Source organism: Salvelinus fontinalis, chromosome 17 (genome assembly GCF_029448725.1).
Source record: "Salvelinus fontinalis isolate EN_2023a chromosome 17, ASM2944872v1, whole genome shotgun sequence".
NCBI classification, from domain to species: Eukaryota; Metazoa; Chordata; class Actinopteri; order Salmoniformes; family Salmonidae; genus Salvelinus; species Salvelinus fontinalis.
The window spans coordinates 4,153,767-4,225,855 of record NC_074681.1 but is presented as its reverse complement, the minus strand read 5'-3'; the positions used below and the strand labels follow the sequence as shown (position 1 = coordinate 4,225,855).

General features: G+C 40.9%; 3 protein-coding genes and 1 long non-coding RNA gene across 5 annotated transcripts in view; 1 reads left to right on the top strand and 3 right to left on the bottom strand.

Annotated features, from left to right (window-relative positions):
• Nucleotides 1–7,678, bottom strand: part of LOC129813604 (uncharacterized) — a 27,116-nt gene extending 19,438 nt beyond the window's left edge. For both annotated transcript variants that reach the window (XM_055865938.1, XM_055865939.1), the window contains exon 1: nt 7,586–7,678. In XM_055865938.1, the coding sequence (XP_055721913.1) occupies nt 7,586–7,640 (55 nt within the window). In that variant the 5' untranslated portion in view covers nt 7,641–7,678. The remainder of the gene's footprint in view (nt 1–7,585) is intronic.
• Nucleotides 7,679–22,258: 14,580 nt separating this feature from the next.
• Nucleotides 22,259–31,571, bottom strand: LOC129813601 (uncharacterized). Its single transcript, XM_055865937.1, has 5 exons — nt 29,728–31,571; nt 28,304–28,615; nt 27,840–28,121; nt 27,635–27,751; nt 22,259–22,403 (listed from the first exon to the last, which is right to left on the bottom strand). Exons 1-4 carry the CDS (start codon nt 29,780–29,782, stop codon nt 27,648–27,650), a joined length of 753 nt encoding a protein of 250 aa, XP_055721912.1. The 5' UTR covers nt 29,783–31,571; the 3' UTR covers nt 22,259–22,403; nt 27,635–27,647.
• Nucleotides 31,572–31,647: 76 nt separating this feature from the next.
• On the bottom strand, nt 31,648–69,880 carry LOC129813600 (uncharacterized). Its single transcript, XM_055865936.1, has 6 exons — nt 69,750–69,880; nt 67,587–67,898; nt 59,040–59,321; nt 33,608–33,724; nt 33,382–33,425; nt 31,648–33,077 (listed from the first exon to the last, which is right to left on the bottom strand). The coding sequence occupies exons 1-6, from the start codon at nt 69,805–69,807 to the stop codon at nt 32,868–32,870; spliced, it is 1,023 nt and encodes a 340-aa protein (XP_055721911.1). The 5' UTR covers nt 69,808–69,880; the 3' UTR covers nt 31,648–32,867.
• On the top strand, nt 60,262–62,683 carry LOC129813603 (uncharacterized). Its single transcript, XR_008753180.1, has 2 exons — nt 60,262–61,392; nt 61,567–62,683. It is a non-coding gene; the product is annotated as an uncharacterized LOC129813603 (long non-coding RNA).
• Nucleotides 69,881–72,089: the final 2,209 nt, after the last annotated feature.

Genomic DNA, 72,089 nt, shown 5'->3' with positions numbered 1-72,089 from the left:
CTTAGTCACAAATATGTCTTCCAAATGGACAATGACCCAAAGCATACTTCCAAAGTTGTGGCAAAATGGTTTAAGGACAACAAAGTCAAGGTATTGGAGTGGCCATCACAAAGCCCTGACCTCAATCCTATAAAAAATTTGTGGGCAGAACTGAAAAGCATGTGCGAGCAAGGAGGCCTACAAATCTGACTCAGTTACACCAGCTCTGTCAGGAGGAATGGGCCAAAACTCACCCAACTTATTGTGGGAAGCTCGTGAAAGGCTACCCGAAATGTTTGACCCAAGTTAAACAATTTAAAGACAATGCTACCAAATACTAATTGAGTGTATGTAAACCTCTGACCCAATGGGAATGTGATGAAAGAAATAAAAGCTGAAATAAATCATTCTCTCTACTATTATTCTGACATTTCACATTCTTAAAATAAAGTGGTGATCCTAACTGACCTAAGACAGGGAATTTTTACTAGAATTAAATGTCAGGAATTGTGAAAAACTGAGTTAAAATGTATTTGGCTTAGGTGTATGTAAACTTCCGACTTCAACTGTATAAATATATATATATATATATATATACACACACCGAACAAGAATATAAATGCAACATATAAATATACACATACATACAGTGCATTCGGAAAGTTTTCAGACCCCTTCCCTTTTCCACATTTTGTTACGTTACAGCCTTATGCTAAATTTGAATGATAAAACTTTTTTCCCCTCATCAATCTACATGGCATAAGTCATGGCAGAATTGTAGGAAATTTGCTTTAAAACTGCAAAAATGTATCTCCACCCTATGACAGAATGGGTAGAATTGCAGGAAATGAGCTTTAAAACTGCAAAAAATGTCTATGCACCATGGCAAAAAACGTAGAATTGCGTGAAATGTGTTATAAATTGCTAAACGTTCTCTCCGCCCCATACCTAAATGTGTAGAACTGCAAAAAAAACATGCTTTAATTTTCTCTCTGCCCAATGGCAAAATGTGTTGTATTGCAGGAAGTTGAATCTCGCTTAGCCCCCTTTTGCTGGCTAGTCCCTAGCATTGGCCTTGTGCTTGAAAGATTGCTTATGAGACCTGTGTTTATTTTCTATCATGCTTGTTGACAGAAGTTGGCCATTATTATTAATGGATATCCATTGTGCTTGGTTCTGGTTAAATTTGTAACGAAAAGGGCGCTTTCATAGACAGATTTGAAAGCCGGATCACTGATATTTGGAAAAAAATAATTTAATTATTAGTGGGTCTTATGGTTGAAGGCTTACATTTAGCCTAGATTTAATTTTAAGAGCCCTGAATTCATTAGATTTTTCCCGACTGTTTCAAATGCAGTGTATTGACCTTTAATTGTGCAACAAAGCTTATTTTGGGAAATAGTTTTTTTTAAAGATATAAAGTATATCGTGAAGTTTGAAAAAAAATCTAGATATGATATTTTTTGGCCATATCACCTAGGCCTAGCCTCTATATCTGACACATCCAGACCTTAGAGAGCCATTTTATTTCTCTATTTAGTTAGGTCAGGGTGTGATGTGGGGTGGGCATTCTATGTTTTGTATTTCTTTGTGGTTGGCCGAGTGTGGTTCCCAATCAGAGGCAGCTGTCTATCGTTGTCTCTGATTGGGAATCATACTTAGGTAGCTTGTTTTCCCACCTATGTTGTGGGATCTTGTTTTTGTTAGCTCTGTGAAGCCTGCAGAACGTGACGTTCGTCATTCCTTTCTGTTGTTTTTGTTTGGTGTTCTGAGTAATTAAAGAATCATGAACACTCACCACGCTGCACCTTGGTCCACTTCTTCAGACAAGCGTTACAATATCAGTGTTAATGCTATGGACTATGTTTAACAATGTATTTTCATATTGAAGCAATACAATTAGAACAATGTGCACTGCAAACATTTTCAACATATTTTTCAAATATGGAGCAGGATAATTAATGAACTAGGCTATGGACTAATATTCTAATTGGAGTTGATGATAATGCAATACATAAGAGCGTAAATACACAATTTGAAATAACCACATATTTAGCCATGTTCCGGTTGGCCAGTGACAAAACCTTGACAAAACCTCAACTTGTTTACTCATCAAAACCCACTCCTTTCTCAGCACCACCAGCTACAGCGCACATAATTCGTGAAAATAGCTCAAATATTTGTCCCACCCCGGAACCTATAACACTATCACTAGAACCTGTAACCCTAACACTAGAACCTATAACACTATCACTAGAACCTGTAACAATAACACTAGAACCTATAACACTATCACTAGAACCTGTAACCCTAACACTAGAACCTATAACACTATCACTAGAACCTGTAACCCTAACACTAGAACCTATAACACTATCACTAGAACCTGTAACCCTAACACTAGAACCTATAACACTATCACTAGAACCTGTAACCCTAACACTAGAACCTATAACACTATCACTAGAACTTGTAACCCTAACACTAGAACCTATAACACTATCACTAGAACCTGTAACCCTAACACTAGAACCTATAACACTATCACTAGAACCTGTAACCCTAACACTAGAACCTATAACACTATCACTAGAACCTGTAACCCTAACACTAGAACCTATAACACTATCACTAGAACTTGTAACCCTAACACTAGAACCTATAACACTATCACTAGAACCTGTAACCCTAACACTAGCGCTAAGATTTACTGTTGGGTTTGTTCAAATAGAGCCCTAAATGTTTATGATTCCTTTCGATGTCATATATAAGTTGTTTATTACGTTCAGTTGCTATTTAAAGAAGAATAGCGGCAAATTTGAGAAATTTGTCGAAGTACCTAAACCTCTCTGACTCAGTGTTGGACTATCTGTCACAATGCCCATCTCTCTGACTCAGGGAGAGTACCTAAACCTCTCTGACTCAGGGAGAGTATATAAGCATCTCTGACTCAGGGAGAGTACAGAGCTAGAGCAAGGCATAAGGTCATGTGACCCTCCCCCCCACTGCAGCGCTAGATATAACTTTGTGGAATTTTTTATATTTTTTATAAACCTTCTGTCACAGCGAACATACTTTATTCAGGAAGCCCCATCAATTGTGAGATATGGCATGTAGATTTTATGTAATACATTTGGGTTGCAGATTCACAATTTAACCTTTACTGAGAACTCTGCCAAGCAAGAAGAAGAAATCAGCCCGTGGGCTTACTGCACACGCAACAACACACACACGAGAGAACTCCTTATAAACACTACACTGTAACCGTCAGTTTTCAAAATGCATCAGACTGTAGCACATCAGACTGTAGCACATCAGACTGTAGCACATCAGACTGTAGCACATCAGATTGTAACATATCAGACTGTAACACATCAGACTGTAACACATCAGACTGTAGCACATCAGATTGTAACATATCAGACTGTAGCACATCAGACTGTAACACATCAGACTGTAGCACATCAGACTGTAGCACATCAGACTGTAACACATCAGACTGTAACACATCAGAATGTAGCACATCAGACTGTAACTCATCAGACTGTAACACATCAGACTGTAGCACATCAGACTGTAGGACATCAGACTGTAACACATCAGACTGTAGCACATCAGACTGTAGCACATCAGACTGTAACACATCAGACTGTAACACATCAGAATGTAGCACATCAGACTGTAACTCATCAGACTGTAGGACATCAGACTGTAGCACATCAGACTGTAGCACATCAGACTGTAGGACATCAGACTGTAACACATCAGACTGTAGGACATCAGACTGTAGCACATCAGACTGTAGCACATCAGACTGTAGCACATCAGACTGTAACACATCAGACTGTAGGACATCAGACTGTAGCACATCAGACTGTAGCACATCAGACTGTAACACATCAGACTGTAGGACATCAGACTGTAGCACATCAGACTGTAGCACATCAGACTGTAGCACATCAGACTGTAGGACATCAGACTGTAGCACATCAGACTGTAGCACATCAGACTGTGGGACATCAGACTGTAACACATCAGACTGTAGGACATCAGACTGTAGGACATCAGACTGTAGCACATCAGACTGTAACACATCAGACTGTAACACATCAGACTGTAACACATCAGACTGTACCGCATCAGACGTTTTTTGTTTGTCCAGATCGACGTCTTTTTACTGTGGTGTTGAAAATGCAAACCATGATATTGAAGTGCCCAAAGTCGGTATGCTTTTATTGATTGTGTTGTGCATTGGCACAGAAACCTGTTGTTGGAAAATTCAGATTTCCCCCTAGCTGATCATTGTCTGCAGGCGGCTCTGACTGTAGTGTAGTGTAGCTCAACCCACTCTACAGACGTTTTGTATAAAAGACCCGGCCCCGGGCCCCTTCGTGATCCACCCTTGTCTCACAAGTACCACTCTAGCTTAGTAATTACACAGACTAATGGTTGGTATCTATGGATACGCCCCGGCGTTACAGTGGGACTCACTGGGTTAAACCTGAGAGACAAATGTAAACAAATCACTAATCACATGAAATAAATAATAATCTTCAGAACTAACTTTGTCAATGTAACAAAATAACTAGGGCTTTGCAATGATGGTGAAAACATAGGGTCCTTTATTTTGCAGTTAATTGGGTTAAAATCGTTCTAGAAGTCGTAAAAAAATGACGTGGGACATACTGAAGGGTTAAAGTTGACTTTGGGGGTCTACCGCTGATTATGTTGTTATTAATTTGCTTACGTGCCATTGTATTTATGCTCACTGTATAGCTGAATATTGAGGCTTCTGTCTGTGTTTAGCTCTCTACCAAAACTCGCAGCAACCCCGGTGTCTGTGAGTAAAGGTGAGAAACGGGACTGTGGGTGAAAGCAAGACACTCTCTGAAACTAGGGCAGATTTGCATACCGCTGAGACAGGTTCTCAGAAACCTCGTGTTAAGAATAACTTGTTATTTTAGCTGCACATACAGGTTTTGACATAGGAAATAACACTCTAAGGTGTGATCTCGGGTATATAAGATCGTGTCTTTTGTTCGGGGCAGAACTCAGGAGAGACATAAGTTGTATGTTGATCTTTGACCTCTGTCTACAGCTGTATACTGATTAAAATTGATATGATTGTCACGCCCTGGCCTTATTATTCTTTGTTTTCTTTATTATTTTAGTTAGGTCAGGGTGTGACATGGGGAATGTTTATGTTTTGTTGTTTTGGGTGTTTATTTGGTAAAGGGGTTAATGGTTGTAGTGTATGGTTTTGTGTTGAGTGTAGATGTCTAGTATTGTCTATGTAAGAACGTTAGTAGCCTGTATGTTTGTGCACAACGTTTGTAGCTTCACGGTCGTTTTGTTATTTTGTTAGTTTGTAAAGTGTTTTTGTGTCGTGTTCATCTTCGTTCGTGTTAAAATAAAAGAAGATGGCATATTTTCCAACTGCTGCATTTTGGTCCGTTAATCCGCCACACGATCGTGACAATGATTTATAAGTGCACATTTTGAGTGTTCATTTTTAAATAGAAGCCCAAGAAAATGCAACCCAACAATACCAAAATAGGAATTTGAGAAAACAACACATTTATTTGAATTAAAAAACACTATTTGAATTTTAAAGCAGGTCTATGTCATCCAACTCTTAAATTGAGTGTTGTATCAAATGTACACATATAATGTCACTAGGACATAAAAGGCACTATTCGTGGAACGACCATTCCACGTGGTCTATAGTGGCTTTTTTACGGAAGTTATATGTACTTCCTCTAGTTCCTCTTTCTTAGACAAATGTCAAAGTATGGGGACCCATTTCACCATTGGTATTCTTTGTACAAAGCACTTACTGATGCGCTTTTACCATTTTTTTCAGATTAGTTTACATTTACATTTACATTTACATTTGGAAAACAACATTCAAGTTTTTTTGTGAAAACCAAGCAGGGTTGGGCTCAATTCAGTTTGAGTGACAGGAAGAAGAATTTAATTCAGTGCAATTCAAGATCTTCCACTCAGCCATAGAACATGGAAGTTTCATAGATTCTGACAGGTCCCACTTCCAGATACTAAAGAACATCACTTTTCTCTGGAAAGAATGGTCATATACTACTTTAACCTTAGTGATTAGAATAGCCAATTCCACTGAGTTTACGAAACATCAGGAACAACTTCTTAATATTGAGTTGCAAAATATTTTGCCGTCAGAACAGCCTGCAATCGTTGGAGCGTGGACTCTACAAGGCGTTGAAGCGTTCCACAGGGATGCTGGCCCATGTTCACTCTAATGCTTCCCACAGTTGGGTCAAGTTTACTGGATGTCCTTTGGGTGGTGGACCATTCTTGATACACACAGGACACTGTGGAGTGTGAAAAACCAAGGAGTGTTGCCATTCTTGACACAAGCTGGTGCGCCTGGCACCTACTACTATACCCCGTTCAAAGGCACTTAGAAATTTTTTTTTGCCCATTCACCCTCTGAATGGCACACACACAATCCATGTCTCAATTGACTCAAGGCTTAAAAATCCATCTTATCCTTTATCCTCCCCTTCATCTACACTGATTGAAGTGGATTTAACAAGTAACATCAATAAGGGATCATATATTTCACCTGGATTCACCTGGTCAGTCTGTCATAGAAAGAGCAGGTGTATCTTACTGTGTTGCATAACGACATGTTATATGCAAAATATCTGTATTTCTATAGACTACACATAAAAAAGATTATAATTTATTTTAATTTCACTTAAATCAATTCTATTTCCTTTCAGTCAAATGCAAATTGCTATTCTGTATCCTGTTAACTACTTTCAAATTCAGGAAATGTATTGGAATTTATGAAGAAAATTCAATTAAATTCTTAATTGAGCCCATCCCTGACCGAGACAAAATATGTGACCGACCGGCTCGATTCGGTCTTGTGTATCAATGCTTTATATGGTCTTTTTTTCACATTGGATAAAAGTAGAGACTCAGAACTAGAAAATGGTACAGTGTAGTACAATGTAGACAATAGTAAAAATATAGAAAAACCCTTGAATGAGTAGGTGTTCTAAAACTTTGACCGGTAGTGTATATTTAAAATATCAGAATAATTTTGCATCAAATATCAGAATTCTACTCCAAAAGTAAAATGACCAGTGTAATAGACAATAACAGAGAGATATCATACATTTTAGTTATCCATGTTGTCTACCCTATTGTTCTTTGTTTTTGTTGGTTTTACAGGATAGTGACAATTATCTGAAGAACAGTGACTCATGGATCCCCCCTAAGGCTTGTCAATCCCTTCACAGACACCTGACAGGGTTAGCTGTGTATCTTGTGTGTCCCGGTAAGACCCAGGCTACTCTTCCTTGCCCTTCCCCTTGTTTGTTTATCATGTTTTAATGTTTGTTGTCACTGTGCTGTTGTTGTCTTTGTAAATCAAAAATAACATTATAAATAGCAAAACCTTTCTCATGACCATGTGCGTAGCCCATCCCTAACATCAAGTGAAACTCTCAGCACTAACCTATTGCCTGTCACTTGCCTGCCTTTCTGATCAGATTATTGGTATACACATCTAATCAATACAGTCAATACTAGAGCAAAGATAGAATGGTTGAATATTTACCTGATCCTTGGACTAGAGCTGATAGAAAAACGATTGAATGTAAGAGAGCTGCCATACTTTTTGTTGAACATACCGAGTAAAACAGGAAGTTAAAGTAAGTTCCTCAACTACGCACCCCTCAATTTATGTAGCACATTATACGTCGCGGTTACATATTTTTCAGTCTATAAAGGCATGGCTTGGGTAAATTCGAATAAGGCAGTCAATTCAGGAAGTAAACAGATTCCAATTCAATCATTTAAGAAAAGGGCTTCTATTTACAAACACTTCTCTGAAAATGAGAAACTATTTGTGATAAGTTTCCAGTTTATGATTGTAGATTAAAATCACTTCCTGTATTGACAGGTTTATAAATTAAAACATACCCCAACCCTGCTATAAGGAGTCAACATCATAATGCATTTAAATCAGTATGATTGTTGCAAAAGACGTCCTGAAAGTCTGAAACCCTACTGTACCTGTTCAAATAAAATCTTAAATAACAGTCAGTCTTATCCCCCCTTCCAAAAAAAGTGCACTTGTCTTTTACTACTACCACTGATTTTGCTGATAACTTCATTGTTGAGAAAAAAAATGCTTGCTATAACTGTGATATGTGGTTGTCTCACCTAAGTATCTTAAAATGAATGCACTAACTGTAAGTGTAACGTAGATGCTGGGATTCGAGGAGCAGGTGCAGGTGGTAAGTTTAATATAACAAGGAACATGGAAAGATACAACATAGGAGCAGCGTCTAGACAACAATTCTGCCTGGGGAAAGAACCTAAGGGAGTGATAGATAAATGGGAGGTAATGGAGTCCAGGTGTGCCTAATGATGAAGCGCGGGTGCGCGTAATGATGAGTGCCAGGTGAGCGTGATGACGGTTCCCGGACCGGTGGTTAGTATACCTGCGACAATGTCGACAGTCGGAGGGGAGGAGTGGGAGTAGATGTGACAGCCCCCCCCCCCCCCCTACCAGTAGCTACAGCCACAGGACAACACCGGCCAGAGGGAGGGCCCCGAGGACGAGGAGCGGGCAGGTCCGAGCGGTGAAGATGGAAATCACAGATGATGTTGGGATCCAGAATGTCCTTGGGACCCAACACCGCTCCTCTGGGCTGTACCCTCCCAGTCCCCCAGGTACTGGAACCGACACCCACGAGTCAAGTAGGGATCTGACGGCACAGGCGGGAGCTCCCTCGACATCCAGGGGGGGGCGGAGGGATGTCGTCGGGGACAGCATCAGCCAGGGGACCAGGAACCACCGGCCTGAGAAGGGAGATGTGAAAAGGTGAGATGTGGAAGTCACTGTGAAGCTGTAATCTAAACACCACCTCGTTGACCCTCCAGAGAACCTTGAACAGCCCCACAAACCGGGGGCTCAGCTTCTTGCAGGGCAGGCGGAGGGGGAGGTTCCTGGTAGAGAGCCAGACACAATCCCCTTGATGGAACACGGGGGTCTCACTGCAGTGGCGGTCTGCCTGCTCCTGATGGTGAACGGCATGTTGGAGTCTCACCCGAGCCTCGCTCCACACCTCTTCTGCGCACCTGAACCAACGGTACTTGGTGGGGATTTCAATGAGTCCTCTGTAATCAATACATGGATGTAAACCTCCATAATTTTTGGTCACGAAGAAGAAACTAGCTGACGCAGGAAAAGTGGACGTGCAGATGAAACATTGTGGGAGCGCCTCCTGGATGTACTCCATGACCTGTGTTTCAGTCACCGACAGAGGGTAGATGCATCTGCGCTGGGGCTCAGAGCCTGCAAGCAGGTCGATGGCACAGTCCCAGGGGCGATGAGGAGGGAGACAGGTGCCACGGGTTTTGGAAAATACCTCCAGTAGGTCCTGGTATACCAACGAGCTGTAAGGCTGAAGGGTAACCATAGGGATCTCAAATGATGTGGAACCACAGGGGACATGGAAGCAGGTACTCCGGCATTCGGGTGACCAGTCTAATTCTCATTCTCTACCATGAGATGGTAGGGTTGTGGCGTTGAAGCCGAGGGAGGCCGAGGATGATCTTTTGGACTGATGCACTGGTAATGAAGAAGGGGATGTTCTCCTGATGACTGGACTCCATGGTGAGTATGAGTGGTTGAGTCATGTGGTTCCAAATACTAAAGGCTGACTATCAAGGGCTTGAACCGGAAAAGGAGAGGAGAGCGGGTATGAGATGATGTTAAGGGAGGAGGCAAGGGTCTGGTCAATAAAATTCCCTGAGGCACTGGAATCCACCTACGCTGTAGACACAGTACATGAGGGACAGTCAGCTAGCGTGACGGACACCAAAAAGAGCCTAGCAGACAGATATGAAGATGGCATACTCACTCCTGCCCCAGGGGGTGGAAGATCACGTGACCGTCCCTCTGCTCTTGTGGATCCTGAGTTCGGACATGCCGGACACATTTACATTTAAGTCATTTAGCAGACACTCTTATCCAGAGCGACTTACACCTCTGGAGCTTGTGACCTCCTTGTCCACAGTACAAACAAAGCCCCAGTTGTATCCGTCTGCGGCACTCTGCCGTGGGGAGGTGTGTGACCCCTACCTCCATGGGTTCAGGCTCTGATCCCGAGTGTTCACTGAGGGAGGGAGAGAAGCGATGAGAGTACCATCGCTTCCGAAGTAGGTTATACAGACAGATGGCCATCGCAATGAGTGCGTCCAAAGTGAGATTGTCGTCTCGACAAGGTGAGTGCGTACTCAGCAGCCGTCTGGTTCCCTTGCCGTAATTGCAGTAGCCGCTCACCTCCCACTCTGCCCTCCGGGGGATGGTCAAAAATACATTTAAATAGAACCATAGGAATCTAGCTCCTCTCTCCCAGACGGCCGTAGCCCATTCCAACACCCGCCCAGTCAGCAGAGAAATAACCATGGCTACCTTGGATCTCTCGGCGGTGGGAGCTCCCAACTGATGCGTAAAATAGAGGGAAGACTGAAGTAGGAAGCCACTGCATTTGGATGGTGTACCGTCATATTTATCCAGGAGGGATAATCGGGCATCGCTGACCTGAGCGGGTTGCTGAATGGGCTGATGTGCTGGCCCGCTGGGTCGACTGGTTGTAGAGTTTCCTCCACTGGATGAAGGCAACACCTCTCGTGTGTGTTCGAGCCGTTGCACACTGCGAAGAACCTCCTCCATAGCCTATCCTTGATGTGCCAGCTGTTCATGGTGTTGAGGTAGAAGAAAACCCTGTTCATCGACCATCAGAGATATTCAAATTTCCTGCTGCTTCCATAGTTGGAGTCGGTATTCTGTAACAATGTCGATGTGAGTCGAGAAGCAGGTACTAAACTTTTGTTTACTTTAAAACACTTGTGTCTTTGCTATCATTAAATTGAAGACTTATAGTTTATATCAAAGATTCCTGTAATTAGGGATTACGCGATCAACTAAATAATTAACGTAACTAATTAACTATGAATTTGGGAGCACCAGGGAAAGTAGTCAGATTACAAAGTTATAATTTCCCAATATAACCTTTCAGATATTTTCATATCTGATCAATAGTCTTCTGATTAATGATTTATTTATTTTACCTCACGTTAGTCTCATTCCAAACGTCGTAAATTGTTGGTTATCTGCACGAACCCAGTCTTCACTATGAGTCATCCATACATCAATTGTCTTAAATCATTTATTTATTACTAAGTAATTCACAGAAATGCACAAACAAACAAACAAACTTAAAATGGTTACATGAAATGGGAGAAATATGCCCTAGTGGGCTGAACCGGCATGGCGGCTTGTTAGACAAAGGGAAAATTGCATTTGACTAAGATGTCACTACAGAGTCTATAATTATAACAATTGACATGCTAATCCTTACACATGAACGCTCCCTCATTCCGGAACAATTGCAATCAATATATATATATTTACGCTCGGTGTGTCGTCTTCACCGCTGGAGAAAAGTTTGTTTCTGCTGGAGTTCTTTCTGTCTCTGTCCTGGTTATTGTGGATAGTTCAGAGTGACATTCGTTATAGAATGGATGTTTCGGCGCTTGTCTTTCTTCGCGTTCAATGATACAGAATTCCTAGCTGCAGACTAGTAGTCAATATCAAAGACTTGTTCTTATTCGTCTAAGAGTTTAACCACGTGGTATGGTTAAAGATTCAGCAATGGTACTTAACCTTCGTTCTCCTCCTATGGAGAAAAACATGATCTGTTGATAATTTCTCAGAGTAGGGCTTTTATTCGGATAGCAGAAAGGGCTGTCCCAGGATGTCTGACCCTAACTGGGCTCAGGGGCGGTCCTTGGATTTAGTTCAAATCAAAAGGGATTTGTATTTTTCTTCATTAAACAGTACAAAATCATATTACACAATTATACAAACAGTATCATACTCACTCATTCATTTTGTACAACAAACAGATGTAAACCTCATATCTGAGGTTATTATACAAACAGCGGTATGGTAATGTAGCCACCTAGTCTCCCATGAGTTTCCCACATTGGGACAAACGGACATGTTAATAGCTGGACTCTTCACCGATCTTTTATACTTTTTTCCGGAACATGATACCTTCGGTTCACCGGCTCATTAATTGTTTGTTTTAATCCATCCCCACGGTTACTGCATATACTGTACTATTACCAATCTCCATTGGATATTCAATGCCTTTAGTCATGAACAACATTTTGAGAGGTCATTTTAGGTTTGGTAACCCCAATGCTCCTCCCTTTAGTCAATTCTATCAAGCTATTTCAGAATAAGACTGAATAAAGTGTCTCATAAGATTAAAATAATAATAATAAAGTTTTCTGAGCTTGCGTGTGTGTTTGGCTGTGCCAATTTTAACTTATTACTTTTTAGAATCCTTTCCCCTGTCATTTCGCATAGTTTATCCAACCCCAAAATTGGTTCACCACCTGTCGCCATGTAAAATGATCTGGGTAATGTTACTGGTCCTATGGTCAGATATGGGTATCAATCATATTGCTTTCGATTCTGCCCGTTACCCCCGCTAAATGTAATACTTTTTCCTGTTGGAATTGTAGCCAATTTCTCAATGTAAGAAATCCGTGATGTCTGAGCGCCAGTATCTATTAGAAAGTTGTGAGACGTGGCTTCCTCCATATAGAATCCGTCCTCTCGCCGAACCACAATCGACCATATAGAGGCCAGCCTCTTAGCATTCCCTCCAAAGGCAGCTGGTGCAGTAGGCTGCCTTACCATTCCACACTCCCTTTTCCAACAGCCCCACAGCTGAAACAGGGCTCTGGCGCCTTGGGACCAATTCACTGCCCTTTCCTCCCTGTTTCTTTTTGTCTTACCTTGGCCATTGAATCCACTGTTGGTGACTTTCACTGTGGCAATATTAACCACACATGCTGCAAAATTCGATTCCACTGTCGAAGCCGCCTTTACTATCTCATCCCAGTGAAAATGTTGGTCCACTACCCCCACAATAGATGTTTTGATAACAGGTTTCAAACCTGCCATTAGCAGACGCACAAAATCTATCAAGGTACTCACATACCCATTCCTTTCGATGCTGAGTACATCTACACTTTTGTTCCATTGTTTTTGCTTTTCTGTTGATAAAATGCTGGCATCAAAACACTGGTGTATTGAGCTTTTTATTTGTATTTTACGTCATTGTGCCAACTCACAACAGCATCTGAAATCTTTACTAGATTGGAATTTTCCGTCAGCAGGGAAATACTGACCAGTTTTATCCAGTTTGATACATTTTGATACCATTTCAATGGTGGTTATTTCTGCTCCTCTCTCGACGGCGTCTAAGGTGTTTAGATGTCCTGTCTCATGGCTCTAATACACGCCCTCTACGAATTTAAGGTAGTGATACCTACTTCCCCGGTGAGTAGTAATGGTATTTGTGCCTCTTAATTGGTCACCTGATACCTTATTAGAACCAATACTGAAGCGTCTGCCAATTTATGCTCCCGTGCACAAAGCGAGATCTGTTCAGAAATGGTTTGTCGAGATCGGTGTGGAAGAACTTGACTGGCCTACACAAAGCCCTGACCTCAACCCCATCGAACACCTTTGGGATGAATTGGAACTCCGACTGCGAGCCAGGCCTAATCGCCCAACATCAGTGCCCAACCTTACTAATGCTCTTGTGGCTGAATGGAAGCAAGTTAGCAATTTTCCAACATCTAGTGGAAGGCCTTCCCAGAAGAGTGGAGGCTGTTATAGCAGCAAAGGGGGGACCAAGTCCATATTAACACCCATGATTTTGGATTGAGATGTCCACATACTTTTGGTCATGTAGTGTGTGTGTATATATACTGATAGACTATATGAAGAGGGATGCTGAATGTTAAATACAGCAGCCAATAGCACTCACGGGGTGTTTGAAAGAAGAGAACACTTGATGGCGGTAGGCTATTGCAGTAATTTATTCAGAACCATAACCATTCAATCTTTGTGAAGAGAAGTGATAGTTGTCAGCATCTTATACTAGTCCTATATTATTCAAGCGTGTCATTGATGAAGATACGGACAACAAAACGTATTTCATTTAACTGTTGAAAGAGAAGGATTGAAGCAACAATAGAGATAAAGAGGAGACATGCTAATGCCCACGTCGCACAACGTTAGAGGAATATTATTAAAGGTATATACACGTCAGCCTACTAATTATAAACATGTATAATGGGCCCTATATTTCTAAATTCAAATCCAATTTGCTAGCCTATAATTGTAACTTTGTAGGCAGCATGTGCTGCACCAGCATCTCATGTTCTCTCCCTGCTTCATGGTTTGAATGAGATCTATAATTCCAGTCCATATGAGGTGACAGCGTAGCCTAGTGGTTACAGTGTTGGACTAGTAACCAAAAGATTGCAAGATCAAATCCCAGAGTTGACAAGGTAGAAATCTGTCGTTCTGCCCCTGAACAAGGCAGTTAACCCACTGTTCCTAGGCCGTCATTGAAAATAAGAATTTGTTCTTCACTGACTTACCTAGTTAAATAAATTATACAATACAGTCTGCACTTAAAGATTACTGGAGCTTGTTCTATTTATTTACCAAGAGAGCATAGCTATTGGGCTGATGTCTGATGTGCTGGACCAGAGAAACTAATGTCTGTATGTTGTATCACCCTGCTGGCGTGTACATGCTGAAGATCCTCCGGCTGTCTGTGGTGCTGGTCATGATCTCTGCTGTCATCACCCTCCAAACTAGGGACATGTTCTACAAACAACACTGATTTCAGCCTACTAGTGACAATGACGTTTTATTCGAAATTGACAGGGCTTCCCACAGTGAGGATATTATTTACAATGAAATGTAATGGAATACAGCAGAAGATACAATCATGAGAAGAATAATTCTGTTAATTTTTATGTAACACTGTAAAGTACACAAACAGAAGGATGTAGCCTGCACATGTAAATCACTGTGCTAATCAGATTAGATCAGATTAAGTTTATTTTAAATACTTTTACTTTTCACTTGTTGCTATACATAACTTAGATATTCTCCTTAATTGTTGTATACTTTTTAGGAAGTAGTTCTGAAACTAGTGCCCACAAGCCAAAAGTGGGACCTGAAAATTGTGTACTACGTCACAAATGTGCAGATATGTGTAACACGTCATTGCGCTCTCTCGCTCTGCTGTGTGTGTCTTGCTAGCTGTCACTCAAATGGCAAGGGGCTGAAGCTTAAATTGCTAGCAGGCTGGCCCACGTAGGGGTAAATGTAGGGAAAATGGTGGCGCACAGCTTCCAGAAAACAGTTGCTTATTGAGGTAAAACGTTCATTCTGCTCATAAATTCGATAGAAAAGAAATGTCCTCTCACTGTCAACTGCGTTTATTTTCACCAAACTTAACATGTGTAAATATTTGTATGACCATAAGATTCAACAACTGAGACATAAACTGAACAAGTTCCACAGACATGTGACTAACGTGTCCCTCAACAAAAGGGGGGTCAAAATCAAAAGTAACAGTCAATATCTGGTGTGGCCACCAGCTGCATTAAGTACTGCAGTGCATCTCCTGCTGGCACCAGATTTGCCAGTTCTTGCTGTGAGATGTTACCCCACTCTTCCACCAAGGCACCTGCAAGTTCCCGGACATTTCTGGGGGGAATGGCCCTAGCCCTCACCCTCCGATCCAACAGCTCCCAGACGTGCTCAATGGGATTGAGATCCGGGCTCTTCGCTGGCCATGGCAAAACACTGACATTCCTGTCTTGCAGGAAATCACTCACAGAACGAGCAGTATGGCTGGTGGCATTGTCTTGCTGGAGGGTCATGTCAGGATGAGCCTGCAGGAATGGTACCACATGAGGGAGGAGGATGTCTTCCCTCTAACGCACAGCATTGCGATTGCCTGCAATGACGACAAGCTCAGTCCGATGATGCTGTGACAGACCATGACGGACCCTCCACCTCCAAATCGATCCCGCTCCAGACTACAGGCCTCGGTGTAACGCTCATTCCTTCGACGATAAACACGAATCCGACCATCCCCCCTGGTGAGACAAAACCGCGACTCGTCAGTGAAGAGCTCTTTTTGCCAGTCCTGCCTGTTCCAGCGACGGTGGGTTTGTGCCCATAGGCGACGTTGTTGCCGGTGATGTCTGGTGAGGACCTGCCTTACAACAGGCCTACAAGCCTTCTGCCCAGCCTCTCTCAGCCTATTGCAGACAGTCTGAGCACTGATGGAGGGATTGTGCGTTCCTGGTGTAACTCGGGCAGTTGTTTTTGCCATCCTGTACCTGTCCCGCAGGTGTGATGTTCGGATGTACCGATCCTGTGCAGGTGTTACACGTGGCCTGCACTGCGAGGATGATCAGCTGTCCATCCTGTCTCTCTGTCTTAGGCGTCTCACAGTACGGACATTGCAATTTATTGCCCTGGCCACATCTGCAGTCCTCATGCCTCCTTGCAGCATGCCTAAGGCACGTACAAGCAGATGAGCAGGGATCCTGGGCATCTTTCTTTTGGTGTTTTTCTAGAGTCAGTAGAAAGGCCTCTTTAGTGTCCTAAGTTTTCATAACTGACCTTAATTGCCTACCGTCTGTAAGCTGTTAGTGTCTTAACGACCGTTCCGCATGAATTGTTTATGGTTCATTGAACAAGCATGGGAAACTGTTGTCGTGTCTTTGGCATCATTAAAGTGAAGACTTATTTTATCAAATCAATTCTCTGTAATTATTCTTACGTGATTAAACTAATCATGTAACTGCAACTAGGAAGAAATCTTCAGATTACAAAGTTATAATTTTCCTAATATAACGCTTCAGATATTTTAATCTGATCAATTAGTCTTCTAATTAAACATTCTTTACCTCACGTTAGTCTCATTCCAAATGTCTAAACCAACTATTTATCTGCACGAACTCAGCCTTTACTATGAATCAGCCATCCACCAATTGTCTTGTCAATAGGGGGGCTCTGTTTTCACTTTGTAAAAAATAGTGCCCAAATTAAACTGCCTCGTACTCTATTCTAGATCATACAATATGCATATTATTATTACTATTGGATAGAACACTCAAGTTTCTAAAACTGTTTGAATTATATCTGAGTAAAACAGAACTCATTTGGCAACAAACTTCCAGATAGGAAGTGAAAATTCTGAAAATGGGGCTCTGTGTCAGGGCCTGCCTATTCAACTGGCTTATATTTATCGATATACATGCACTTCATACGCCTTCCACTAGATGTCAACAGGCAGGGGAAGGTGGAATGGGGTGTCTAGCTTGATCTGAGATCGAACAAGAGCTTTTGGAGTGGCAGGTCAGCCATTTTGTCAGTTTTCCAAGGCGTGAGAAAGACCTCGACATTGCCTTCTGAAAAGCGTTAGGTTTACACGGTGAATATCTCCGGCTCTAATTTTTATTTGATACATATTAGAAAAACATCAAAGTAGGTTTTTTCAACCGAGTTTCATCAGTTTATTCAACGTTTATTGGGACTTTTGGTGTTTTCCATTCTTTGCGCCAAGAGAGGGTGGGAATATTAGTAACATTGGCTAGCATTGTGGCGCTAATTCGACAGAAGAAATGGACATTCTAAAACCAAACAACGATTTATTCTGGACCAAGGACTCCTTGTACAACATTCTGATGGAAGCTCAACAAAAGTAAGAAAACTTATGTTATTTCTGTTTAAAATGTTGAGTCCTATTCTCCTCCGTTTTGGTGAGCGCTGTCTCGCAATAACGCAAGCTGTATGTTATGGTAAAGTTATTTTTTTAAATCTAGCACAGCGGTTGCATTAAGAACCAGTGTATCTTAAATTTGCCATACAGCAAGTACTTTTATGTAAAGTTTATGATGTGTTATTTGGTCAGATTAGGTGAGTGTCCAAAATATCTCTGGAGATTCTAGTGAATCGATGCTACGTATTCACAATGTATGATCAGGATTTGTAGCTCTAAATATGCACATTTTCGAACAAAACATAATTGTATTGTATAACATGATGTTATAAGACTGTCATCTGATGAATTTGTTCAAGGTTAGTGATTAATTTTATATCTTTTGCTGGTTTTTGCAAAAGCTACCTTTTGCGGTGAATAAATGCGTTTGTGTGTTTGGCTATTGTGGTAAGCTAATATAATTCTATATTGTGTTTTCGCTGTAAAACACTTAAAAAATCGGAAATATTGGCTGGATTCACAAGATGTTTATCTTTCATTTGCTGTACACCATGTATTTTTCATAAATGTTTTATGTTGAGTATTTAGGTATTTCACTTTGCTCTCTAATTATTCTGGATGCTTTGGTGATATTTTTGATGGTAGCTGCAATGTAAAACTATGATTTATACCTCAAATATGCACATTTTCGAACAAAACATAAATTTATTGTATAACATGTTATAAGACTGTCATCTGATGAAGTTGTTTCTTGGTTAGTGACTCATTTTATCTCTATTTGGTCGGTTTTGTGATAGCTACCTATGCGGTAGAAACATGGTGCAAATATGCGGTTGAGTCTTTGGCTATTGTGGTTAGCTAATATAAATACATATTGTGTTTTCGCTGTATAACATTTTAAAAATCGGAAGTGATGGCTGGATTCCAAGATGTTTATCTTTAATTTGCTGTATTGGACTTGTGATTTCATGAAAATTATATTATATGATATCCCTGTCCCGCTAGGCTATGCTAGTCAGCTTTTTTGATGATGAGGATCCCGGATCCGGGATGGGTATCACTGTTAATCATTTATGTACTAACTAAATCCCAGAAATGCAAAAAACGCACAACAGTAGATATGGTTACAAGGAAATGATAGGGGAGGTTCCCTAGAGGGCTAAGCCGATATGATGGCTTGGTGGACAAAGGGAAGTGGGTTTGGACTGAAAAGGGCGGGAAAGACAAATGGAGTCATACACAGTTGATACTTATATTAATTGAAATGCTAATCCTTTGCACATGAACGCTCACTCATTTGAGAATAATTGCGATCCATATATATTTACGCCCAGTGTGTCGTCATGATCTCTGTTGGAATTGTCAGTTCATCGTCTCTCTCTGCTTCCCTGAAGATCAGTTTTTGGTGGTTAGAATTGATACTTCAGAGTATCATTCAGAAATGTTTACATAAAATAAGTGTTTCGGCGGTTGTTGGTCTTCGCATCCCAGGTTGACATTTCTAGCTGCAGACTAGTAATTATTATCTAAGATTTGCTCTTATTCTGTAGGGATCGATAGTCTCAGAGTTTAACTTCTCTGCGCTACGGATCCCTTTTACGGGATCACATTCCTAAACAACCGCTAGAATTGCAGGGCGCCAAATGCATAAATATTACTAAAAATATTTATAATTATGCAATCACAAGTGAAATATACCAAAACACAGCTTAGCTTGTTGTTAATCCACCTATCGTGTCAGATTTTTAAAATATATTTTACAGCGAAAGAAATCCAAGCTTTTGTGAGTAGCTTTCAATGCTACAACAGTTAGCCTTATATTAGCTTGGTCACGAAAGTAAGAAAAGCAATAAAATTAATCGCTTATCTTTGATAATCTTTGGATGTTTCCACTCACGAGACTCCCAGTTACACAACAAATCTTCTTGTTCGATAAATATTACTTTTATCACAAAAAAACGCCATTTGGGTTGCGCATTATGCTCAGAAAATCAAAGCCGTGTTCCGTTCGACAAATTCCAAAAAGTATCCTTAATGGTCGTAGAAAAATGTCAAATGTTTTTTATAATCAATCCTCAGGTTGTCTTTAACAAACATAATCGATAATATTTCAACCGGACCATTACATATTCAATAAGAGACAAACGGAAAATGGTGAGCTCCTCTCGCGCGCAGGAACTATTTGGAGGACACTTGACTAGTTTTGAAAGAACTCCTTCATTTTTCAAAATAAAAGCCTGAAACTATGTCTAAAGCCTGGTCACAGCCTGAGGAAGCCATTGGAAAATGAATCTGGTTGATACCCCTTTAAATGGAGGTTAGACGGGCCAAGAAACACAATATAAATATCACTTCCGGGTTACATTTTCTCAGGTTTTCATTTGCAGAATAAGTATTGTTATACTCACAGACAATATTTGGACAGTTTTGGAAACTTTGGAGTGTTTTCTATCCTAATCTGTAAATTATATGCATATTCTACAATCTGGGCCAGAGAATGTCCGTTTACGTTGGGCACGTTATTTAAAAAATAAAAAAATCTGACCTCTAACGCTAAGAAGTTAACCATTTCCAGCCGTGTAGCCAATGCTCCATGTGGTATGGTTAGGAATTCAATAACTATTCGCAATCACAGCTCATGCTGTGGGTTTGCTTAGTCTGGAGAGGATTACCTCAGGACGGGGTTTCATTCTTAACAATAGAAAAGGTGGGTCTATGATGCCAGATCATGTCTGTGCTCACGGGGTTGGGCCAATTACTTAGTTAAACTTTAAAAGGAATACAATTCTCTCACATTAAAGGTTTAACATTACATAATTTCACAGTTTCATCTTTACTCATTCATTTTATACAAGAGTTAGATGCAAACCCCATAATTGAAAAATGCACATATTCAGAGATATAGTTGTGTTTTCTGTCCTCTCTGAGGTCACCAAATGAAACACACTCGTCATACCCGTCCCTTAAGTGTCCACGGACCATTCACAACTTCTCACAAGTGGACATTTTGTATCAAACTCCCATTTGGGGGATTTAGGAGTTCGCCATGTGAAATCCTTTGTTCTCTCTGTGTCTCTCTTTCTGCATGGCCACGGAGAGTCTCCTCTACGAATTTACGACCTGTAATAACAGAACCTCTCCCTGTGTGTGACAGATGCCACGATCTGTACCCAGAAAGGACCACGTCATGATAGTGTTTAAATCCTTTACAATGAAGATCTGTGAAGTTATTTGGATTTTTACAAATTATCTTTGAAAGACAGGGTCCTGACAGGGTCCTTTTTTTGCTGAGTTTAGATTATGCATGTACGAACTACACTGACACATCCAGCCCAAAGAAAGACGCATAATGTTCAGTAGCACAGCATAACATATAAGAATGTCTGACTGTACAGTATCACATGTTTCTGGTTAATTTGTTTCTGTTTAGTACCCACTATGATGAATGATTTGAACACGTTCACTTCTTTTTATGTATTTTATGATTTGTAATAACTATGCTGTAACCTGTATTGCTGACATTATATTCTTTTACATTTATATTATATTCTTTTACAGCATACTACTGTCATTGTGTTTATATATATATATATATATATATAATTTTTCTTCAAAACGGTAAAAGTATTTTAATAATTTTAGGTTTACACAAATACACTTAAATCATAGCGGTACAAATGATTAGCTCTCTGAAAATTACATAAATATCAACATATGCATATAAAAAACTTGTAAGGAAAAGCAATAAGCTAAATCAACTTTGAGTAAATTAAAAGGAGTAAAATATATATTTTAAATTCAGACAGCTGTGCTTACAGATGGAGGATCTTAATTTGACCAGTTTCTCACAGCAGGAAAAAAGTATCCTGCGGAAACTGGAATTGGGAATTATTATGTGGATACATTTAATGAAAATGTTTGTAGAGGTTGATATTTTTATTTTTTTGTTAGGGCAAATCAAGTCTGATATTTCAAAGTGGAAATTTCAAATTTTAGCAGCATTTCTAAACCTCGAATAGATTACAGGTTTGCATTTCCTGCAACAGGGTGATCAAATTAAGATCCTTCATCTGTAACTGCTTGTTATTTGAAAGAATATCCACATTGTAGCACGATAGAAATGTAAAGGTAATTTCTGATTGAGCCGACATATGCAGAGTTTACCGTGAATGCAGTCTCCGCATACGCAGGTACATTGCCTTTACATTTCAATGACACTATAGCACAGACCTTCTGCAGTCTTAGGCCAAGAATCAATCTGTTAATGCTTTGTCAGCTATGCACATGTAAACATAATTTCTGATTGAGCTGAATTGAATACTGTGTCCGTGAACGCGGGAACATTGCCTTCAAAGGTGTACAGCCGACAATAAGCTATGTGATAGAATCCTGGTCTAAGATGTTAAAATTCCTGATTATTTGCTACTCTTTTTTCCCCCACCATAGCATATACACTCCCTGGCATATATAAAATATATTTTTTAATTATAACAAAACTATAACAAAAGATTGCATTTTGGCGCAGTCCAGGCAGTGCTGAGAGGGATAGTTTGACCTGCTCTTTGTTCCCTTTCTGGTTGGATGGGGGGGGGGGGGGGGGTCAGCCTAGCACAATGGAGATGTCTACAAGCGGACGCTGGTCTCCCACCATGTTGGGGTGGTGATCTCCCACTGTAGATGGTGGCTGATGCTGGACCTGGAGACCTGCTCTTCACCGCATACTTGACTGTTACCTGGAGTCTGGAGAATAAAAACGTACATTAACAATTTCACTATGAATGTTGAATTTATGAATGTTAAAGGACTCTGACTGTCACGTTCCTGACCTGTTTTCTGTTAGTTTTGTATGTGTTAGTTGGTCAGGACGTGAGTTTGGGTGGGCAGTCTATGTTTTCTGTTTCTATGTTGGTTTAAAGGGTGACCTGATATGGCTCTCAATTAGAGGCAGGTGGTTTTCATTTCCTCTGATTGAGAGTCATATTAAGGTAGGTGTTTTCACACTGTTTGTTGTGGGTGGTTGTCTCCTGTGTCAGTGTTTGTCGCGCCACACGGGACTGTCTCGGTTTATGTAGTCTGTTCCTGTTCGTGAGTTCTTCGTGTTTTATGTAAGTTCGTTGTTCAGGTCTGTCTACGTCGTTTATTGTTTTGTAGTTTGTTAAAGTGTTGTCGTGTTTTTTCCGTTTTGTAAATAAATATTATGTCGAATTCAAACGCTGCATTTTGGTTTAATCCCTGCTCCTCCTCTTCGGATGAAGAGGAGGAGGAAAGCCGTTACACTGACCATGAGAAACAAGATTCTCTGGTCTGATGAAACCAAGATTAAACTCTTTGGCCTGAATGCCAAGTGTCACGTCTAGAGGAAACCTGGCACCATCCCTACGGTGAAGCATGGTGGCGGCAGCATCATGCTGTGTGGATGTTTTTCAGCGGCAGGGACTGGGAGACTTGTCAGAATCGAGTGAAAGATGAACGGCGCAAAGTACAGATCCTTAACTGGGGGGTGAACGTTCACCTTCCAATAGGACAACGACCTTAAATACACAGCCAAGACAACGCAGGAGTGGCTTTGAGACAAGTCTCTGAATGTCCCTGAGTGGCCCAGCCAGAGCCCAGACTTGAACCCGATCAAACAACTCTGGAGAGACCTGAAAATGGCTGTGCAGCGACGCTCCCCATCCAACCTTAGAGTTTGAGAGGATCTGCAGAGAAGAATGAGTATGGGTCGGCAGGTAGCCCAGTGCTTAGAGCGTTGGACTAGTAACCGAAAGGTTGCAAGATTGAATCCCCAAGCTGACAAAGTAAAAATCTGTCATTCTGCCCCTGAACAAGGCAGTTAACCCACTGTTCCTAGGCTGTCATTTAAAATCAGAATTTGGTCTTAACTGACTTGCCTAGTTAAATAAAGGTAAAATATATTTTTTTTTAAGAATTGGAGAAACTCCCTAAATACAGGTGTACCAAGCTTGTAGAGTCATGCCCAAGAAGAGGTGCTTCAACAAAGTACTGAGTATGGGTCTAAATAGTAATGTAAATGTGATGTTTTTTATTTTGAATACATTTGCAAAAATGTCTAAACCTGTTTTTGCTTAAATCATTATGGAGTATTGTGTGTAGATTGATGATAAAAAAAAATGTGTAGTCCATTTTTTAGAATAAGGCTGTAATGAAACAAATGTGGAAAAAGTCAAGGGGATCAATACTTTCCAAATGCACTGAATTTCCTCAATTCTTTGCTCTTCAACTTGCCTGAAGGAAGAACGTGTCAAGCAATTTACAAACCTTTCAAGCACAAGAAGGCAACAAAATGTGTCTACGACTTAGGTGTCTGTTAGTGGGGAGAGAGTACTCGTTCCCCTAGATGTTGTTAGTTTTGAGTCTTGGTATTGGTTTTTGTGTTTGCTAAAAACCCACTAATTTCTGCTCCGCTTGTGTAGCAAGTGCTTCCTTCCTTGAGGAAGATGGCCAGTGGTAAGAGTAAGTTAAAAAAGGCTAACTAGCTGAGTTTGAACGTGCCGTAGGGGATGTGGTTTCACAATGGAAATGAAAGACACTCATGAGTGCTGTCCTGTTGCCTGAATTGGAAACACGCTCAGGAGGCCTTGGCTCGTAACAGTTCGTGTGACCATTGTCTCTGGCTGGGTTCAACTGGGAGTCGGCCTGGCTTTTTGGGAAAGATTGGTGGTCGTAGTTGTGTAATTCCAGCAGAGTGAGGCTCATTCCAGTTTCTCTGGCAGTGTTCAGAATCCAGATTTCGAGGATGATATACTATTCCTGATTGGCTCTGGAGGGTTTTCAGAGTGTGAATCGGACAACATCAGTCCAGGGCAGCCTGACATCCCGGCTTTGGATTCGGCAGGAGAGACTGAACAATTGGTTGTGAATACGCCTTTGATGGCAGTTTCTCCCCCGCTGCGGAGCTCCTCCAGGTTTGAGGGAAGGTATTTACCTCCTGTCCCTGCAGATGTTAAGTGACACTCCTATTCAAAGATTTTGCTGATGAATGGAGAATTACATAGCTCCAGAGGCTAACTAGGGGGCTAATCCTAGCACAGTGTTTCCGATTAAACAGTGACGGTTTTCGGGATTCCTGAGAGAGATAGGCAGGTGTATTTGGATGAGACAGTTTCGCCAACAAGGTTGTTTGGCTCGGGACCCTCCTTCCAAAGCATTTACTGTGGCAACAGTGCTCCCAAGTGGCTTGGTCAATGGGGGCAAGTTTCTGTTTACCGAACCTGGTGAGGGCCGAGTATCAGAACGGACAGTTCTGCTAAATCCCAGTCCTCAGGATGACGCTCTGCACCTTCAGGAGATAATGTATGGGTGACTTGCAACGTGCTCAGGCCATTGGAGATAAAATGCAAATGTATTTTACCTTTATTTAACTAGGCAAGCCAGTTAAAAACAAATTCTTATTTACAATGACGGCCTACTCCGGCCAAACCCGGACGACGCTGGGCCAACTGTGCACTGCCCTATGGGACACCCAATCACGGCCGGATGTGATGCAGCCTGGATTCAAACCAGGTACTGCAGTGACGCCTCTTGCATTGAGATGCATTGTCTTAGACGACTGCACCACTCGGGAGCCCCACTTCATGAGCATCCCACACATGCTCAATGGGTGACATGTCTGGTGAGTATGCAGAACATGGAAGAACAGGGACATTTTCAGCTTCAAGGAATTATGTACAGATCCTTGCGACATGGGGCCGTGCATTATCATGCTGAAACATGAGGTGGTGGATGAATGGCACGACAACGGGCCTCAGGGCCTCTTCACGGTATCTATGTGCATTCAAATTGCCATCGATAAAATGCAATTGTGTTCATTGTCCGTAGCTTATGCCTGCCCATACCATAACACCACCTCCCCCATGGGGCACTCTGTTCACAACATTGACATCAGCAAGCCTTTCACCCACAAGATGCCAAACACAATGTCTGCGGTTGTGAGGCCAGTTGTACGTACTGCCAAATTCTTCAAAACAACTTTGGAAGCGGCTTAAGATAATTTAATGTTCATTTCTCTATCTGGCACCAGCTCTGGTGGACATTCCTGCAGTCAGCATGCCAATTGCACTCTCCATCAAAACTTGAAACATCTGTGGCATTGTGTTGTGACAAAACTGCACATTTTAGTGGCCTTGTATATTCCCCAGCACAAGGTGCACCTGTGTAATGATCATGCTGTTTAATCAGCTTCTTGATATGCCACACCTGTCAGGTGGATGGATTATCTTGGCAAAGGAGAAATGTTCACTAACAGGGATATAAACAAATTTGTGTGCTTTTGGAACATTTCTGGAATCTTATTTCCGCTCATGAAACATGGGAACAACTTTACATATGTGTTGGTCCCATGTTTTTGTTTTTCCTGTGAAACGCATTGCGTTGGATCGATATCTAAAATGTGCTATATAAATAAAGCTTGATTTGATTTAATGCGACCCAAATCCATAGACCCTTCTTGTTCCAAAAAGACTCACTCCGAGACATGAGGAGTCTGGAATGCCAGAACTCGCATAAGGAACCGCAAGTCCAAAACAATAGGGCACCTGCTGTGACTTGATAATGCGCGTTTGAGGGGTTTGTTTCAGGTTAAAAGGAGGTTCTCCATTTCAGAGCTATTTGATGTTCCTACAATAGCTTTTTTGAGCAGGGCATATCTTTCTCCACATTGGAGGTTTATATGGCAGCCATCTAGAGATTGACCGCTCTACCACACATTTTACATTTACATTTTAGTCATTTAGCAGACGCTCTTATCCAGAGCGACTTACAGTAGAGTGCATACATTTTTTATTACATTTTTTTTTTTTACATTTCATTACATTTTACATACTGAGACAAGGATATCCCTACCGGCCAAACCCTCCCTAACCCGGACGACGCTATGCCAATTGTGCGTCGCCCCACGGACCTCCCGGTTGCGGCCGGCTGCGACAGAGCCTGGGCGCGAACCCAGCCCAGCCTGGGCGCGAACCCAGAGACTCTGGTGGCGCAGCTAGCACTGCGATGCAGTGCCCTAGACCACTGCGCCACCCGGGAGGCCACCCGGGAGGCTGGCGGTCTCACACAGTGGACACACACAGTCTCATCCTCTGGTGGTGCGGTTCCTGGGCTGCAGTGGTGTCTGGCAGCATACAGTGTCTTCATGTGTGGCAGCATACAGTGTGTGCATTTCAGGGTTACCCCAATTCCCTGTGGGTGTGAGCCTTGGGCTACCGTGGTAGTGCGTGAGTACACAATTTCAAGGTTACTGCAGGCTTCCTGTGGGTTTCATTGACGCTTGTCGACACTATGCAGCGCGCGTGCGCTTTACCAAGTCAAGACAGGTGTTCTGTCATGTTGGACCTGCGGTTCATTGTACGAGTTCTGACATTTCAGGCTTGCAAAGTAAGTATTGTTCTTGGGCTGCAGTGTTAGCGTGTCAGTATACATAGCCAAGTTGCAGCAGGTTCTGGTCCCTTATATGGAGCTCTGACAGTTCAGGCTTCTCAGGTAAGTATTAGGGGGAAAAGGTGGCTTCTGTAAGCCCCTTTTGGAGCCGGTGGAACCTGTGTGCTTGGGCTGCAGTGGGTCTTCTAGTTTGGTGTCGGCTTGGGGCTTGATTGTATGCCCGCATATTTTATACGGAGTGACCGACTGAAAGGGAATATAATTACTGTTCCCTGAAGGAGAGAACAAGGTATAACATATTTTGGCCCTGTGTAGTCATGGGGTTTGTGTACTGAACTTAGGAAATGGATGCAATACCCGGTATTATAGCCAGGAAGGCGGGGCTCTTGAGGGCGGCTCGGCAATTATTGGCCCGTTGGGCGTGATTTCAGCTTGCTTCAGGTGAATAGGATTGGTTGTTGAGACCCCACAGTATGTTATACCTCGTTCCCTCCTTCAGGGAACAGTAGTTATATTCATAACTGTATGGTTTCTGTAATAAGAGCGTCCTGCAGCAAGAACAGTGAGCTTACCTTTATTTAGCCTTCACCAACCAATCAGGGCAAATTCAACAAAGATGATGATGAAGTGGATGGCAGGACCTGTCATCCCGACAGTGACAGCATAGTTCGCTTTGTCCAGCTCTGGTTCTGGAAATACATTGACATCAAAATCTCAACGTCTACATACTATAGGTTAGAACATCTAATCTAGTGTGCGTGCATGCATCTATTTTACCAGACTTAGATACACAAATGGTTTTGATCTTCTTGGTATCGTTGGCCCAGCTGACTTGGTTGCTGTTGTTACAGATGATGGAACCCCCTGCCACATAGACAGAGAGCAGGGGGACAGTGGAGGTCTTAGCCCCTCTACTCTCTCCTCCCACCTGAGAGCAGGTGCTGTTGTTACAGTTGGAGGTGACAGAGGTGTTCTGACCTCTGCAGGTCACAGTCATGTTACAGATGCCATTGATGAGGGAGTTAGAGTCCACTGTCAGGACTGGAGGCTCAACTCTCTCTGAAAACACATAGACATACAGGGGTATCATCACAGACTGAATTAAACTGAACTGACTATCCTAATAATAATAATAATAATAATAATAATAATTTGTCAAATATTGAAAAGTTGAATTTAGTCAACATCTAGTGATTAATGTGTCACTGTATAGAATAAATAAAGAAAACAGTCAAACCTACCTTGGACTTTGATCAAGTATGCACCAACATTTCTTTCTTCAGTACCAGTCACTACTACATCATAGTGTCCACTGTCTCCTTCCTGTAGTTTCTTCAGTAGCAGAGAGAAGTTTCCCTCACTAAACTCAACCCTTCCATTATACACAGGAGTAACTATACCAGCTCTCTGTGTAAAGAGGTATGTTAATACAATTTGTGATTTGTTAAACTTCCATATCAAAAAATTATTATTTGTGAGGTCTTCCTTTCCCTGGACATCCAGACGAACATCCTGTCCCTTCAGCACAAACACAGGGGTCTCAGCACGCGACACTGAGAAATAAACACAGAATACTTAATGTAAAAAAATATGAAGAATAATTCATTGTGACAAATAGATCAGTATGATTCATGATTTTTGCAAAGTAACCTCCAACAGGAATATGTTCAAATATATGTTAATTTGCAAATAGCCAAACGTGCTGACACAATCTTATAATTGGCAAAACGTATTTATTTGCACATAATCATTTTGAGATTGGGCTGGAACTTCTCTACACATCCTATTTGCTAATGGTTTAAAGATGAACCCATTAATAAGATCAGCTGCCTTTAGATTAACAGTCACAACCTTTGTTACAAGTAATACAGGATATGATACACACAATATGAACTATTCACTAAATACGTTTTTGTACTTTTTGTTATCACAAACAAAATAGGTTGCATAGGGGCATGTCATTTCCGTGTAACCATCCACATATGATTCCCATTAAACTGAGTGTAATTTCTACTTTAAATTATTTTAAATTGGAGATTACATTAAGTACCGAGCGTGAACACAGTTGATACGAAACACACATTGGTTGAAGGTCACCAGGGCCTGTTTTTAACAGAAAACAACAGCCTCAGTTTCAGAAACCATGTCTAAAAAAAATGTAAAGAATTGTTGAGCTGCGCATTTCCGGTAGTGAGAGGTTCCATGCTTCAAATGGCGTTGTGGCGTAGTTTCCTGTCACTGACTTTCTTGTGACACTGAACTTTTTCTCACAATAGTACAGTATACGATCACAGCCCAGAATTGTTTTATTACTCATTGATTGTATTCCACAACCTGTTTAAAACTACAGTATCATAAAAGTTTTTTGCACTAAAGTTATTACATACTTTACTTTCAATTCTATCAATTACTTGTAGATTTTTTTTTTTACAACTTCATCACACCACATGACCTAAAACATTAGTACTTCATTAGATCATGTGACTGTTTGACCCACTGACTAGACAATCATTACACTGGTTAGACAACCAGTACACTGATTGTACTGGTTATAAGCAGAGTAATCAGTACAAATGATACTGGCTGTTACTGTTTCTGCTAATCAGATTATAGACACGTCTAATCAATAGAATCAGTATACAGATGTCTTAGAAAATGTTTTTACCTGGTTGATGGAGGAGAGTTAGTAGAATAGCGAGGGTGAAACGCAAGGTCGCCATACTTTGATAAATGACTAAACCTAAATGAGGAAGTATTGTCACATAGGCCTATACTTCCTCTTCCTCTAGTAGGTTTTACACCCATATCCGGAAATTTCACACAATATTAACATATTCTGTTTGCAATTCTAACATGTGCCATGGCATATGAAATTAATTGATAACCTGTTTCCAATACATTTGAAATGTATTTATGAACTAAAAATTTATTCCAAACTCAGTTTTTTTTGTGAAAGCAAAGATTGAGTAGAATGCATTTTTATCATGCTACAAATCAATTTGTGTTACTGTAAGATTTGTTATTGTGTAATTATGGTATTTCCAACACGTTTTTAACATGTATATTTCTGGTACGGCAGCCCCTACCAAATTACTGACACCCAAATATGGGAGCCATGCCTTTCATTAACTAGCCGAAAATAAATCAGTCAACATTCATACTAGATATTGTCTATAAGAATGCAGCTGCCACTGTATTGAAGCCATTGGACACAGCTCGTCATAGCGCACTACGCATCTTTACGGGCGATTGGTTCAGTACACATCACTGCATTCTTTATCAGAAATTAGGCTGGCCCTCTCTGAAGTCTCGTAGATCAATGCATTGCACTTTTTTTGTTAATAAAGCCCTTCTGTATAAACCTCTACCGTACCTAACTTCAATTTACAGACGTACGAGACACCAGACCCGATCTCAGAGATGCATAACTCTGGAGATCCCTTCGAAAGTTAGATGACTTGGTGCCTCTGGGAATTCAAAAGGCTGATTGAGGACTTTCTTTACTGACAAAAATGTGTTTGTTTTCTATGATTGTGTTTTGCTCTTCGTGTATTATTAGGGCTGCCGAGTGGCGCAGTGGTGGTGTCAAGAGGTGTCACTGCAGTACCTGGTTTGAATCCAGGCTGCATCACATCCGGCCGTGAATGGGAGTCCCATAGGGCGGCCCCAGGCCAGTGTAAGGGACATTGTCCTATGTACGTTTCTGTCTTTCTGTATTTATAGTAGAATCATATAACCAAAATCTAAAGACGGTGACATCTAGTGGAAGACCTAGGAAGTGTTTGCTTATCCATAACTATAAGGGGTATCATTTGGCACTGTTTTGAAAATCGAGTTCTCACTTCCTGTTTGGAAGTCTTCTCAGGTTTTTTGTCTGCCAAATGAGTTCTGTTATACTTACAGACATAATATGCATAAATAATAATATGCATTAATTACCTTCTGGGGCAGAGTAGGAGGAAATTCCGTTTGGGCATGCAATTTGTTCAAAGGGGAAATGCTGCCCTCTGTCCCGATGAAGTTAAATTGGTGTCCCGACTCTCTGTGGTCATTAAAAAAAATGCCATGGCACTTATAGCAAGAGTAGAGTTGTCAACCCTGGTGTCCTGGCCAAATTCCCAACCTGGCCCCATTTCCATCATGGCCACCTAATCAGCCCCTCATTCCTAATTGGCATATCACTCCTCACCTCTCCACCATGCCAGCTGGTGAGTGTTCTGGCACAAAATGGTTCACAAATTATTGCTGATGGGTACCTTCGTGTGTGTGTAAAATAGTACTGTTCTCAGACTTCATTCATAGATTTTAGATTTGTGAGTTTTTTTTTGTTTTGCAAAACACTATATATACATTGTTTAGCTGGAATGGAATGTTCATATCCTGTATATTTGACTGTGGTATGTGGTTCTCGCCTAGCTGTCTGTCATTGAACAACCCCATGTCATAATTATATATAGTGGGAAAAAACTCCTAATTTCTTTAAACAACAAAAGCTAATTTACCAACATCTCTGAAAATTGATAGTGTTTTGGAATAAAAAATGTGAAATGTTCTTGGTGAAAAAAGGTCATTCTGAAATGTTGAGTAAATTACAAGTAATAAAGCATTTATTTAACATTTTCAAAGACAGCTGTGCTTAGTTGGTCATTGACTGGAAGACCACCTAAAATACACATTTATTCCTAGTGCTAATAGGCATGTGTCCTGATCTTGTCCATTCAGATTGTCCGTCTACACTTGGTATCATCCGTCTACACTTGGTATTAAAATGTGTCTCTTATCAGTTTGCGGTGTCCGATTTCCTGGTCCCTCCTTGTATGCAAAACATTTGACTGATATTCTTTCAAAATAATGTTGATATTTATTTTTAATCACATATTGATGCCATAAGTAAATTGTGCCACCTAAATTATTTAGAGGGCGGGATAATGACAATAAAAATGGTTTCACTGTCCAAATCTGTCTACACTTGTACGATATCCAGACACAATGCGTGCTTAACTACCTCCGGAGGTGGGGAGGAAGATCTGATCACAATCACTACCGACTAATCAGATCAGTTCTGAAAAAGATCTGATGTGATTGGTCAAAAGAACAATTAGTGTAAAAAAACATCTGAATTGGGCTGCCTGTGTAAACACAGCCAATGTGTCTTTTGATTGTCTACACCTGTCAAATTGTGTGCACAATCAGAAAGTGGACAAGATCAGGACAAAGAACGAATGTTAGAACCAGGTATAAACAGGGCTATTTAGAGCAAAGTGCCTAAAGAGAGTAAATGCTAGAAAACAAAAGCTGCGTTTAGAAAGGTAGCCCAATATTGAGATTTTTTTTCACTAATTGGTCTTTTGACCAATCACATCTGATGTGATTGGTCAAAAGACCAAAAATATCAGAATTTGGCTGCCTGTCTAAACACAGCCATAGCGTGATTGGATTGAATTTGGCCGGACCTCGGAAGATCTGCGTTATAGCGGTCATTTCTGTTTGAGTCGACATATGCAACGTTTACCATGATCGCAGTCTCTGTGAACGTGGGAACATTGCCTTTCAATTTCAATTGAGCTATATTGTGGAACTTCCACTTCCTGATTGAATCTAGGCCTTAGGCCAGAATTCAATCCAATCACGCTTTGTCGTCCGCACCATTTAAATATAATTTCAGATTGAGCCGAGATATGCAGCATTTATGCAGCATCATGAATGCTGTCTCACCGAACGTGTGAACATTTCCTTTAAAAGGTGACTAGACAACAAAGAGCAAACGGGTTGAATCCCAGACTAAGATGATGATAAAATTCCAGATTATTTTCTGCAAGTCTTTTCCCCCACCACAGCATATAAACTCTCAGGCATGGAGGTCATGGAGATGTCTACAAGCTGAGGCTGGTCTCCCACCATGGTGGGCTGGTTCACAGGCTGGTTGTGGGGATGTCCCACCATACTGTAGATGGAGGGTGATTCTGGACCTGGAGACGCCTGCTCTTCACCACCTGCTTGACTGTTACCTGGATTCTGTAGAATAAAACATGAACTTCACTATTCATTTATTAATGGTGACCCAGGTATAACACAAGCTTTTTAATGACCTCAAATCAATGAATGAAATATCTCTCAGTGGCTGTTCAGTGCTCTATATATACACATGAAATTAAGATGAGTTTATCGTTAATTTGGAATTTTCTAAAAATGTCATCAACAGTATCAGTGATGTTAAATATCTGAGGTATCTTACCTTACTTGTAAGATGAGTTTATTGTTCATTTGGAATTGACATGTTTTCCACTAACAACATTATCAGTGATGTTAAATATCTTACCCCAACTGTAGCATAATCTGTGTTTATGACGTCCTCTTTGTCACCTATAATTCAATCACATTAAAATCAAACAACTATTTAAAAGTAAGATCTTCAGAGTTGTTCTGATTATATATAAATAATGTAAAATCATCACATCCTGACTGATATATCAATGATTTTCACAATAGTTGAACTAATGAAGTTAAAAATAAAAGTGATCCTTTATCAGGATCAGCAAATTGACCTTTATTTAGCTTTCCCCGAAGACCAATACAAATCAAGGCAATGATGACTAAGACGACGACGATGATGATGATGACTGTGAGAGTGTTGTAGTGGACCGCCAGCTTCCCGTCTTGATCTGGAAATATAGCAACATTAAAATCACTACACTCAAATATCTCAAAGTATGTGGACACCCCTTCAAATTAGTGGATTTGGCTATTTCAGCCACAGCTGTCGCTGACAGGTGTATAAAATTGAGCACACAGCCAGGTTCTGAATGGGTTGCGGGTGTCTGAATAAAAAAATAATTAAAATGAACGTTTTTTACATTTAAAAAAATACTCCAGTCTGAACTTAAACAATTTACAGCAGGTAGAGTGTAAAAATGATACAATTATTTTTTCTCTGAACAATTTTTTCTTCAATCACAGTATTTTCAATAAAAGAGTTATTAGTAGCACTGTTTTGGTTGATTTTGTGGTCTCAAGTTAGTGGAGCTAGTAATGACGTGAGTTTATTAATATTCTTCATCAAGAATATTGGCAAATTGTGTTATTGACAATGAAAGAGGTGTGAATTAGAGGTCTTCATGTATCCACCTGTACCTAAATACCCAAGACCCGAGCAGGTCCGATTCCAGAATTTTAAATGTCTTGGGTCTGGGTCGTATCTGATAGGATTGTCATGGGTCTCGGGTATGTGTAATCTCAACTGACTTGTCCGAAGGACCCGTACAAATCCGAACGCGACTGCTGCCTGCAGTAGAGGGAGAAAAATTGTATAATTTATGATGTTGCTCTTGCTTTTCACAAGAGTGTAGCTTGTCATCAAAGCGGCAATAGTCTACAGTCATAGAGTCTCTGTGTGGGGCAAAAGTTAAGAGATATCTAATCAATGGAGGATGGAATTAAAATGACGGAATTAAAAGTTAAAGAAGGATGGGCTACAACGACCAACAGGTAGGCTGCTACTTAAAACAATGCTCTACTTTCTTAACAACATAATCAACAAGGCAGGTCCATCATGCCCTAGTTTTGTCCCACCTTGACTACTGTTCAGTCAGGTGCCACAAAAAAGAACTTAAGAAAATTGCAATTGGTTCAAAACAGGGCAGCATGGCTGGCCCTTGGATGTACACAGAGAGATAATATTAATAATATGCATGTCAATCTCTCCTGGCTCGAAGTGGAGGAGAGATTGACTTCATCACTACTTGTATTTATGAGAGGTATTGACATGTTGAATGCACCAAGCTGTCTGTCTAAACTACTGGCACACAGCTCGGACACCCATGCATACCCCACAAGACATGCCGCAAGAGGTCTCTTCACAGTCCCCAAGTCCAGAACAGCCCATGGGAGGCGCACAGTACTACATAGAGCCATGACTACATGGAACTCTATGCCACATAAAGTAACTGATGCAAGCAGTAAGATTTTATTTAAAAAACACCTTATGGAACAGCGGGGACTGTGAAGCAACACAGACATAGGCACAGACACACACACACACAATAACATACACACATATACACATTGATTTAGTACTGTAGATATGTGGTAGTGGTGGAGTAAGGGCCTGAGGGCACATAGTTTGTTGTGAAATCTGTGAATGTATTGTAATGTTTTTAAAATGGTATAAACTGCCTTCATTTTTTGCTGCCTTGGCAGCAGCTAATGGGGGATCCATAATACATACAAATACTTAATATAATATAGAGTTGTTGTTATTGGTAACTGTAGGCTGTGAAAACTCATGCACTGCAGCCTCAATTAGTCTAGCTAGCTAACGTTAGCTAGCTTAACTAGCTTCTCCTGGTTTGATGCAGTCAAGACCGGTACTATGTAATCATACTGGATGATAAATAACCTAGCTATGGAAGCTATTAGTCTACTATAGCGTGAGTCGGCTTGGTTGGTTTGTCTCTCATCTCTCCCTCCCTGCTCGCTGTGTCACTCGCTCACAGCACGGCCCCTCTGCTAGAGTGACACCTCTCTCTCGTATCAGCTGCCGGTTAATAAAGGAGCTTAAAAATGACTTTTCTGCTGTATCCTTCACTCGAATCTGGTCTATACGGAACGAGCTGGTCTATACGGAACGGTCTAGTTGTCCTCGGGTCCATTATATTTCTCTAAATATAAAAAATTAAGTATGCATATTCGGGTCCTGGTGGGAAAGCTCAAGGTCCATTTCGGAATGGGGTCCAAATTTTTTGAGCCGTGAAGACCTCTAGTGGGAATGTTGTTCCCTTGTCAAAAAAACATGTACTTTCAATATAGCATTACTAAGTTTTCCTGATTTTAAATTGGCAATTATTTTTCGCGTTGCATATGTTGGGTCGCAACAGACAATCTGGTTCAATTTGGGTTCCTGGGCGAAACCAGTTGAGAACCACTGTTCTAGACGATTCTATGTTTACAACTTTGTGGCAACAGTTTGGGGAAGGCCCTTTCCTGTTGTAGCATGACAATGCCCCCCGTGCACAAAACTAGGTCCGTACAGAAATGGTTTGTCGAAGATCGATGTGGAAGAAATGAACTGGCCTGGACAGAGCCCTGACCTCAACCCCATCCAACACCTTTGGGATGAATTGGAACGCCGACTGCGTGCCAGGTTTAATCTCCCAACATCAGTGCCCGACCTCACTAATGCTCTAATGGCTGAATGGAAGCAAGTCCCTGCAGCAATGCCCCAATATCTAGTGGAAAGAATTCCCAGCTCTACCTAATTTCCATCAACATGTTAAATATGCAACCAGAGGGGAAAAAATTCTAGATCACCTGTACTCCACACACAGAGACGCGTACAAAGGTCTCCCTTGCCCTCCATTTGGAAAAATGTAACCACAACTCTAGCCTCCTGATTCCTGCTTACAAGCAAAAATCAAAGCAGGAAGCACTATAAGCACGGTCTATAAAAAATGGTCAGATGAAGCAGATGCTAAACTACAGGACTGTTTTGCTATCACAGACTAGAACATGTTCCGGGATTCTTCCGATGGCATTGAGAAGTTCACCACATCAGTCACTGGCTTTATCAATAAGTGCATTGAGGATGTCGTCCCCACAGTGACTGTACGTACATACCCCAACCAGAAGCCATGGATTACAGGCAACATTCGCACTGAGCTAAAGGGTAGAGACGCCGCTTTCAAGGTACGGGACTCTAACCCGGAAGCTTATAAGAAATCCTGCTATGCCGTGCGACGAACCATCAAACAGGCAAAGCGTCAATACAGGGCTAAGATTGAATCGTACTACACCGGCTCCGAAACGCTCGACTTATGTAGCAGGGCTTGCAAACTATTACAGACTACAAAGGGAAGCACAGCCGCGAGCTGCCCAGTGACACGAGCCTACCAGGCGAGCTAAATCACTTCTATGCTCGCTTCGAGGCAAGCAACACTGAGGCATGCATGAGAGCATCAGCTGTTCCGGACGACTGTGTGATCACGCTCTCCGTAGCTGACGTGAGTATGACCTTTAAACAGGTCAACATTCACATGACTGCGGGGCCAGACGGATCACGGGCCACCACCAGGTGGTGAGGGTAGGTAGCAACACATCTGCCACGCTGATCCTCAACACTGAAGCCCCCAGGGGTGCGTGCTCAGTCCCCTCCTGTACTCCCTGTTCACCCACGACCGCATGGCCAGGCACGACTCCAACACCATCATTAAGTTTGCAGACGACACAGCAGTGGTAGGCCTGATCACCGACAACGACGACACAGCCTATAGGGAGAAGGTCAGAGACCTGGCCGGGTGGTGCCAGAATAACAACCTGTCCCTCAACGTAACCAAGACTAAGGAGATGATTGTGAACTACAGGAAAAGGAGGACCGAGCACGCTCCCACTCTCATCGACGGGGCTGTAGTGGAACAGGTTGAGAGCTTCAAGTTCCTTGGTGTCCACATCACCAACAAACTACAATGGTCCAAACACACCAAGACAGTCGTGAAGAGGGCACGACAAAGCCTATTCCCCCTCAGGAAATGAAAAATATTTGGCATGGGTCCTCCAAAGGATCTACAGCTGCAACATCGAGAGCATCCTGACTGGTTGCATCAGTGCCTGGCACGGCAATTGCTCGGCCTCCGACCGCAAGGCAATACATAGGGTAGTGCGTACGGCCCAGTACATCACTGGGGCTAAGCTGCCTGCCATCCAGGACCTCTTCACCAGGCGGTGTCATAGGAAGGCCCTAAACATTGTCAAAGACCCCAGTCACCCCAGTCATAGACTGCTCTCTCTACTACCGCATGGCAAGCGGTACCGGAGTGCCAAGTCTAGGACAAAAAGGCTTCTCAACAGTTTTTACCCCCAAGCCATAAGACTCCTGAACAAGTAATCAAATGGCTGCCCGGACGATTTGCCCCTTTTTTACGCTGATGCTACTCTCTGGTTATCATATATGCATAGTCACTTTAACTATACATTCATGTACATACTACCTCAATTGGCCCGACCAACCAGTGCCCCCGCACATTGGCTAACCGGGCTATCTGCATTGTGTCCCGCCACCCACCACCTACCACCCGCCAACCCCTCTTTTACGCTACTGCTACTCTCTGTTCATCATATATGCATAGTCACTTTAACCATATCTACATGTACTTACTACCTCCATCAGCCTGACTAACCGGTGTCTGTATGTAGCCTCGCTACTTTTAAAGCCTGTCTTTTTACTGTTGTTTTTATTTCTTTACCTACCTATTGTTCACCTAATACCTTTTTTGCACTATTGGTTAGAGCCTGTAAGTAAGCATTCACTGTAAGGTCTACACTACACCTTTTGTATTCGGCGCACGTGACAAATAAACTTTGTTTTGAAGAGTGGAATGCCCATGATTTTGGAATGAAATGTCCGACAAGCATGTGTCCACATACTTTTGGCCATATAGTGTACATTCTGTTATGTTATGTAAAAAAACAAATAATGTCACTCAAACAGAAGGGGCAACCAACAAAGTGTCACCTTACAACAACCAGGGGTTCTGAAAGACACTCATGGGGGTGTCCACAGAAAGTTGACTAGCAAAAACAACTGGAACCTAAGAGACACCCACCATGAGTGCCCACTAAGTTTGCCCAAGAAGAGGCAAACAAAAGAAAATTCAACACCAAACTTAAAGACAGAAGCAAATAAAAAATGATCCTAGCAGGGATTTCTTTGCGTGTTTCAGTGCAAGATAATGTGTCACCTTTTTGGGCCCTCACCAGATTGCATCCCTACTGATTGCCTTATAGAATTGAACTTCAAGATGCTGCTGAGGGACATGCCAGGAGGACTATTTTGTCACGAGAAGCAGTAGGGTCATGAAACGAGAACAACCAGAGGGACAGCACGGACAAGGACATAGCGTGGACAGACCTATTACGTACTGAGGGGCTTCCCATCCCATACGGCCCTCAACTCAACTCTGGACCTCGAAGCCAGTTCCACTGCATTTTTTTATTGTTACCCTCTGGTCAGGGACTGATTTAGACCTGGGACACCAGATGGGTGCAAATAATTATCAAGTAGAACAGAAAACCAGCAGGCTCCGGACCTCATAGGGTAAGAGTTGAGTACCCCTGCCCTAGGGGATTCAATTTCAATAGCGCATTGGAATGTTAACGGGACTACCTTGAACAATAAATTAAGAACTACAATCCTTAAGACATTATCTCAATAAATTAAACTGTTGACATTGAAGGGTATGTATTGTATTGACAACAGAAATATTCATGTGAAAGCCCCCAGGGGATCTAGGGGAGTGGCGATATGTCTAAAGTCTGATCGAAGGAATTATTGGTTTGCATTTTGAACATAGGAGTCAGATTATTGTTTTGTTTGCCTCCAGATTTATCAATCTGGAGGCAAAAGAAACGCACACCTGATTAGGCAAGGTGCTGACTAGCAGAACAGAACACTTGAAAAAGAAAAGGAGAGCCTTGAACTCTAGGAGCTCAAGTGCAATAATTGAATAACCCAACGTTTTGACAGACAAGCTGTCTTCATCAGGGTATTTGCCACCTGAACAGTCCACGTGGGGTACATCCTCCTTCTATAGTCATTTGTTAAGTCAAGTATACCAAAGTCAGACCCCTTGACTTTGTCCACATTATGTTACGTTACAGCCGTATTCTAGATTGGATTAAATAGTTTTCCCCCCTCATTCGTCTACACATAATACCCCGTAATGACAAAGCAAAAAAAAATTTTTAATTTTTTTTTCTCATTTATATATTTAAAAAAAACATTAAATAACACATTTACATAAGTATTCAGACTCTTTACTCAGTACTTTGTTGAAGCACCTTTGGCAGCGATTACAGCATCGAATCTTGGGTATGAAGCTAGGGCTCCTGAGTGGTGCAGCGGTCTAAGGCATTGCATCTCAGTGCAAGAGGGGTCACTACAGTCCCTGGTTCAAATCCAGGCTGTATCACAACCGGCAGCGTTGTCTGGATTTTGCTGGGGTAGGCCGTCATTGTGAATGAGAATCTGTTACTGACTGACTTGCCTAGTTAAATAAAGATTCAATATTATTTATTTTTTTAATAACCTTGGCACATCTGTATTTGGGGAGTTTCTCCCATTGTATTCTGCAGATCCTCCTATTTTCAGGTCTCTCCAGAGATGTTCGATTGAGTTCAAGTCTGGGCTCTGGCTGGGAAAATTTAGCCTATAGTTTGTTAAAGACAGGGGTTGATGGGAGATGTTATCACCCAATCCAATCTCTCTACAAAGCACCAATTGCCTGTGTGCGCATTAATAATGAACATAGTACAGATTGGTTTCCCACACCCTCGGGCGTAAAACAAGGAGACACCTTGTCACCGACTCTGTTTGCTTTGTTTATAAATGATATGGCAAAATAAATTAAACAGTTACATATTGAAGTAAGATTCGATGATGAAATGCTAAGTACAGTTGAAGTCGGAAGTTTACATACACTTAGGGTGGAGTCATTAAAAATCATTTTTCATCCACTCCACAAATATCTTGTTAACAAACTATAGTTTTGGCAAGTCGGTTAGGACATCCACTTTGTGCATGACACAAGTCATTTTTCCAACAATTGTTTACAGACAGATTATTTCACTTATAATTCACTGTATCACAATTCCAGTGGGTCAGAAGTTTACATACACTAAGTTGACTGTGCCTTTAAACAGTTTGGAAAATTCCAGAAAATGTCATGGCTTTAGAAGCTTCTGATAGGCTAATTGACATCATATGAGTCAATTGGAGGTGTACCTGTGGATGTATTTCATGGCCTACCTTCAAACTCAGTGCCTCTTTGCTTGACATCATGTGAATATCAAAAGAAATCAGCCAAAAAATGTGTAGACCGCCACAAGTCTGGTTCATCCTTGGGAGCAATTTCCAAACGCCTGAAGGTACCACGTTCATCTGTACAAACAATAGTATGCAAGTATAAACACCATGGGACCACGCAGGCGTCATACCACTCAGAAAGGAGACACATTCTGTCTCCTAGAGATGAATGTACTTCGGTTCGAAAAGTGAAAATCAAAACCAGAACAGCAAAGGACCTTGTGAAGATGCTGGAGGAAACAGATACAAAAGTATTTATATCCACAGTAAAACGAGTCCTATATCGACATAACCTGAAAGGCCGCTCAGCAAGGAAAAAGCCACTGCTCCAAAACCGCCATAAAAAAGCCAGACTACGGTTTGCAACTGCACATGGGGACAAAGATTGTACTTTTTGGAGAAATGTCCTCTGGTATGATGAAACAAAAATAGAACTGTTTGGCCATAATGACCATCGTCATGTTTGGAGGGAAAAGGGGAACGCTTGCGAGCAGAAGAACACCATCCCAACCGTGAAGCACAGGGGTGGCAGCATCATGTTGTGGGGGTGCTTTTCTGCAGGAGGGACTGGTGCTCTTCACAAAATAGATGGCATCATGAGGTAGGAAAACTATGTGGATATATTGAAGCAACATCAGTCAGGAAGTTGAAGCTTGGTCGCAAATGGGTCTTTCAAATGGACAATGACCCCAAGCATACTTCCAAAGTTGTGGCACAGTGGCTTAAGGACAACAAAGTCGAGGTATTGGAGTGGCCATCACAAAGCCCTGACCTCAATCCTATAGAACATTTGTGGGCAGAACTGAAAAAGCATGTGCGAGCAAGGAGGCCTACAAACATGACCCAGTTACACCAGCTCTGTCAGGAGGAATGGGCCAAAATTCACCCAACTTATTGTGGGAAGCTTGTGGAAGGCTACCCAAAACGTTTGACCCAAGTTAAACAATTTAAAGGCAATGCTACCAAATACTAATTGAGTGTATGTAATCTTCTGACCCACTGGGAATATGATGAAAGAAATAAAAGCTGAAATAAATAATTGTCTCTACTATTATTCTGACATTTCACATTCTTAAGATAAAGTAGTGATCCTAACTTACCTAAGATAGGGAATTTTTACTAGGATTAAATGTCAGGAATTGTGAAAAACTGAGTTGAAATATATTTGGCTAAGGTGTATGTAAACTTCCAACTTCAGCTGTATATTTCACTGGTCATCCCCAAAGTCAACACCTCTTTTGGCCGCCTTTCCTTCCAGTTCTCTGCTGCCAATGACTGGAACGAATTGCAAAAATCACTGAAGCTGGAGTCTTATATCTCCCTCACTAACTTTAAGCATCAGCTGTCAGGGCAGCTTACCGATCATTGCACCTGTACACAGCCCATCTGTAAATAGCCCACCTCATCCCCATATTGTTATTTATTTTTTTGCTTCTTTGCACCCCAGTATCTCTACTTGCACATTCATCTTCTGCACATCTATCACGCCAGTGTTTAACTACTCATTTGTAATTATTTTGCCTCTATGGCCTATTTGTTGCCTTACCTCCCTAATCTTACTACATTTGCACACACTGCATATAGATTTTTCTATTGTGTTATTGACTGTACGTTTGTTTATCCCATGTTTAACTCTGTGTTGTTTGTGTCGCACTGCTTTGCTTTATCTTGGCCAGGTCGCAGTTTTAAATGAGAACTTGTTCTCAACTGGCCTACCGGGTTAAATAAAGGTGAAATATATATATTTTTTTTTAAACACAAGTACACTGAAATACTTTTCTTTAATTTCAACAGTAGAACACTGGAGGATGCACAGTATAATACTATAAATGTGTTTTACAGCATTCATGCTGTAGATTGCACTGCATTATGGGTAAAATGCTGAAAAGTATTGTTATTAACTGTAATTCAGAAGCCTCCTGTCATAATTACTCTAGCATAATGTATTTCTTTACAGTAATAGCTTATGCCTACTGTAGATTCAAATGATCCCTTTCAGGCATTTACCTCATGCTTTCGGGTGAGACACATGAAGCTCAGACTATTTTAGTAAATATCTTCTTGAAGCGGCTGTGAAGTGGAAGAATATAGTTTCAGCAGCTGCAGGGTAGGTACCTTACCTTGTTTATAAGCATATGTGTTGCTAGCCAGCATTGAATTACTACATCTTTTGCTAACCTAGCTCAAGTTGACTAAATCCATTTAGGTCTGCTCTAAATTGCACGTAGATATCTAGCGGTGCAACCTAAAAAAACATCACCTGGAGAATATTCTGACAATAGGCTGTATCACAGCCTCTGAGTGTCATAGAGAATACACTGAGCCCAGATTCGTGACAGTTATTACTCCAGATAAAATGGCTTGCTTCTAGCAGTTCAAAAGATGACCCATATTTTTTTGATTGACGGGCCACATTTTACACATAATCCGCGGTTTGGGCCATACTCGTGAGCCGCTAAAGCTGATGTGAATGACCAGTGCACCATATTGTATCGAAGTGCCTGCCAACCTAAGGTGCAGTGCCACTGGTCAGCTATAGCCTAACACAGTGTCGGCGGTGGAAACTAGTAAAGTGGCACATTTTCCCCTCCCAGGATTATACAGTATTACAAGTAGGAGAGCAGCCTAAACAAGAAAAAACTAATATTTGTAGACATCTAGATGTCACTGTGATATATTCTACTCAATGGAGAGAGCATGAATGTAAAAAACACCAGGACAGTGTGTCCTCCTTAGCTGTCACAGCCCTGTGTGATCCAATTCACTTGGCTCTCATCTGCGCGACATAAATCATTGTTTTGTTGGCCAGGATTGTCCATATTGCCTCTCCCATTTGTTTAATAAAAAAAAAACATTGTTCCATAATGTTACAGTATTAGCTAAACCTGTTCACTTTACCAGTAGTATGCAAACATTTGGTGGCATAGCTAGAAAGGAAAAATGATGCGAGTCTCATAAAATCATCAGTGATATTGTGTAGGCTATATCAATGTTGTATTAGTTAGCTAGGGTTTAAAGTAGGTGTATCTAGCTGACTTATTTGCATTTGTTCAATGCCTAAATTGATTTCATAAACTGTATTGCTGTAGGTTCGAATCAACTCAGGATGATGAATCCTGAAGATGTAACAGTGCATGACAAGGTGGCCAGTAACCGAAAGGTTGCTGGATCGAATACCTGAACTGACAAGGTAAAAATCTGTCGTTCTGCTCCTGAGCAGTTAACTCACTGTTCCCCAGACGCCGAAGACATGGATGTCAGTTAAGGCAGCCCCCCGCACCTCTCTGATTCAGAGGGGTTGGGTTAAATGCGGAAGAGACATTTAAGTTGAATGCATTCAGTTGTACAACTGACTAGGTATCCCCCTTTCCCAGAGGAAGCCAGCTGTTTGTTCTCAATCCCTACCTTGCCCCATTCTACCAAGGGCTCACTGAGTTTGAATGAAGACCTCTAGTGAGGCATATACAGATACACACAACACCAGTTTGATATGTCTCTGTCACCTGTCTTTTTACCCACAGACTAACAGCCCTGGTGCTTTCTGTTTCTCATTCTATTCTTTCTTGTTTAATGCTTGTCCTAGGGGTGAGAAGAGCTGACAAATCAGAATTGATGAGGTTTATCTTCTTTGGGACAGGGGGACAGTATTGAGTAGCTTGGATAAAAAGGTGCCCAGAGTAAACTGCCTGCTACTCTGTCCTAAAACCTAGAATATGCACATAATTAGTAGATTTGGATAGAAAACACTCTGAAGTTTCTAAAACTGTTTGAATGATGTCTGTGAGTATAACAGAACTCATATGGCAGGCAAGAACCTGAGAAAAAATCCAACCAGGAAGTGGGAAATCTGAGGTTTGTAGTGTTTCAACTCTTTGCCTATCCAAGATACAGTGGAAATGGGGTCATATTGCACTTCCTAAGGCTTCCACTAGATGTCAACAGTATTTAGAACCTTGTTTGATGCTTCTACTATAAAGGAGGGGGGAATGAGAGGGGATTGAGTCAGAGGTCTGGCAGAGTGCCACGACCTGGTCACGCGCATTCACATGAGAGGTAGCTTGCGTTCCATCGCGTTTCTGAAGACAAAAGAATTCTCCGCTTGGAACATTATTGAAGATTTATGATAAAAACATCCTAAAGATTGAATCTATACTTAGTTTGACATGTTTCTAAGAACTGTAATATGACTTTTCGTCTGAACTTTCGCCTGGCCCTGCCAGCGCGTCATCAATTTGGATTGTGTACTACACGCGCAAACAAAAGTAGGTGTTTGGACATAAATGATGGACTTTATCGAACAAATCAAACATTTATTGTGGAACTGAGATTCCTGGGAGTGCATTCTGATGAAGATCATCAAAGGTAAGTGAATATTTATAATGCTATTTCTGACTTCGTTGACTGCACAATATGGCGGATATCTCTTTGGCTTGTTTGGGCTCTGAGCATTGTACTCAGATTATTGCATGGTGTGCTTTTTCGGTAAAGCTTTTTTGAAATCTGACACAGCGGTTGCATTAAGGAGAAGTTTATCTAAAGTTCCATGCATAACACATGTATTTTCATCAACATTTATAATGAGTATTTCTGTAAATTGATGTGGCTCTCTGCAAAATCACCAGATGTTTTGGAAGCAAAACATTAATGAACTTAACGCGCCAATGTAAACTGAGATTTTTGGATATAAATATGAACTTTATCGAACAAAACATACATGTATTGTGTAACATGAAGTCCTATGAGTGTCATCTGATGAAGATCATCAGAGGTTAGTGATTAATTTTATCTCTATTTCTGCTTTTTGTGACTCCTCTCTTTGGCTGGAAAAATGGCTGTGTTTTTCTGTGGCTATGTACTGACCTAACATAATCATTTGGTGTGCTTTCACCGTAAAGCCTTTTTGAAATCGGACACATTGGCTGGATTCACAACAAAGTGTAGCTTGAATTTGGTGTATTGCATATGTGATTTCATGAAAGCTACATTTTTATAGTAATTTATTTGAATTTGGCGCTCTGCATTTTCACTGGATGTTGGCCATGCGGGACGCAAGCGTCCCACATATCCCAGAGAGGTTATGGAGCCCCATGAGAAACACCTGATGCGGCTCATCAATTGGCTCCCAAGTGGTGCAGCGGTCTAAGGCACTGCATCTCAGTGCAGGAGGTGTCACTACAGTCCCTGGTTAAAATCAAGGCTATATCACATCCGACTGGGTTTAGGAATCCCATAGGGCGGCGCACAATTGGCCCAGCGTCGTCCGGGTTTGGCCGGGGCAGGCTGTCATTGTAAATAAGAATTGGTTCATTAAGCTTTGGAAACTAGGATCTGTGTGAACTAGTTAAGACTTTAAAGCAAAAAACCCTGTGTGGGTTAGAGAAAGTGTGATGGAAATATTAGAGAATGCATTACAATGATATAGTATAAGATAGTAAGTAAATAGTTTAAACCAAACCCCATTTTAGAAATAAGTCCTGAAGTTACTGCCATTTTAAGGTTATGAGATCCTGATGGTATCGTCATAATAAATAGAAAGTCGGGATTGTACTATCCTGAAGTAAGGAATTATTTGAGGTCCTACATGGTATTGCCGTGATGCATTGCTGTACCATGGGTTAGTATTGTAAGATGTAAATTATGAGTTGCTTTATCTCAGGACCTAACCCCGAGATTGAAATCAGAAAATATTTCTGCAAGATTTAAAAATATTGCAGAAAACAACTAATTCATTAAGTATGTTTTGGGAACAGTACTGTGTGAATGTGATATGAGAGTTGTGTGAGTGTGGAAATAAGGGTTAATCTGAAGTTTGGATAATAAGATATATAAATGTGTATAATAAAATGATTAAAATTTGGATAATAAGTTTCGATATGTAGCGTTATCTTGAGGTTCCATCCATCACTGCCCATCATAGAATATCACAGGGTGGAAATTGGGCGAAATATGTTATTTTAGAAAGTAGCGGCAAATATATAATTTCTGGAATCGAGAGAACTGTTGAGGATACGTGTGGAGCAGTATTCCCATAGGGCGGTGTCCGGGGTTCCGCTGGGAGCATGGTTGCTCAGCTGACACTTTGTAGCAGTGGAAAGTTGCTGGAAACGCACATGGAGTGGTTAATTAATGTGAGTACCTAAGACTTCCTATGTTATACATGGATTCTTGTGAAGATTTTTTTTTTTTTTTGAAATTGTAAAATAGTTTATAAGAAATGTACATAACCTTGCGCACCTATACATAGACGTACGTAACAGGCGTACAAAGTATTCTGAGAGATTCAGAATGGTCTCTTTATGGATCACGTGATAGAGAAGGTTGAAGCATTAATATAAGGATGTCTATAAGATTCTCCGTCAGGGAGAAAACTATCCATAAGGCCTGAAAAATGAATTTTTCAAACTAAGAGATGAGTTGCTATACTTATTGAATAAATCCTTTTTCCATGAAGTTAGAGCGAATTTAGGTGGAATTCCGACGTAACTTATAACGTAGTACAAAGCCTAAGTTAGGGGTTTTCTTCAATATATTAAATTATTAGGAGAGAGGCGCAGAAATACATTTATAGAAGAGGTAAACTATAGCAAAGCCATAGAGGCACTAAAAAGAAGCGCATGAGCATTCTACCAATTTGGCTCGAATATGGGAAAAAGTGTAATCATGGATAAAATTCGGCAGCATTTCCCTCCTGATAGGAAAATTCCAATCTAATAGAGAATTCAGGGATGCAATTGTGACTTGGCACAATATCAGCGTAATTGCACTAACCGTACTATTTGTGAAGTCGTTTGAGTATGTAGTATGCCTATTGGTCTTAAGATACAAATTCTTAGTTTTAACTAATTATGACAAATTGGTTGGCTGCGCTATCCTTATGAACCGCATAGCATATAATTGTATCGAACTTGCAAGTATATTAACTATTCACATCATTCTTAACTTAGCTAAATGGTATAGTTGTTGTGCGTTCTCAATGGACATTGTTAAATAGGGTGCTTTGCAAATTCGCTCTGGCTATTTGTTTGGATTTCGGAGCACTCTGGCCTGAATGTACCAGAGCGCAGAATAACGGATGAATTTGCGAGCGCTCAAAACCTGTTGAATATGGCCGGTGTCATTAAATGTTAGGGAAAATAACTTAATAACCTCTTGACACTACAGGGGGTGCTGTTTCAACTTGGACATTTATCGTTCCCAAATTAAACTGTCTCGTACTCAATTCTTGCTCGTACAATATGCATATTATTATTACTATTGGATAGAAAACAATCTCTAGTTTCTAAAACCGTTTGAATTATGTCTGTGGGTGAACCAGAACTCTTTCTGCAGCGAAATCCATGACAGGAACTGCGAAGGTCTGAAAACGAGGCTCTGTTCTCAGATCAGTTTAAAGCTCTGTATGTATCCTATGGGTCGACATGAACTGCACCCGCCTTCCCCTGGATGTCAGTAACCAATGAGAAGTGGAATGGAGTTTCTACGTAGTTCTCAGAGCTTATAAAAGGCCAAGGAACGAAGGGAGCTCTCTTTTCGACGTTCGTCATTGCGCAAAGCAAGACCTCAGAATGGCATTTTGAAACGCTCAGTTATCGACCTTAGAAATATCCGTCTGTAATTTAATTCGATATACAGTGGGGAGAACAAGTATTTGATACACTGCCGATTTTGCAGGTTTTCCTACTTACAAAGCATGTAGAGGTCTGTAATTTTTATCATAGGTACACTTCAACTATGAGAGACGGAATCTAAAACAAAAATCCTGAAAATCACATTGTATGATTTTTAAGTAATTAATTTGCATTTTATTGCATGACATAAGTATTTGATACATCAGAAAAGCAGAACTTAATATGCACATTTTTCTAAAAAAACATATGCTATACAATAAATATGTTATCAGACTGTCATCTTATGAAGTTGTTTCTTGGTTAGTGGCTATATATATCTTTATTTGGTCGAAATTGTGAATGCTACCCATGCAGGAAAAGAATGGTGGGAAAAAAAAGTTGTGTCTTTTGCTATCGTGGTTAGCTAATAGATTTACATATTGTGTCTTCCCTGTAAAACATTTTAAAAATCAGAAATGATGGCTGGATTCACAAGATGTGTATCTTTCATCTGGTGTCTTGGACTTGTGATTTAATGATATTTAGATGCTAGTATTTACTTGTGACGCTATGCTAGGCTATGCTAGTCAGCTTTTTTACTGTGGGGGGTGCTCCCGGATCCGGGTTTGGGAGGAATTAGAGGTTCATTTAAATTATTGCCAGCAACACAGTTAGTCACCAACGCATTGAATAACATGAAAAAAGCCTAACCAGCTCTGCTAGGTGAGTAGAATGGAGAGTGAAGATGTGTTCTCTTGTTTGTGTCTGGAAGTAACTTTAGCTAGCAAACTAGCCAACTTTAGCCAGTTAGCTTGGGTGCTTGACTGCTTTTGTGAGGCAAGAAAAGTATCATATTTTGTGAGGTCAGAGAGCTTGGATCAACCCAGATTTTGAGGTTGAATAATCCTTCCTGAGTATCAAGGACATTGGATATTAGGTAACATATTGAAATTGGCAGTATATATGGGTGAGAGCACGGATTAAACTTTGCATCACGCCTCATTTAAATGTAATTGCTAAAGGGTGTAAATATGAGGGATTTGTGTTGATACAGTATGTAGTGAATTTGTTATTGGTGTAAAAAGACGAAGAAAATCATATGCCAAACATCACCACATTAGTAAACTATTTGGTAGAGCAGGGTCACAAGACATCATATGGGAAAGTACAACCAGCGAAATAAGAGAACATAGTAATTCAAGTGGTCTCCCTCTGACAGAAGTTTGTTTTGACTATTAAAAAAATGTAATGGTTCACCTGGTAAAGTATCGTTAGATGGAAAGACAGAGGTAGAGTATAGTAGAGATTGTAGAGGGCTTTCTGAGTTAAGGGAAGTGAAGATGTGGACTACTGAAGGTAACAAAGGAAAGTAAATTAATTGGAAAGTAAGAATTACAGATTTTAATTGTTTGGACTGATTAAGAGTTAGCAACACCATTTTATTTTCATTTGGTTTTATTGGGTTTTTCACAGTTGGAGAAAATGCATCTTAAAGGAACCTGAAGTTTTTTTTCTGAGTTTTATTTAAACATGTGAATTATTTTGGTAAAAAATGTACTGTAGAAACTTACTGTAACCAGGGATAAGAAATGTATAAAATGTTGACTGTTTATAAATAACTAGTCTAATAGAGAATGAAACATTTATTTGAATGGTTTGAATGACCTCTGTCCTGGCTTTCTAGTGTGGTTTGATTGCCCTCACTTGAAAGCAGAGAGATGGTTGGATGATGATTTAAAGGTCATTTGTAGTGCTGATAATTACGGAGAAGTTTATAAAAAATAAAAATGAAATATTTAACCTTTATTTAACCAGGTAGGCTAGTTGAGAACAAGTTCTCATTTACAACTGCGACCTGGCCAAGATAAAGCAAAGCAGTGTGACAATAAACAACAACACAGAGTTACACATGGGATAGACAAAAGTACAGTCAATAACACAATAGAAAAATCTATATCCAGTGTGTGCAAATGGAGTAAGGAGGTAAGGCAATAAATAGGCCAATAGTAGCAAAGTAATTACAATTTAGAAAATTAACACTGGAGTGATAGATGTGCAGATGATGATGTGCAAGTAGAATTACTGGTGTGCAAAATAGCAAAGAAGTTAATAAAAACAATATGGATGAGGTAGGTAGATAGGGTGTGCTATTTACAGATGGGCTGTGTACAGCTGCAGCGATCGGTAAGCTGCTCAGATAGCTGATGCTTAAAGTTAGTGAGGGAGATACTGTATAAGTCTCCAGCTTCAGCGATTTTTGCAATTTGTTCCAGTCATTGGCAGCAGAGAACTGGAAGGAAAGGCGGCCAAAGGAGATGTTGGCTTTGGGGATGACCAGTGAGATATACCTGCTGGAGCACGTGCTATGGGTGGGTGTTTTTATGGTGACCAGTGAGCTGAGATAAGGCAGCGCTTTACCTAGCAAAGACTTATAGATGACCTGGAGCCAGTGGGTCTGGCGACGAATATGTTGAAAGGGCCAGCTGACGAGAGCATACAGGTCGCAGTGGTGGGTGGTATATGGGGCTTTGGTGACAAAACAGATGGCACTGTGATAGATTGCATCCAGTTTGCTGAGTGTTGGAGGCTATTTTGTAAATGACATCGCCGAAGTCAAGGATCGGTAGGATGGTCAGTTTTACGAGGGTATGTTTGGCAGCATGAGTGAATGAGGCTTTGTTGCGAAATAGGAAGCCGATTCTAGATTTAATTTGGAGATGCTTAATATGAGTCTGGAAGGACAGTTTATAGTCTAGATAGACACCTAGGTATTTGTAGTTGTCCACATACTCTAATTTAGAGTAGTCAGAACCGTCCAGAGTAGTGATGCTAGTCGGGCGGGCAGGTGCGTGCAGCGATCGGTTGAAGAGCATGCATTTAGTTTTACTAGCGTTTAAGAGCTGTTGGAGGCCAAGGAAGGAGTGTTGTATGGCATTGAAGTTCGTTTGGAGGTTTGTTAACACAGTGTCCAAAGAATGGCCAGATGTATACTGAATTGTGTCATCTGCGTAGAGGTGGATCAAGGAATCACCTGCAGCAAGAGCGACATCATTGATATATACAGAGAAAAGAGTCGGCCCGAGAATTAAACCCTGTGGCACCCTCATAGAGACTGCCAGAGGTCCGGACAACAGGCTCTCCGATGTGACACACTGAACTCTATCTGAGAAGTAGTTGGTAAACCAGGCGAGGCAGTCATTTGAGAAACCAAGGCTGTTGAGTCTGCCAATAAGAATGTGGTGATTGACAGAGTTGAAAGCCTTGACCAGGTCGATGAAGACGGCTGCACAGTACTGTCTTTTATCGATGTCGGTTATGATGTCGTTTAGTACCTTGAGCGTGGCTGAGGTGCACCCGTGACCAGCTCAGAAACCAGAATGCACAGCGGAGAAGGTACGGTGGGATTCGAAATGGTCAGTGATCTGTTTGTTAACTTGACTTTTGAAAACTTTAGAAAGGCAGGGCAGGCTGGATAAAGGTCTGTAACAGTTTGGGTCTAGAGTGTCACCCCCTTTGAAGACGGGGATGACCGCGGCAGCTTTCCAGTCTTTAGGAATCTCGGACAATACGAAAGAGAGGTTGAACAGACTAGTAATAGGGCGGTGGATAATTTTAGAAAGAGAGGGTCCAGATTGTCTAGCCCAGCTGATTTGTACGGACCCGGGTTTTGCAGCTCTTTCAGAACATCTGCTATCTGGATTTGGGTGAAGGAGAAGCTGGGGAGGCTTGGGCAAGTAGCTGCGGGGGGTGCGGAGCTGTTGGCCGGGTTTGGGGGAACCAGGAGGAAAGCATGGCCAGTCGTAGAGAAATTCTTATTGAAACTCTCGATTATCGTGGATTTATCGGTGGTGACAGTGTTTCCTAGCCTCAGTGCAGTCGGCAGCTGGGAGGAGGTGCTCTTATTCTCCATGGATTTTACAGTGTCCCATAATTTTTGGGGAGTTAGAGCTACAGGATGCAAATTTCTGTTTTAAAAAGCTAGCCTTTGCTCTCCTAACTGACTGAGTGTATTGTTTCCTGACTTATTGTGGGCACTATTCGATGCTAGTTCAGTACGCCACAGGATGTTTTTGTGCTGGTCGAGGGCAGTCAGGTCTGGAGTGAACCAAGGGCTATATCTGTCTTTAATCCTACATTTTTTGAAAGGGGCATGCTTATTTAAGATGGTGAGGAAATTACTTTTAAAGAACAACCAGGCATCCTCTACTGACCGGATGAGGTCAATATCCTTCCAGGATACCCAGGCCAGGTCGATTAGAAAGGCCTGCTCGCAGACGTGTTTTAGGGAGCGTTTGACAGTGATGAGGCGTGGTCGTTTGACCACGGACCCATAACGGATGTAGGCAATGAGGCAGTGATCGCTGAGATCCTGATTTGAAAACAGCAGAGGTGTATTTGGAGGGCAAGTTGGTCAGGATAATATCTATAAGGGTGCCCATGTTTACAGATTTAGGATTGTACCTGGTGGGTTCCTTGATAATTTGTGTGAGATTGAGGACATTTAGCTTAGATTGTAGGACGGCCGGGGTGTTAAGCATATCCCAGTTTAGGTCACCTAACAGAACGACCTCTGAAGATAGATGAGGGGCAATCAATTCACATATGGTGTCCAGGGCACAGCTGGGAGCTAAGGGGGGTCTGTAACAGGCGGCAACAGTGAGAGACGTATTTCTGGAGAGATTCATTTTTTTATTTAGAAGCTCGAACTGTTTGGGTATAGACCTGGAAAGTATGACAGAACTGTGCAGGCTATCTCTGCAGTAGATTGCAACTCCTTCCCCTTTGGCAGTTCTATCTTGATGGAAAATGTTGTAGTTGGGGATGGAAATCTCCAAATTTTTGGTGGCCTTCCTAAGCCAGGATTCAGACACGGCAAGGACGTCAAGGTTGGCGGAGTGTGCTAAAGCAGTGAGTAAAACAAATTTAGGGAGGAGGCTTGTGATGTTAACATGCATGAAACCAAGGCTTATACAGTTACAGAAGTCAACAAATGAGAGTGCCTGGGGACACACAGGGCCTGGGTTAACCTCTATATCACCCAAGGAACAGAGGAGGAGTAGGATGAGGGTGCGGCTAAAGGCTATCAAAACTGGTTGTCTAGTGCGTTGGGGCAGAGAATAAAAGGAGCAGATTTCTGGGCGTGGTAGAATAGATTCAGGGCATAATGTACAGACAGGGGTATGGTAGGGTGCAAGTACAGTGGAGGTAAACCTATACATTGAGTGACGATAAGAGAGGTTGCATCTCTGGAGGCACTAGTTATGCTGGGTGAGGTCACCGCATGTGTGGGAGGTGGGACAAAAGAGATATCTGAGGCATGCTATAATTAATAGTTATATGTGTGATTCGGACCGCGAGAAGGATAGACCTGTCTCTATTTTTATTTTTATTGAATCAAGTTATGGGTACAATATTTTATGGAGTTAATAAGGGTAGTAATTCTGATTTGATTTGTAGTGTTATTTTTTTACACATTGATCACGTTATGAGTCATGTCAAAATGGGGGAATTACCTGTCTTTGAGGTTTTTGGATTGAAGTTTACACACCTTGAGTGATATGTAGGAATGTATCAAATTATGTATGAAGCAATGTATTGTTGTTTGTTTGTTTTGTTTCTATACAAATCTCACCAGATTGGGTCTGCTGAATGATCGGTATAACTTCCTGACCCTGTGACTCTGCGATGAGATTGACAGTATCATAGGGGGAGTATACGCCAATTTGGAAAAATTGTTTCAACAGAATGTGATGTTATTTTCTTTGATATTTGTTTTAGAAATGTGTATTAAGAATATCGGTAAAAGTAATAATATGTCATGCAGTCAATACTTGTCTGGATTTCCTGAATCAGAAATTAACTGAACTAAACTGTTGTTTTTATCTGTCCTTTCTCGAGATTATGGATTGTGACTACAGATGTTATCTAGATGCATAGAAGGGATAATTTGACCAATCGGTGTGAACCTCAAAACCCCCTCTAACCGGCTGAAGAAATGGCGTTCAATACGGCTCTGTCCTGCACCACTTCTATCGAGAGACCTGAGTCTGAGCCAGCATCCAGCAACTGCCTTTTCTCTCATGCCCTTCTCTTAGGACTGCGACAGAAGACCACGTGGAGTGAGAATGAAGAGCGATTCGTTCCAAAACTTCTCACATATTGCTGGTGTACTGGTTGGTAAATGGACAAGACATAATAGGAGTTGTGGTGGGGCTCAGGTGAGACATTGAAATTGGGACATTATCATGGGCCATCCACTTTGAACTGAGAAGCTATCTGAAGAAGAATTGAGTGCCAGGAAAGGGAGGGGGTTGATCAACTGTGCCCGTAATTGATTAAGACTTGTCTAAAATTGTTATTTGGTGTATCAGGTTGATTGAGGAGGTCTACAAACTGCTAAATTTATAGTATTTTAGGCTAAGAATGGATTAAGATACTGATCTGTAACTATAATCGTGATGAGAAAGTTAATACTACAATTATAGGATAATTATATTGTATGTTAATATAAATGTACATTCTGCCAGTGCCGATGTGTGTTAAGTTAAGGGTTTTAACTTTGAGTGATAGAACCAATGTGAATCACTGAGCAATGTCATTCTGGATTTTGGGTTGGATAATTAATTGGGTTTGATTATGATTTGGAAACCGAATGGTTTTTAAAACTGACTGATTGATTTGAGTAAGTTTTAGTATGACAACAGCCAGTGAAAGTGCAGGGTGCCAAAATCAAACAACAGAAATCTCATAATTAAAATTCCTCAAGCATACATGTATTTTATACCATTTTAAAGGTAATCTAGTTGTTAATCCCACCAACGTGTCTGATTTCAAATAGGCTTTACAGAGAAAGCACCACAAACGATTATGTTAGGTCACCGCAAAATCACAGAAAAACACAGGCATTTTTCCAGCCAAAGACAGGAGTCACAAAAAGCAGAAATAGAGATAAAATGAATCACTAACCTTTGATGATCTTCATCAGATGACACTCATAGGACTTCATGTTACACAATACATATATGTTTTGTTCGATAAAGCTCATATTTATATCCAAAAACCTCAGTTTACATTGGCGCCATGTTCAGAAATGCCTCCAAAATATCCGTAGAAATTGCAGAGAGCCACGTCAAATAACATAAATACTCATCATAAACTTTGATGAAAGATACATGTTTGACATAGAATTAAAGATACACTTGTTCTTAATGCAACCGCTGTGTCAGATTTCAAAAAGCTTTACGGCAAAAGCACAATATTCAATAATCTGAGAACAGCGTTAAGCCACAAAAGGAAGCCATACAGTTACCCGCCAAATTGTGCAGTCAACAAAACTCATAAATAGCATTATAAATCTTCACTTACCTTTGCTGATCTTCATCGGAATGCACTCCCAGGACTCCCACTTCCACAAGAAATTTTTGTTTTGTTCGGTAATGTCCATCATTTATGTCCAAATAGCTATTTTTGTTAGCGTGTTTGGTAAACAAATCCAACGTCAGGAAGCGCGTTCACTAAAAGCAGACGAAATGTCAAAAAGTTCCGTAACAGTCAGTATAAACATGTCAAACGATGTATTGAATCAATCTTTAGGATGTTTTTAACAATAACGTTCCAACCGGAGAATTCCATTGACTTCAGATGTGCGACGGAACAGAGCTCCCTCTCATGTGAACGCGCATGGTCAGAGTATGGTCAGGTCATGGTAGACCTGACTCATTCCTGTCTCCTTCGGCCCCACCTCACAGTAGAGGCATCAGACAAGGTTCTACAGACTGTTGACATCTAGTGGAAGCCGTAGGAAGTGCAAACTGATCCATATCCCACTGTGTATTCGATAGGCAGTGAGTTGAAAATCGACCAACCTCAGATTTCCCACTTCCTGCTTGGATTTCTTCTCATGTTTTTGCCTGCCATATGAGTTCTGTTATACTCACAGACATCATTCAAACAGTTTTAGAAACTTCAGAGTGTTTTCTATCCAATACTAATAATAATATGCATATATTAGAACTGGGACTGAGGAGCAGGCAGTTTCCTCTGGGCACCTCTGGGCACCTTTCATCCAAGCTACTCAATACTGCCCCTGCAGCCATAAGAAGTTAAAAACTATATGAGTGGAGCAATTAATTTATTATGGATTCATTGTTTTGGTTGTTGCTATGCTGATTGTGACATGTGTAAAGAAGTTGTGTACCAAAGAGAGTGATACTATTCTCAGCATGCCCTGGTGAATGGAAAGGGTGAACTCTGATCCTGAGAGTGAAACTGATCCTAATCTATTTGATCCATATCCATTGCCAAATTGCAATTTTTAATGATAATAATCAGGAACTATAGAAGGTTTATGCTAATGGCACATAGCTATAGGCATTGCTTTATAAATAGTGGGATCATGATGCTTGTCCTGGATCATGTTCATTAGGCACTAAACAGAATACATTTAACTTAAAACGGGAGTCACTACCTGGATTTGTCCAACAATATATGCTAATTTTAGTTTCTACTATGCTGACCAATGGGGGTGTGCTCAGTATCAACATGATGATTTGTTTTGTACTGATGAAAAATGTACTCTGACTTTCTTAACAGTGTTTAATGTTTTCTTAAACCTTGTAATTTTTCTTTTAAATTGAGATATATCTCTTAATTATGTATTTACCTGATTTGTTTGATATTAATAGTTAGCAATAAATACTTAACAAATAGGAATATATTTTGTCCTGTTAATGCTGTGTTTTTATGGTCTCCACTCTAGTTCCCTGCAGATAATCTGGACGTATGGTCACCAGAGATGGCTTGAGCTTGAGTTAAAGACTGCATTACATAGACAAGAATGTGTTTTACTAGAGATAGTTTAGGAGTAGAACAATCCCTCATTGTCTCAAAATCATCGTTTCATCTGGGAAACTAAGCCAGGCTGGGGTTAAGACAATACACCCACGTGCAGATAACGACAGGATGAACCCAGAGTGGCTAATGATGCCCCAATCTGCATGTGAGGGGTGGAACCAACCATGACTAAGCATTCTTAGTGTCAGCTACATAAAGAACTCTGCATTTGGGTAAAGTTTAGGCTACTCGGCACAACAGTCAAGACTGTTTGTTTGACTGGTTTCATTATTGCAATAATTAATTTATATTAATTCTTTTTTTAGCCTTCATTTAACTAGGCAAGTCAGTTAAGAGCAAATTCTTATATACAATGACGGCCTAGGAACAGTGGGTTAACTGCCTTATTCAGGGAAAGAACAACAGATTTTTACCTTGTCAGCTCGGGATTCGATCTAGCAACCTTTCGGTTACTGGTCCAACGCTCTATTCACTAGGCTTCCTGCCATTGGGGCAGCAGGTTTGAAGAAATTTTGAAGAAATTTGAAGAAATGACAAAGTCTCTCTCACTTGATTAGAATATTCCACGACAGAGGTGAGATGGAAGGAATGTATGGTGAGACTTTGGAATAGACTGTTGGATATGCCAATTGCCAGAACAGCCAGCAACATTTTTCAATGGGATATTTCCAATGGGGCAGCCTGGGCAGCTGAAATGTCTGACCTTTTCCAACAGTCTGACTGTGAACAGTTGTATGAAAACCCCATTTAAAAACAGCTGATGATGCAATATGATAAGAAATGGGTGCAGGAGATTCATCATAAAACCTTTTGTTTGATTAAGGGTGAATTCGTGTGAGCGATATATTATGTATAATCTACCTAAAAGCAAGAGATCGCTCTGCGCACAGGTAAGATCAGGGATATTGCCTCCTCGTTTTGAAACAGTTCGATATAATGGTGAAGTGGAATAGGAAAGACTATTTAACTATTGTGATGTCAAAGAAATGGATAATTAAATTCATTTGATCCTCTATTACCCTTTCTACCACGATATACGCTTATCCTTATTCCAGAAAGCCCACAAGATATAAGGGGGGGGGGGGGGTGAAAGGGGGATACCTAGTCAGTTGTACAACTGAATGCATTCAACTGAAATGTGTCTTCCGCATTTAACCCAACCTCTGAATCAGAGAGTTACGGAGGGCTGCATCCACGTCTTCGGAGGGGAACAGTGTACCCTCATGTGGCTGAGCCATGAGAAGAAACTGAAATATATTTTTGTCCATTTCTGTTTGCAGAATTTTACTTATGTATTGATTTATTTTTCATCAGAATAATTATCACTGAATTATCACAGTGAATTATTGTAATGTTTGTTTATGTGCCAATTAATCCCATAAGGGATGGGTTGTCAACTGGCGATTTGACACAAAAATAAAATGTCATTCTTTAAATCATTCCGTATATCAACCCCAGGTATGTGAAAATAGTATTTGAAATAAGTATTGAAAATACTTTAAAATACAATTTGGAAGACTCTTTGGTTTTTACAAATAACCATTCAAATGCTCAAATAAATGTTGTGTATTACATTGAAAATACTCCCCCCAAAAACAGTGTGTGTGTGTTTGTGTGTGAGAGAGAGAGCGAGAGCGAAAAAGAAAGAATTTGTTTGCATCTTACTTGATTTCAATGGACAAATCTTTTTTATCTCTTTCTTGTCGCTGGCCCAGCTGACTTGGTTGCTGTGGTTACAGATGATGGAACCCCCTGCCACATAGACAGAGAGCAGGGGGACAGTGGAGGTCTCAGCCCCTCTACTCTCTCCTCCCACCTGAGAGCAGGTGCTGTTGTTACAGCTGGAGGTGACAGAGGTTTTCTGACCTCTGCAGGTCACAGTCACGTTACAGATGCCATTGATGTTGGAGTTAGAGTCCACTGTCAGGACTGGAGGCTCAACTCTCTCTGAAAACAAATAGAAACTAGATGGTAATTTTCCATGAAGAAAAATTGTGGGACTTTCTTTAGCTCTTTAGAAGTATTTTTGTGGTAGTGGAAGAATTGTTCTTATTTTAGATTTGAAAAGCACTGGGAAAGTGTTAAAAATGTCAGTTTGTAAAAGTTGACAGAAATTGTAGTTTAAGTTTTGTGGTTGTGGAAAAAGTGTTCTGATTTTAGACTTGGAAAGCAGAGAAGTAGACTAAGATTTCCTACACTCAAAGTTTTCGTCCAACTTGTTGGGAAGTGGGAAAAATTGCAGTATTTTTTAAAATTGATATGCGCTTATTACAACAGCTGTATAAAATACAGTGCCTTCGGAAAATCAGTCACGTCTGGAGGAAACCTGGCACTAACCGTACGGTGATGCATGGTGGTGGCAGCATCATGCTGTGGGGATGTTTTTCAGCGGCAGGGACTGGGAGACTAGTCAGGATTGAGGGAAAGATGAATGTAGCAAAGTACAGAGAGATCCTTGATGAAAACCTACTTCAGAGTGCTCAGGACCACAGACTGGCACACAGCCAAGACAACACAGGGGTGGCTTCGGAGCCTCCCGAGTGGCACAGCGGTCTAAGCAGGGTGCCCACGGGTCCTTGAAATACTTGAAAGTTTGTGAATTTGAGAGAAAAAAATCAAGGCCTTAAAAGTTTTTGAAAATGTACATAAATACACATGCGTAGGGCCTCCCGGGTGGCGCAGTGGTCTAGGGCACTGAAAAGCAGCGCCAGCTGTGCCACTAGAGATTCTGGGTTCGCGCCCAGGCAGCCGCGACCGGGAGGTCTGTGGGGCGACGCACAATTGGCCTAGCGTCGTCAGGGTTAGGCCGGTAGGGATATCATTGTCCCATCGCGCACCAGCGACTCCTGTGGCAGGCCGGGCGCAGTGTGTGCTAACCAAGGTCGCCAGGTGCACGGTGTTTCCTCCGACACATTAGTGCGGCTGGCTTCCGGGTTGGATGCGCGCTGTGTTAAGAAGCAGTGCGGCTTGGTTGGGTTGTGTTTCGGAGGACGCATGGCTTTCGACCTTCGTCTCTCCCGAGCCCGTAAGGGAGTTGTAGCGATGAGACAAGATAGTAATTACTATCAATTGGATACCACAAAAATTGGGGAGAAAAAAGGGTAAAATTTAAAAATTTAAAATAAAAAGAAATAGACATGGGTCATTGAAAGTGCTTGAATTTATATATTTTGTGCAAGAATAGAAATTGAAGTTCTTTTGATTTTTTTTTAAACGTAACGTCAGTAATAGGCTACGTTCCGCTGTCTGCATGTGTGTCTCTCGCCGTCTATGCATCCTTGTTTCACGCGCCACCCGCCTTGAGAAAGTGCGACGGTCATGTGTTTGCATGAGTGATTGAAGTCGAATGATGCATGTTAAAAACAGCCGCAAGCAAGCGAGAAAGATAACGTCAAGCGAACCTTCAGCTATGCCTGGAAAATGTCAATTCTAGGACTCGAAGCTAGATCATTCCGTCTTTTCGTGGTTGGGTAAATTAACTTCAACGTTACATAATTATTCTGTTAACGTTTGCTATGTTGTTGTTAGCTAACGTTATCTAGATGTCTCAGTCAGTTCTCCCACTGAATCACAGCTGTCAATATAGTGCTAGATAGCTAACGTTAGCTAAGTTGTTAACGTTGCGTTAGCCAACTTGCGGCAAGCAGAGCTGGACAGTGAACATTTAAAATAAATAACATTAGCTGAAAGTTTACATTTAGTTAAAGGGTGTTCACTAGAGTTGTTAGTGACAACATTTCATGACTAATGCTAGCTAACGTTAGCCAGCTAGCTAGTCATTCATCAGACTTGGACACTTATTTTCTCACAGCTCTCACTCTATTGAAATATGTGGAAAAGTCATCGTCATCTACATCACCACCTAGACAATGTTCTACAACTACTACCACATTCACCACCTCCTCAAGACAGACCGTCATAACTGCCGTTCCCAAAGAGGACACATTGCGGGCTGAGACATTGTGGTGTCTGAATATGATGGAGTCTCACTACTCTTTCCACTCTAGTGAACGCACGGGTGAGTGGCATGGTTTATAAACTGTCACCTGTAACATTAAATTATTTTTAGGAACATGTTATGTTTGTTTTCATATTTCCTATTCTCTCTCTGTGACACACACACAAACACATTCACATACAGGCTAGAAACAGAAATAAGTGTTTGAATTGAATCTTCTTTTTTTACTCTTAGGTGTGCTGTTCTCAGTTCCGGGGCTAAGTCCCGCTATGTGTGCACACGTGGCTTGGCTCCTCATTTCAAGCATTTGTTGTCTAAAAAAACTGTCTGCTGGGGAAGAGGATTATGTACTTCTCATTGATGAGAGCCTTAACAGAAACATACAGTCAAAGTGACTTTCACACCTGTTTATGGGATGAGGACAAAGTTCTGACGAGATTTTATGTTTCTAAATTTCTGGGACATGCGACTGCGTTGGACCTTAAAGTGGTCTACGAGAAGAGCACCGAAGATCTACCAAAGAAAAACATGGTTCAAATCTCCATGGATGGACCAAATGTAAATGTGTCATTTTACTCAAAGGTTGAGAAGTCAATCCTAGAATTGAATGGTCTTTGTTACTCAAAGAATTGTTAGAAACTTGTCCGCAGGGAAGAAAATTGGACAGAAAACATTGATAGACTTCAAAATCGCTTGCAAGAAGTGTATGCTCACAACTGTTAAACTCTTTGAGAAATCCCCATTGAAGTACTCTCTGGTCTCACATCTTTCTTTCTTGGATGGAAAGATGCTGTGTACAGCAAAATTGAAGAAGGTCCTGACCTACCTTTTAAATAGTCATCGGGTGAAGGAAGAAGATTGTGATGACATCATTCGACAACACTCACATTTATTGATGACATTGTCCAGGCCCAACACTCAGTGTTGTAAACTTTGATCCTGTCCAAGACAGCGTGGACACATTTTTACATGAGTATATGTCAAAGGACAAAGAGCTCGGAAATCTATGGAGACTTTGCCGCCAACTCCTCTTACTGTCACACGGGCAACTCCTCTTACTGTCACACGGGCAACTCCTCTTACTGTCACACGGGCAACTCCTCTTACTGTCACACGGGCAACTCCTCTTACTGTCACACGGGCAACTCCTCTTACTGTCACACGGGCAAGCTTCAGTAGAGCTCGGATTCTCCATCAATCGGCAGGTTGAAGAGAACTTGAAAGAAGATTCATACGTAGCACAGAGATGTATTGAAAAAAAAGTGCTGTTTTTGCTCTGCGGCATGTTGTGTGTTAAGCTGGTGCTAATGAAATAAACGAGGCGTTACATAGCTCTTCAACTCGTAAATAAGTCTCTGTCTCTATCTTTCAACTTACACAATATATTGTTTTGCTGTGCTGTGTTAGAGAAGACAAGAGACCACGTAGTCTGTCGTCACTGTAACACAGCAAAATTGAGTGTTTACACATTCAAGTCTCTCTATTTAATTGTTGTCTGTGAGCTTCTGTAAAGCCTGCTAGTTCTCATTATAAAAATGCTCAGTGTTGCAACAGTAATTAACCTTGATCCATGTCTCAAACTATGCCATGTTGGGTCCTTGAATTTGAAGGAATTGTGCCTGGAAAGTCTTTGAATTTGATGTTTAAGAAGGTGTGGGAACCCTGTCTAAGGCACTGTATCATGGTGCTTGAGGGATCAGTGCAGACCTGGGTTCAATCCCAGGCTGTGTCACAGCCAGCTGTGACCGGAGGACCTATAAGGCAGCGTACAATTGGCCCAGCGTCATCCGGGTTAGTGGACCACACAACTACTGAACCACACACCTAATGACCACAACCACACAACTACTGACTACTTCTGACCACAACTACTGACCACAGCTACTAACCACAAAACGACAGACCACCACTACTGACCACAGCTACTAACCACAAAACGACAGACCACCACTACTGAACACAACTACTGACCACAAACACACAACTACTGACCACAAAACTACAGACCACAACTACCTACAACACAACTTTCAGTTTTCAGATGCAACAAATGTAGTTTAGACACTGACCACAACTACTGACCCCAACCACACAACTTCTGAGCACAATTACTGAACTACAACTACTGAACCACACAACCCAATTACCAAAACTACTGACTACACAACTACTTACAACAACTACACAACTACTGACCACTACTGACCACAACTACACAACTACTGACCACAGCTACTGCTCTGGTCTGCACTAGCTCTGGTCTATCAACATAGTATCATGAACATTCTATTGTCATCCGACATCAAAGTTGTCATTGTCATTATGAAAAAAGTATAAACACAAAAAGGACATGCTGCATGACATGTGGTGGTCCAACATAGCAGAACTGGTGTATTTTAACAGCAATAAACTCATCTGTTTAAAAATGAATTTATTATATGTCAATCTAGCAAACCAGGCAAATAAAAGCAACTGTTTTGGTTCTGGTTACCTAGCTAGCTAACATTAAGTTAGATGATTAGCCAGTTCAAATAATGACCTTATCAAATAGCTGACAACTTCCTAAATTTAGCTAATTTGTATTCATTATTATAGGAAAATAAATTCACAACAAGATCATTATTTACAAGCTAATGGCTAATTATAGAGCTAATGGCTAATTACGAAATTAAAATGCAGGGCATTTTAACCCGAGACATTTTTTAACTTTACACTGTCTCGTTGGCCTAACGTTATATCCACATTTGATTTGGTGCAAGTCATGTTGTTCTTCACATTACCGTCTCTGGTAAACACACACCTTATCAAATATAATCTAAGTTTCTTTGTCAAATGCACAGGATACAGAAGGTGTAAACGGTACAATGAAATGGTTACTTGCATAGTGGAGTCTTTTATTTAGACATGTAGCTAGCTCAACAATGAACCATAATCCCAACTCATAACATTACTACCCTGCATGAATCTGCAGGTAGCTAAAGCTAACCAACCATGTACAATGTTAGTTAGCTAGCTAACATTATGTTATAACTAGCAATGCAAATGGCTCTGAGATACGAATAATATTACTACACAGATCATACACATATCGTTAGCTAGTGAGCCAGCCAGCTAATATTAGCTAGCTAGCTAACAATATGCTTTCACTTGCAATGAAAACAACTTTCTGAAAAAAGTAGAAACGTGTAATATCTGAAAATGTTTCTAGCTAGACTCTCTTACCCGTATACATGGATGAACGCTTCTCCCTCTGTCACGGATGCCATGGTTGCCCTTAGTTTGAAGATGTAATCTGGAGACAGGTGTTTTATATACAACCTCCTTCTGTGTGTTCCCTTTTCGACTCCCTCCACATATTTGCAATCAAATGCCAGACTTTTCTCCATCTCTTTACTGTAGCTATCATACTCTTCTTCTATCGGACATTCCACTGATTTTAAAACTCGGTCCTCTAGAAAGTGGAGAGCATTAGCAACACTATTGTAGTTTTTCGTGATGTCTTTCCAAAAATCTGCGTTAGAAAGGATTACCTACACATACTGAGCAGCTCATGTTATAGACAAGCTTGCTGCATGGCGGACAAAATCTGAACTCATCTCTCAGCATGTCCAGCCCATCCATTATCTCAGTCAATCATAGCTAGCGGGAAGGTTGCTGACTTTTTTTGTGGCTAAACCAACTAGGCTTGTAGTTTAACCATTTTAATTCGTATTTACAGATGGCATACAAGTTTGTTATTAAGGCACATGAAAGTTCACATGTTCCAGAAGGCATTTCTGCCAAATTTTGATTAAAAATAAAAATGTTTACGTTCAAATGACTCTCCTGTGAAATAGTGACACATGACATAGACCTAATTTTCTGAAACTAGTGACAAATGTTATCAAAAAGTTGTATTCAAGCAACTTAATCCAGACCAGTCTACACGTTATAAACTTTGAATGGTGTTTCTCGCTTAAAAGGTGTAAGTGTGCTATAATTAAAAGTTAGAAATAATCTTTATGTAACAGTATAACTTTAGTACGTCCCCTCGCCCCGACACGGGCGCGAACCAGGGACCCTCTGCACACATCAACAACGGTCGCCCACGAAGCATCGTTACCTATCGCTCCACAAAGGCCACGGCCCTTGCAAGTGACGTAACTGATTGAAACGCTACTAGCGCGTACCCGCTAACTAGCTAGCCATTTCACATCCGTTACATTTACAATATTTAAAGTGTGGCTGTTTTCGCAAGCACATTAATTCGGGATCGGTGTACCGTCCACGGGAGGGTTGAGCTAATGTAGGCTAATGCAATTAGCATGAGGTTGTAAGTAACAAGAACATTTTCCAGGACATAGACATATCTGATATTGGCTTAAATTCTTGTTAGTCTATCTGCACTGTCCAATTTACTGTAGCTACTACAGTGAAATAATACCATGCTATTGTTTGAGGAAAGTCCACAATTTTGAACATGAAAAGATATTAATAAACAAATTAGGCACATTTGGGCAGTCAACATTTTGAACAGAACTGCAAGGGTTCATTGTTCAGTCTAAAACTTTGCACGTACACTGCTGCCATTTAGTGGCCAAAATCTAAATTGCACCTGGGCTGGAATAAAACATTATGGCCTTTCTCTTGCATTTCAAAGATGATGGTACAAAAAAATACAAAAGAACGGTCGTTTTTTTCTTTGTATTGTCTTCTACCAGATCTATTGTGTTATATTCTCCTACATTCCTTTCACGTTTCCACAAACTTCAAATTGTTTCCTTTGAAATGGTACCAAGAATATGCATATCCTTGCTTCAGGGCCTGAGCTACAAGCAGTTAGATGTCATTTTGGGTGAAGAAAAAAAAAGGGGCGGAACCTTAAAAGGTATTTTTTATATAGATTTTTATTTTATTTAACCAGGTAGGCTAGTTGAGAATAAGTTCTCATTTACAACTGCAACCTGACCAAGATAAAGCAAAGCAGTGCGACAAAAACAACAACACAGAGTTACACATAAACAAACGTACAGTCAATAACTCAATAGAAAAATCTATGTACGGTGTGTGCAAATGTAGAAGAGTAGGGAGGTAAGGCAATAAATAGGCCATAGTGGTGAAATAATTACAATTTAGCATTAACACTGGAGTGATAGATGTGCAGATGATGATGTGCAAGTAGAGATACTGGGGTGCAAAAGAGCAAGAGGATAAATAACAATATGGGGATGAGGTAGTTGGGTGTGCTATTTACAGATTGGCTGTGTACAGGTACAGTGATCGGTAAGCTGCTCTGACAGCTGATGCTTAAAGTTAGAGGGAGATATAAGACTCCAGCTTCAGTGATTTTTGCAGTTCGTTCCAGTCATTGGCAGCAGAAAACTGTAAGGAAAGGCAGCCAAAGTAAGTGTTGGCTTTGGGGATGACCAGTGAGATATACCTGCTGGAGCGCGTGCTATGGGTGGGTGTTACTATGGTGACCAGTGAGCTGAGATAAGGCGGGGCTTTACCTAGCAAAGACTTATAGATGACCTGGAGCCAGTGGGTTTGGCGACGAATATGTAGTGAGGGCCAGCCAACGAGAGCATACAGGTCGCAGTGGTGGGTAGTATATAGGGCTTTGTTGACAAAACGGATGACACTGGGATAGACTACATCCAGTTTGCTGAGTAGATTGTTGGAGGCTATTTTGTAAATGACATCGCCGAAGTCAAGAATTGGTAGGATGGTCAGTTTTACGAGGGTATGTTTGGCAGCATGAGTGAAGGAGGCTTTGTTGTGAAATAGGAAGCCGATTCTAGATTTAATTTTGTATTGGAGATGCTTAATGCGAGTCTGGAAGGAGAGTTTACAGTCTAACCAGACACCTAGGTATTTGTAGTTGTCCACATACTCTAATTTAGAACCGTCCAGAGTAGTGATGATAGTCGGGCGGGCGGGTGCGGGCAGTGATCGTTTGAAGAGCATGCATTTAGTTTTACTTGCATTTAAGAGCAGTTGGAGGCCACGGAAGGAGTGTTGTAAGGCATTGATGCTCGTTTGGAGGTTAGTTAGCACAGAGTCCAAAGAATGGCCAGATGTATACAGAATGGTGTCTTCTGTGTAGAGGTGGGTCAGAGAATCACCAGCAGCAAGAGCGACATCATTGATATATACAGATTAAAAGTTGGGAATTTTGCTTTCGCAAGTCTTTTTAATGGTTTGTATTATTAATCTAATTTAGTGCTCTAACTGTGTAACTGTATAGAATAAATAAAGAAAACAGTCAAACCTACCTTGGACTTTGATCAAGTATGCACCAACATTTCTTTCTTCAGTACCAGTCACTACTACATCATAGTGTCCACTGTCTCCTTCCTGTAGTTTCTTCAGTAGCAGAGAGAAGTTTCCCTCACTAAACTCAACCCTTCCATTATACACAGGAGTAACTATACCAGCTCTCTGTGTAAAGAGGTATGTTACTACAATTTGTGATTTGTTAAACTTCCATATCAAAAAAGTATTATTTGTGAGGTCTTCCTTTCCCTGGACATCCAGACGAACATCCTGTCCCTTCAGCACAAACACAGGGGTCTCAGCACGCGACACTGAGAAATAAACACACAATACTTAATGTAAAAAAAATATGAAGAATAATTCATTGTGACAAATAGATCAGTATGATTCATGAATTTTGCAACGTAACCTCCAACAGGAATATGTTAAAATAGATGTTAATTTGCAAATAGCCAAACGTGCTGACACATCATAATCTTCCAATTGGCAAAACGTATCTATTTGCACATAATCATTTTGAGATTGGTCTGGAACTTCTCTACACACCATTTTTACAGTATGGTTTAATGATGAACCCATCAAAATAGATGCCTTTAGAGTATCATAGGCTGTGTTAACACAGGCAGCTCAATTCTGATATGTTGCCCAATTATTGTAGAAAGAGCTGATCTGATTGGTCCAAAGATCAGAATTGGGCTGCTTGTGTAAACGCAGCCTACGTCACAACCTTTGTTACAGGTAATACAGAAGTACTTTTACAATAAAGAACTAGGGTATGATACACACTAAAGTTACTGTTCAGTTTGATTAATAGTTAAGCTACTATTTGAAGTTGTACTCTATGAAGTATAACCTAATCTTCCTAAAGACATGGGGGCTCAGAGAGTGTAACCTTTTTAGTAGCCCACTTATTTGTAGTCAGTAAATAAGTTGAGGTATGCATAGCTGTCTGTGATGTGACTCTGTGGTGTAGTTTCCTGTTACTGACTTTCCTGTAACTGACACTTTGAGAACCTTTTCTCACAATAGTGTACAGTATAATATTACAACCCACAATTATTGTATTCTGCTGTTGTTTATGTTACATTTCAGTCTTTGTAAACAAGTATAAAATATGTTTAATGGTCCAATGCAGCTATTTTTTTTCTCAATATCAAAACATTTCTGTGTAACAATTAAGTACCTTACTGTGATTGTTTTAAATTAAAATGGTCAAAAAGAAACAAAAATACCTTAGCAAAGAGAAATTTCTCAAGCAAGAATTCTGCTTGGACTGTCTGGGAGTGGTCTGAGTGTGAAGGGGGAAACTGAAAACGAGTTGTTATTGGCAGAGAGATTTAGGACCCTCTTTTTTATTGGTCTATTTACTTATTTACCGCCTGGTGATTTATTTGACCTTTATTTAAGCAGGGAGTCACCATTGAGACCAGGGTCTCCTTCTCAATTCACTTAGAATTCATAGACAAGAAAAATGAATGTCACCAGGCAGGCCAAAACTCTATCCCACCACAACAGGCTGAAATTTCAGAAGGTCTTTTCAAACAGCTCTTACACTAAAAGTCCATTATCATAACTTTCACAATTTCACAGTATTATTCCAACCTCATAGTGTGGAAATATAAACTGTATAAAATACAAGAAAATCATGTTTTTGACTGCACTGGGCCTTTAAAACTACAGTATATTCAAAAACTCTTGTCCTAAAGTTAATTACATACTTTCAATGTAAAAGTCTTTATCAATTACTTGAGTTGTGCAGTATTCAATACATCACAAGTGACTTAAACCTTCATTACTCCATTGGATCATTTGACCAGTTGACTTCTTCCCTCTGTCATGCCTATGTGCATCCCAATAATCCCTACTGAATTGTGTACTCGTTCACTACTACCCAGACATTTTAAAGCATTGGATTGGTGTAGTCATAGACTAAAGTGAGTTGTCATATACCAGTCATTTTATTTCAAATCCATGAAGAGAGAAAGAAGACATTATTGGGACTGAACCAACATTTCACCCCAAAGATACAACTGGTTATAAGCAGAGCAATCAGCACAAATGATACTGCCTGTTACTTACTAACCTACCAATCAGATCATTGGTACACATGTCTAATCAATATAATCTATAGCACTATACAGATGTCTTAGAAAATGTTTTACCTGGTTGATGGAGGAGAGTTAGTAGAATAGCTACGGTGAAATGCAGGAGGGTCGCCATACTTTGACAAACGACTAAACCTAAATCAGGAAGTAGTGTCAGTTCCGCAAAAACTGCAGCAGCTGTAGAAAAACTGATATCCAAATGTACTTACATTGGGAGTCAGTACATAAACAATCCTTGATGTGGATGACATTCTGTTTGGATTGAACCAAAATCCAAAGTTACATAATCCATTTAAGTGGGAGGAGCCATTTATTTGTACAGTGTACTCACTCTGCACTATAAATGTCCAATGTGAAATAATATAATTTTTTTCCTTTGTATTCTTTGACCATTTTTATTTAAAAGGATCTTACATTGTTAAATGTTTGGAAGACAACGTTCAAGTTTTCCAGTTAAAACCTTGACAAGTTGAAGACAAAATATATCAAACCTCTCTTTATATAAAAAGTCAGGACTTGAGAGAGATGTGTCAGGGCTGGATGAGTGTCAGGACTTGAGAGCGATGTGTCAGGGCTGGATGAGTGTCAGGACTTGAGAGAGATGTGTCAGGGCTGGATGAGTGTCAGGACTTGAGAGAGATGTGTCAGGGCTGGATGAGTGTCAGGACTTGAGAGAGATGTGTCAGGGCTGGATCATTGTCAGGACTTGAGAGAGATGTGTCAGGGCTGGATGAGTGTCAGGACTTGAGAGAGATGTGTCAGGGCTGGATGAGTGTCAGGACTTGAGAGAGATGTGTCAGGGCTGGATGAGTGTCAGGACTTGAGAGAGATGTGTCAGGGCTGGATGAGTGTCAGGACTTGAGAGAGATGTGTCAGGACTGGATGAGTGTTTATAAGACAGCACCTTAAATAAGGATTTTCTCTTGTTTTCTTCATATTCAGTCCACATCGAGTCTACATAATTTTTCATATTGATACATTCGTGTTATCATTTGGCTCTGCATTGGAAAATGGCCGTGTTACGGGCTCCTGACCAATTGTGCTATTTATTTTTTATTTTTTTATGCTGATCGTAACTTTTTCTATACATATTGTTTACGCCATTGTTTCCTATGACTGAACAGAGCTTCTGGACATCAGAACAGCTATCACTATCCTCATTTCCATTGATCATCCTTAAGATGTTTCTACAACTTGATTGGGGTCCACTTGTGGTAAATTAAATTGATTGGATATGATTTACAAAGGAGCACACCTATCTATAAGGTCCCACAGTTGACATTGCATGTCAGAGCAAAAACCAAGCCATGAGGTCGACGGAATTGTTCGTAGAGCTCCGAGACAGGATTGTGTCGAGGCACAGATCTGGGGAAGGGTACCAAAACATTTCTGCAGCATTGAGGGTCCCCAAGAACACAGTGGCCTCCATCATTCTTAAATCGAAGAAGTTAGGAACCACCAAGACTCTTCCTAGAGCTGGCCTCCCCGCCAAACTGAACAATCGGAGGAGAAGGGCCTTGATCAGGGAGGTGACCAAGAACCTGATGGTCACTCTGACAGAGCTCCAGAGTTCCTCTGTGGAGATGGGAGAACGTTCCAGAAAGACAACCATCTCTGCCGAACTCCACCAATCAGGCCTTTATTGTAGTGGCCAGACGGAAGCCACTCCTCAGTAAAAGGCACATGATAGCCCGCTTGGAGTTTGCCAAAAGCACCTAAAGACTCTCAGACCATGAGAAACAAGATTATCTAGTCTGATGAAACCAAGATTGAACTCTTTGGCCTGAATGCCAAGTGTCACGTCTGGAGGAAACCTGGCACCATTCCTACGGTGAAGAATGGTGGTGGCAGCATCATGCTGTGGGGATGTTTTTCAGTTTTTTATTTGGAATACATTTGCAAAAATATCTAACAACCAGGTTTTGCTTTGTCATTATGGGGTTTTCTGGGTAGCATGATGAGGGGATTTTTAAAATTTTATTTAATAAGGATGTAACGTAACAAAATGTGGATAAAGTCAAGGGGTCTGAATACTTTCCAAATACACTGTACACACGACATACAACACAGCACAATACACACACACACAACACACACCAACACAAAATTTGAACGAAGTGACGTAAAAAGTAAACACAGAAATAGCTTCTCCCTCTCCCTCACTCACACGCTCTCTCTTTCTCATCCTCCCGTTCTGTCTGAATGTGCTGACTCTAGACCTATGACACAAACCATCAAGATAACAGATTATTAATAAAAACGAAGAAGAAGAAGTGTACATGTAACTGACCAGTACCTTTCCAGTAGGATGCATTCCGTCTCCATGACAACACATCTACTCTTGTACGGTGGTACTATTACAGTAATATCAACTGAATCAAAACTTTTCTCCCTCTA

Excerpts from the sequence above, each read along its gene's own strand:
- LOC129813600 (XM_055865936.1), bottom strand. The coding sequence starts at position 69,807 with ATGGCGACCCTCCTGCATTTCACCGTAGCTATTCTACTAACTCTCCTC. Across the intron at positions 33,725-59,039 it reads GATTTGTCCATTGAAATCAA|ATCAAGACGGGAAGCTGGCG; the intron begins GTAAGATGCAAA and ends CTATATTTCCAG. Across the intron at positions 33,426-33,607 it reads TCGGGGAAAGCTAAATAAAG|GTGACAAAGAGGACGTCATA; the intron begins GTCAATTTGCTG and ends ATTGAATTATAG.
- LOC129813601 (XM_055865937.1), bottom strand. The coding sequence starts at position 29,782 with ATGGCGACCTTGCGTTTCACCCTCGCTATTCTACTAACTCTCCTCCAT. Across the intron at positions 28,122-28,303 it reads ATACTTGATCAAAGTCCAAG|AGAGAGTTGAGCCTCCAGTC; the intron begins GTAGGTTTGACT and ends ATGTGTTTTCAG. Across the intron at positions 27,752-27,839 it reads CATTTGTGTATCTAAGTCTG|AACCAGAGCTGGACAAAGCG; the intron begins GTAAAATAGATG and ends ATGTATTTCCAG.